At 41.7% G+C, this 57,218-nt stretch overlaps 6 protein-coding genes and 1 pseudogene across 7 annotated transcripts; 3 read left to right on the top strand and 4 right to left on the bottom strand.

The window, feature by feature from the left end:
• Positions 1-12,701: 12,701 nt before the first annotated feature.
• Positions 12,702-14,424, top strand: mrpl49 (mitochondrial ribosomal protein L49). The gene is made up of 5 exons (XM_036990393.1): positions 12,702-12,889; positions 13,130-13,280; positions 13,662-13,786; positions 13,984-14,322; positions 14,387-14,424. The coding sequence occupies exons 1-4, from the start codon at positions 12,779-12,781 to the stop codon at positions 14,128-14,130; spliced, it is 534 nt and encodes a 177-aa protein (XP_036846288.1). The 5' UTR covers positions 12,702-12,778; the 3' UTR covers positions 14,131-14,322; positions 14,387-14,424.
• Positions 14,425-16,419: 1,995 nt separating this feature from the next.
• LOC110533999 lies at positions 16,420-17,185 on the top strand (annotated as a pseudogene).
• A 46-nt stretch (positions 17,186-17,231) lies between these two features.
• On the bottom strand, positions 17,232-23,129 carry tm7sf2 (transmembrane 7 superfamily member 2). The gene is made up of 11 exons (XM_021618616.2): positions 23,020-23,129; positions 22,566-22,633; positions 22,224-22,420; positions 22,060-22,114; positions 21,527-21,721; positions 21,311-21,414; positions 21,089-21,208; positions 20,727-20,895; positions 20,541-20,621; positions 19,882-20,004; positions 17,232-18,242 (listed from the first exon to the last, which is right to left on the bottom strand). The coding sequence occupies exons 1-11, from the start codon at positions 23,112-23,114 to the stop codon at positions 18,082-18,084; spliced, it is 1,368 nt and encodes a 455-aa protein (XP_021474291.1). The 5' UTR covers positions 23,115-23,129; the 3' UTR covers positions 17,232-18,081.
• A 292-nt stretch (positions 23,130-23,421) lies between these two features.
• Positions 23,422-30,540, bottom strand: LOC110533996 (vacuolar protein sorting-associated protein 51 homolog). 2 transcript variants are annotated; one of them, XM_021618614.2, is made up of 11 exons: positions 30,173-30,540; positions 29,818-29,947; positions 29,563-29,709; positions 29,206-29,425; positions 27,838-28,759; positions 27,487-27,702; positions 27,260-27,343; positions 25,671-25,805; positions 25,399-25,520; positions 25,167-25,254; positions 23,422-24,195 (listed from the first exon to the last, which is right to left on the bottom strand). In XM_021618614.2, exons 1-11 carry the CDS (start codon positions 30,362-30,364, stop codon positions 23,935-23,937), a joined length of 2,517 nt encoding a protein of 838 aa, XP_021474289.2. In that variant the 5' UTR covers positions 30,365-30,540; the 3' UTR covers positions 23,422-23,934. The 2 variants fall into 2 exon arrangements, with proteins under 2 accessions (XP_021474289.2, XP_036846289.1); XM_036990394.1 differs by having other exon boundaries at positions 24,044-24,179.
• Positions 30,541-32,488: 1,948 nt separating this feature from the next.
• On the bottom strand, positions 32,489-37,862 carry LOC110534000 (FERM domain-containing protein 8). Its single transcript, XM_021618617.2, has 11 exons — positions 37,683-37,862; positions 37,008-37,095; positions 36,630-36,797; positions 36,026-36,127; positions 35,691-35,749; positions 35,270-35,436; positions 34,917-35,132; positions 34,684-34,807; positions 33,974-34,123; positions 33,617-33,845; positions 32,489-33,485 (listed from the first exon to the last, which is right to left on the bottom strand). The coding sequence occupies exons 2-11, from the start codon at positions 37,093-37,095 to the stop codon at positions 33,385-33,387; spliced, it is 1,404 nt and encodes a 467-aa protein (XP_021474292.1). The 5' UTR covers positions 37,683-37,862; the 3' UTR covers positions 32,489-33,384.
• A 3,174-nt stretch (positions 37,863-41,036) lies between these two features.
• Positions 41,037-48,443, bottom strand: LOC110534001 (zinc finger protein-like 1). Its single transcript, XM_021618618.2, has 8 exons — positions 48,253-48,443; positions 47,896-48,012; positions 46,097-46,208; positions 45,730-45,923; positions 45,413-45,488; positions 45,051-45,245; positions 44,677-44,824; positions 41,037-43,580 (listed from the first exon to the last, which is right to left on the bottom strand). The coding sequence occupies exons 2-8, from the start codon at positions 47,995-47,997 to the stop codon at positions 43,394-43,396; spliced, it is 1,014 nt and encodes a 337-aa protein (XP_021474293.2). The 5' UTR covers positions 47,998-48,012; positions 48,253-48,443; the 3' UTR covers positions 41,037-43,393.
• Positions 48,444-49,122: 679 nt separating this feature from the next.
• Positions 49,123-54,570, top strand: LOC110534002 (sororin). The gene is made up of 5 exons (XM_021618619.2): positions 49,123-49,683; positions 51,940-52,007; positions 52,163-52,231; positions 52,351-52,854; positions 53,043-54,570. Exons 1-5 carry the CDS (start codon positions 49,650-49,652, stop codon positions 53,121-53,123), a joined length of 756 nt encoding a protein of 251 aa, XP_021474294.2. The 5' UTR covers positions 49,123-49,649; the 3' UTR covers positions 53,124-54,570.
• Positions 54,571-57,218: the final 2,648 nt, after the last annotated feature.

Below are 57,218 nucleotides of genomic sequence, written 5' to 3' on the forward strand. Positions count from 1 at the left end.
TGTCACAACACAACTGATTGGCTCAAACGCATTAAGAAGGAAAGAAATTCCACAATTTAACTTTTAACAACGCACACCTGTTAATTGAAATGCATTCCAGGTGACTACCTCATCAAGCTGGTTGAGAGAATGCCAAGAGTGTGCAAAACTGTCATCAAGGCAAAGGGTGGCTACATTGAAGAATCTCAAATATAAAATCTACTTTGATTTGTTTAACACTGTTTTGGCTACTATGCGATTCCATATGTGTTATTTCATAGTTTTGATGTCTTCACTATTATTCTACAATGTAGAAAATAGTCGAAATTAAGAAAAACCTTTGAATGAGTAGGTGTGTCCAAACATTTGACTGGTACTGTATATTTGTTAATAATTTGATTAGGTGATCTGGTAGTGGCGCACTGGGTGTTTATAGTTAAAAATGCAAGTGATGGAAATTCAATGTTTGATTTTGTCTCAGCTGTAAGTAACAGGTGATCAAGAGAACATTGGAAGAAGGGAAAGTATAGTGCAGCGGAAGGAGCCAATACGTTATGTGTAGTTAAAGGTTACACAGGTTTGAATTCTGAAGGCCATACCTTTTATGTCTCTATCCCAAGAAATTCCGTCTGCTATGGACTGGAGGGAACATAGAGTACAGGGCACACACCACGAGAAGAATACAATAAACAACAGCTCAGGATTGTACATCTACGAGAGAACAGGTATGATGGAGGAAGTGAGTGTGTTAATTATGGGGGTTGGAGGGGCTGTGGGCAGAGTGGGTGAGGGAGAGTTGGAGCGGTAGAGACAGACAACCTGACATAGAGTGAATCTCATGTTCCGGTGTCACCATGGCAACCAAATTGAGTTAGGGTGAGTCAGTAGGAAACTATATTTTCCTCACTCTATTGCTCTTTCTCAAAACTCTGCTAAGCGTGTGCTAAAGCTTGGAGAATAAATAAACTATGGAAACACATAGAACACTTAAGTGGAATGAATGGTAGAAGCAGAGGCATATACACGATATAGAAAATAGATCAAATCGTATCCTTATTAAACTCAGACACACAGCAAAACATCTCACTACATCACACACACAAGTCGTATTATATACACAACACATGTGTACGTAAGGATTCACATAAATGCAACCCCCCCCCCCCCCCCCCCCCCCCCCCCTTCTCAGATACTAATACCACATCTTTAATTCATTCTAAAGGCTCTTCCTTTTTTTGCCCCCTCTGCAATAATCATTTTCTCAACTCTGTCACTGCACACTCTCCCTTCTCTCTGCCTCCAGGGAGATGTTTCCATGGAAACTGGTTACAATAAATATGTTTGAAACATAAAGTACGTGATTGGCATATGCGCACGCACGCACGCATGCACGCACGCACGCACACACACACACACAGAATAACACCCAGAACAAATTAAAAATACTCTGTTCGTTTATTCACTAGGATGTCTACTTGGTGCATATACTGTTCTCGCCTCCTTATGAAGTGTAAGCAAGACATCAAGCAATGTTAGGACTTAGACATAGTGTGTCCACGCATGCAGGGAACAGTGTAAGTAATTGGTGGTATGTAACGCCCACTGATGTATAGTTGACAAAGAGGGTAATTAATACTTTACAAAATTCTTGGGTTTCTAGAAGTGAACCCATCACCTATATTTGGAAGTAATTTCCACACGCTAAGGTAGAGAGCCAGAGAGCAGGGAGGGGCATTGGAGAGAGATATGAATTATACATTAGAGAAGATTTCAGATAATTATACCTGGCCAGAAATAAGAAAATACCTTAGCTGGAAGGGAAGGAGAGATGGGGAAATGGATAGAGTGATGAAATACTGGGTATTAGGGGAAAAAAAGAGGGTGATTTGGAGATAGCTGGGTGAGCGAGACAGGGGAATCTGGATGGGATTATTAAACAACTGGGCATATGGACTGAAAAGACAAACGAGAGTATTAAATACTCTCCATTTGGGTTGTGTCAGTTGAGGATCTGGCATGACGTGACAGCCTATATTTAGACTGCATGCAATCTATGAGCATGCATGTGTGAGATGAATGGACTGAACTGGTGGATACAAGACTCAGTAAATGGAATATGTCCGTGTGTCATGTAGTATGTTCCCAGTGAGTCCATATGGCTGGAGACAAGCCTGGCTCTCTGAATAAGAAACGCAACCTATGCATAACATCTGCATGTCTTCCTTTTTTTGGGCAGCGATAAGGCTATGGCTAACTCACAAATAGATTTCCCCAATCTGCAGCCCAATCTGCAACATACAATTGAAGAAGCAAGACTTCTACACTGGGGCTTATTTTCTACTAAATCTCACAGTAAAAGGCACATGCACGCTAATATGTCAATAAAGGTATAGGCGAATGAACACAATGTATACCCTCCCCCCTTCTCTCTCTCTCTATTTCTCTCTCACTGTATTTCTCTCTCTCTCTCTCAAACACACACACCTGCTTTGTTTTGATGCCCAACTTGCACCTTAAAATGCATTCTGAGGAGAGCCCAGATCCATAAATGAACAGGTTGTAGGTGTCGCAGTTCATGACAAACATAGTTGAAAACAACAAAAGACAGGTCTTCCCTCGCTCTTAGTCTCATCTCTTTGCTGCTGTGTCATGCTGTGAAATATAACACTGAAACAGCTGGGGAATAGGGACCACATGTTGGTGTGAGGAATGCTACAGATTCTGTTTTTGAGTGATGCACAAACACATGACTATTAATATTATAGAATACTATGACACTTTCTGACAAAAATGTACTAGAACAAAATGAACCATGCAAACAGAGTGGTACGGGATTTAATAAGCCCCAAGCAAACAAAGAATGTACACATGGATGTTCACGCTGAAGCACATAGCACCTTCGGAAAACACGTTGTCACGGCAACGGGAACGGGCATCTGCAAGCGTTACTGTTGCAATCTGAAAGGAAACGGATGGAGGATGGGACAGGGTGGGGATAGGGGTGGATAGAAGTGTCGTTATTGACTGAGCTATCAAGGAGAAAGGGAAGGAGGGAGAAAGAAAGAGGGGTAATGGGATGTGCTGTTGTGTTACACATCTCACTGGGCACACCGGTTGAATCTACGTCGTTTCCACATCGTTAAAATGAAATTACGTTGAACCAACGTCGAATAGACGTTGAATTGACATCTGTGGACAGTGGGATAATTCTAAAAGGTCAGAGTGTTATGCCTAGGGCTAACAAATATTTAGGAAAAGAACGACAAAGTAAAAAGGACTGGGTTTTGAAAACTGTCTTGAGACATACATTTGTTTCATTTAATTATCTTAGAAAGCACTGAAGCACATTGCCTCGTCATTTACAGCAAAATGTATTTTTCATAAAAGTGTATTTATATTTTACTCAATCAAGGAAAAGCAGATCTGTAAGACATCAGATATCTTATGTGTGTAAATTGTGTATAAAAATCTAAGACAAAGTGTATTATCAGTGAACCACCTTCAAACAGTAGCCTACTAAAAATGTTTCAGCGTGTTCTCTGGTTTTAGAATTGCCCAATGTCATCCACTCTTGCAGAGTTAGGTGTCCATTTTAGTCATCCATTCGAGCAGAGTTAGGTGCCCATTTTGGTGCATAATATCACAGTAGGACTGAGTTCCACTATATAATTAGCTGGCACTCAACCCTGACAGCGCTCTCTCTTTGCACTCTACCTGACACTGATGAATAGATATTATCAGCACTTACAGAATCAACACTCAATACACACCCACACACTGTGACTCTCTCTCTCTCTCTCTCTCTCTCACACACACACACACACACACACACACACACACACACACACCCACACACTGTGACTCTCTCTCTCTCTCTCTCTCACACACACACACTCTTTCTGCCAATGTGCACACAGGTGATTTTCTATAGAAATAGTCAACTAGAACAACAGTATATGACAATGAAGACGCTACTTGACTGACACCTGGTGGTAGAAACTGCACAATTAAGTGCATTACTCACCTAAAAAAAGCTGCACAAAGAAAGGTAGATTCAGGGTTGCCATGTTGGCAGCTTTCCTCAAAAATGTTATACTTGGAAAACAATGTAGTTTTTCGGATACTACTATATTGTACCACTGCCAACATGGCATTTCTAATTTATATTCACACTACCGTTCAAAAGGTTAGGGTCACTTAGAAATGTCCTTGTTTTTGAAAGAAAAGCACATTTTATATCCCTTAAAATGACATAAAATTGATCAGTAAAATTTTGGAAACGCCTAATCATTCAAGGATTTTTCTTTATTTGGACTATTTTCTAAAGTGTAGAATAATAGTGAAGACATCAAAACCATGACAAAAACACATATGGAATCATGTAGCAAACAAAAAAGTGTTAAACAAATCTAAATATTTTGTTCAATTTTAGATTCTCCAAAAATAGCCACCCTTTGCCTTGATGACAGCTTTGCACACTTTTGGCATTCACTCAACAAGCTTCACCAGGAATGCTTTTCCAACAGTCTTGAAAGAGTTATTCTGAGTTATCCACATATTCTGAGCACTTGTTGGCTGCTTTTCCTTCACTCTGCGGGCCAGCTCATCCCAAACCATCTCAATTGGGTTGAGGTCGGGTGATTGTGGAGGCCGGTCATCTAATGCAGCACTCCATCACTCTCCTTCTTTGTCAAATAGCCCTTACACAGCCTAGACGTGTGTTGGGTCATTGTCCTATTGAAAAACAAATGATAGCCCCACTGTGCGCAAACCAGATGGGATGGCCTATTGTTGCAGAATCTTGTGGTATCCATGCTGGTTAAGTGTGCCTGGAATTCTAAATCAATTATTGACAATCTCACCAGCAAAGCACCCCCACACCTCCTCCTCCCGTGCTTCACGGTGGGAACCACACATGCAGGGATCATCCATTCACCTACTCTGCATCTCACAAAGACACTGCGGTAAAAACCAAAAATCTCAAATTTGACACATCAGACCAAAGGACAGACTTTCATTGCAGTTCCAACCGCCGTGTGTCTTTGTGAGACGCAGAGTAGGTGAACCGATGATCTCCGCATGTGTGTTCTCACTGTGAAGCATGGAGGAGGAGGTGTGATGGCGTGTGGGTGCTTTGCTGGTGACACTGTCAGTGATTTATTTAGAATTCAAGGCACACTTAACCAGCATGGCTGCCACAGAATTCTGCAGCGATACGCCATCCCATCTGGTTTGCACTTAGTGGGACTATCATTTGTTTTTCAACAGGACAATGACCCAACACACCTCCAGGCTCTGTAAAGGCTATTTGACCAAGAAGGAGAGTGATGCAGTGTTGCAGCAGATGACCTGGCCTGCACAACCACTCGACCACCCTCTCAGGCCCCAGAGCCTGAGCAGGGAATTTGAGGTTTCGAATGACTGAAGGAGCGAGAATATACAGTACCAGTCAAAGGTTTGGACATAGTACAAATAAAGAAAACCCTTGAATGAGTACGTGTCCAAACTTTTGACTGGTACTGCATACTATAAAAAATTGTGTCGTTTGTGTTGATTATTGTAACCTTTGATTCCCCCTTTTGGAATTTACTTTTTCTTTTAAAATGTTTCACCCCCGTCCAGTTGGTGGCGACAATACACATTTTTTGTGTGTAGTTCGCCATTAAACTTGAAGAAAAATGGGTCCGTTTTACCGGTTGCATTCATTTCCGGTTTGAGAAACGTTTTCTGTTCGAAGAGGTTGGGTCGTCACTATTTACCACAGCCACAAAGTCATAAACGACGCCTATTAACCCTCCTGCTGTGTTCCGGTCGAATTGGACCGATTTCCAAATTTTCTCTCTGAAAAATGTAGTTCATTTAATCTGACTGTCATAAGGTTCCATGACTTTGTCCACACAAGGCATCTGATCACACAAAATACATTTTGATGATTTTCATAAAATTTGGGGTGTTTATTTATCTTTTGTACACCTGTGGTGTTCCTGGTCAAAAATGACCGGGCATTAGAAATGAATAAGTGAGACTACAATTAGTGCATAAAATTTAGTTCAGGCACATTCCCATTCATCAGATGGACACACTTCCTCTCCCAGACCTGCACATGCATGTGTGTTTGAGCACACACACACACACACACACACACACACACACACACACACACACACACACACACACACACACACACACACACCTCACTCCCCTTCTGGGCTTCCATAGCAACCCCCACAGGAACCTTTCCCCAATAGAATCTTTCCCCCACGGGGAAAGCAAGCAATGCAGGTGTAGAAGCACGGTGGCTAGGAAAAACTCCCTAGAAAGGCCAAAACCTAGGAAGAAACCTAGAGAGGAACCAGGCCATGAGGGGTGGCCAGTCCTCTTCTGGCTGTGCTGGGTGGATATTATAACAGAACATGGCCAAGATGTTCAAATGTTCATAAATGACCAGCATGGTCAAATAATAATAATCACAGTAGTTGTCGAGGGTGCAAGAAGTCAGCACCTCAGGAGTAAATGTCAGTTGGCTTTTCATAGCCAATCATTGAGAGTATCACTACCGCTCCTGCTGTCTCTAGAGAGTTGAAAACAGCAGGTTTGGGACAGGTAGAACGATAACCCTGAAGGAGCTGCAAAGCTCCACAGCGGAGATTGGAGTATCTGTCCATAGGACCACTTTAAGCAGTACACTCCACAGAGCTGGGCTCGGAGTGGTCAGAGAGAGTGTCCAGAAAAAAATAAGCAAACATGTTTGGCGTTCACCAAAAGGCATGTGGGAGACTCCCCAAACATATGGAAGAAGGTACTCTGGTCAGATGAGACAAAAATTGAGCCTTTTGGCCATCAAGGAAAATGCTATGTCTGGTGCAAACCCAACACCTCTCATCACACTGAGAACTCCATCCCCACAGAGAAGCATGGTGGTGGCAGCATCATGCTGTGACTGGGAAACTGGTCAGAATTGAAGGAATGATGGTGCTAAATACAGGGAAATTCTTGAGGGAAACCTGTTTTAGTCTTCCAGAAATTTGAGACTGGGACGGAGGTTCACCTTCCAGCAGGACAATGACCCTAAGCATACTGCTACACCAGCGGAACCCATCCAACTTGAAGGACCTGGAGCAGTATTGCCTTGAAGAATGGACAAAAATCCCAGTGGCTAGATGTGCCAAGCTTATAGAGACATGCCCCAAGAGACTTGCAGCTGTAATTGCTGCAAAAGGTGTCTCTACAAAGTATTGACTTTGGGGGGATGAATAGCTATGCACGCTGAAGTTTTCTGTTTTTTTTATCTTATTTCTTGTTTGTTTCACAATAAAAAATATTTTGCATCTTCAGTGGTAAGCATGTTGTGTAAATCAAATTATAAAAAAAACCGAAAAATACATTTTAATTTCAGGTTGTAAGGCAACAAAATAGGACAAATGCCAAGGGGGTGAATACTTTCGCAAGCCACTGTATGTGTTCCTAGCCGCCCGAAAGGTGATGCGCCAAGGTGGGACAACCTCTACGGGAAATGCTTGAGACATGACAGAGAGTATTAAGAGTAAGAACACGGCCTTTGTGTTGGAGGTGCAGTCATAACTCAATATTTTTGTTTCGGGTTTGGCTGCTTGGAGAATTGTTGTCATATCTGATCCAGTGGGGAAATCACACAGGAAGACGTGATGATGCCCTACTGTCAGATATGTTTTTTGAAGGTGTTGAAGTATAATCCATCCTCCCTGTTAGATATGAAACCATGGTCATATCCAAGATCACTTTAGCAGAAAATAGTGATCTTGGCATACTGGTTGAGATAAGGCCAAAGACTATTCTCATATCATCTGTCAGTGTGACTTGTAAACGTTGTCCAATACATTAAATAAATTGAGAATGTGCATTTGAACTACCTTGTGTTCATGCCAGAGTCCATTTCATCACTGGTTCTTAACCACGACCAGAAGGACAGCCTGTCATACAACTGCTCAATTTTCCCAATGCAATAGAACCATCAAATCGGTGCAGAGTACCACTTTCTTTCCTCACTGAGTTTTATTATATTTAATCACAGTGAATATCAGCCCAATTCCAAATGTAATTCCAAATGACAGAACCTGGTCCAAGTCCATTGCTCACATGTGTGAATGGTCATGTCAATGTTCGACTGGTGAGACACAGCAGACAGGCTTTGGGGGAAATAGTTTGATGAGTTGGTGTTTGGTCCCTCCTTGCTTAATTTTGGTACCACATTCAGAAAGCGCCTGTTATATTGGATCTTTGTTTTAGCCTACCAGTCTTAATTCTTCTCCTGCTTGTCCACCTGTGAGAATGGTTAAAAACAAAGGGTCAGAAGTGTGGCGTCTTCAAAGCAAACTTGCCAGAAATGCAAGTCATGTAGAATATGCCACATTCATTTTAGTAGTTAATTTAATTTCTATTAAACACAAAATCCTACCTTGGGAGTAGGTCCCCTGACATTCCATGCTCTGGCCAAGGAGCTTGGACTGGGATAGGAAAAGGAAATGGGAAAGATGAATCAAAGTAAGCCCCTCCAAATAATCTCTTGAAATAATGGTACACAAATAAATGAATCAGACCTGAATAATTTCAGGTATTTACAGCAATGTTCTAAAAGCTAGATCCTTAGTTGCTACATAATTATTTTTGTAACTTTTAAATGAATGATATGAAATACAACTTATAAAATGCCCAGCCTGGTCTCAGACTAGATGTAACATAGTAACTATAAATCTGGGACATTCAAATTAGTATGATATATTACATTTAGTATGGTTACATAAGATCGATGGTTACTAAAGGCAAAAACTAAATTATGGTGGTTTGTCAAGGTGGATGGGTGGCCGAACCCTTTAACCTAACTACTAAACTTAACACTAACCCCTAGCCTAACTAAACTTAGCCATCTAGCTAGAATTTGTATCATATAATACGTTTTGCAAATTCGTAACATATAATAAGATTTGTAATTCGTAGGTCGGTAGCCAATTGGTTACAGTATTGGGCCAGTAACCGAAAGGTTGCTAGATCAAATCCTCGAGCTGACAAGGTAAAAATCTGTCGTTCTGCCCCTGAACAAGGCAGTTAACACACTGCTCCCCGGTAGGCCGTCATTGTAAATAAGAATTTGTTCTTAACTGACTTGCCTAGTTAAAAAAATAATAATATATATATATATCATACAAAATGGGTGATGAACATCCACAAATTAACACATAACATACTAAATGGAGTGTCTTGGATTTACGTACAGAATAATACGAAATACTCTGAGATCAGGTTGCAGTGCTTCTTGAACATCGTTCAACTCCTACCCCATCAGTACCCAAAATGTAAGCTTTTTTTATTCCAATGTTTGTAAACAAACACGGTATAGCCTCAAAACATGGTTAAAACGATCATTTTTACATCATACTGTAGATAGTCAGTTCTTGCATCCATGGCTGTCAATGAATTTGAGAGTGGTTACATTTCTCCAGGCACATCCTTCAGCTTTGAACCGAAACAGAGCTGGGGTGACCATTTGGTTATTGTTTCAATTAAGGACTAGATTTAATTATTGATTACTTGCCTCCCAATAGTCTGGGGGTAACCTCAAGTGTGCTGAACTCCAGTGCAGACTGGCTGAACACAGCATTGCCCTGCAGGGGCACACCACCTGGTTATCACAGGACAGTCCTTCCAATTCCTCAAAATTGGGGAGAAGGGAAGAAAATAAAGAGCTGAATACCTTTCAATAACCAGTTTTCCATCCAACCATTTAATGCGGATGACTTCGCTGATGCATGGAAAAAGTTGCGACCGGGCTGATGGAAACATGAAATGCTGGTACAATTATATAAATGCCGACAGACAATTTGTTTGTTTGACACGATGGGATCTTTTTATGTCTGTAAAGTGTATTATTCTAGAAATGGAGGTGGAAACTCCTTTATGTGCAAATATTAATATAATATAAATGTATTGAAGTAACAAGTTACACTACATAAGCAAAAGTATGTGGACACCTGCTCGTCTAACATCTCATTCCAAAATCATGGGCATTAATATGGAGTTGGTTCCCCCTTTGCTGCTTTAACAGCCTCCACTCTTGTGGGAAGACTTCCAATTAGATGTTGGAACATTGCTGCGGGGACTTGCTTCCATTCAGCCACAAGAGCATTAGCGAGGTTGGGCACTGATGTTGGGTGATTAGGCCTGGCTCGCAGTCGGCGTTCCAATTCATCACAAAGGTGTTCGATGGGGTTGAGGTCAGGGCTCTGTGCAGGCCAGCCAAGTTCTTCCACACCGATCTCGACAAACCATTTCTGTATGGACCTTGCTTTGTTCATGGGGGGCAGTGTCATGCTGAAGCAGGAAAGGGCCTTCCCCAAACTGTCGCCATAAAGTTGGAAGCACCGAATCTTCTAGAATGTCATTGTATGCTGTAGCATTGAGATTTTTCCTTTCACTGGAACTAAGGGGCTTAGCCTGAACCATGAAAAACAGCCCCTGACCATTATTCCTCCTCCAAACTGTACAATTGGCACTATGCATTGGTGCAGGTAGCGTTCTCCTGGCATCCTCCAAACCCAGATTAGTCCGACAGACTGCCAGAAGGTGAAGAGTGATTCATCCCTCCAGAGAACGCGTTTCCTCTACTCCAGAGTCCAATGGCAGTGAGCTTTACACCACTCCAGCCAACACTTAGCATTGCACATGGTGATCTTAGGCTTGTGTGCGGCTGCTCTGCCATGGAAACCAATTTCATAAAGCTCCCGACTAACAGTCATTGTGCTGACCTTGCTTCCAGAGGCAGTTTGGATCTCCGTAGTTAGGGTTGCTAACGATGACAGAGGTGGGCCGTTGTTGCTCCTAGACGTTTCCACTTCACAATAACAGCACTTACAGTTGACCGGGGCAGCTCTGGCAGGGCAGAAATTTGATGAACTGACTTGTTGGAAAGGTGGCAGCCTATGATGGTGCCACTTTGAAAGTCACTGAGCTCTTCAGTAAGGCCATTCTACTGCCAGTGTGTGTCTATGGAAATGGCATGGCTGTGTGATCGATTTTATACACCTGTCAGCAATGAGTGTGACTAAAATAGCTCAATTCACATACTTTGTACAGTGTACTAATAACAAAGGGACTCAAGTTTCATGATATTTTAAATATCGCCTATTAAGAAGTTGTCCTTGTTGACATTTAAGTCGACAGGAAATATCAAGAGACTCTGGCTAGTCAAATCAAAGTATATTTGTCACATGCACAGGATACAAGAAGAGTGGAGGCTGCTATAGCAGCAAAGGAGGGACCAACTCCATGTTAAAGCCCATGATTTTGGAATGAGATGTTTGACAAGCAGGTGTTCACATACTTTCGGTCATGTAGTGTATGTTACAACACAGAGTTTAAATGTATTTTATATCTCACCAAAAAGTCGCAGGTCAGCAAGCGTGCCACCTGTCATCTGGACCAAAAGGCCATATTAGCATGGGCAACACCATTGAGGGCATCCACCATTTTAACACAGGCAGATTTTAATGTAGTCAACTAGGTGGGACTTCCAACTTCATTGGCTGATCCCACCTGGTGACCCTGACGGAGTCATGTCCAACTGGGTCATAAGGAGGGATGAGCCAATCGTGAAGAAGAAAATGAACAACTTTAAAATTAAGATAGCCTCAATTGCTGTCACAGATGCTATAGTGGCACAGATACAAAGATGAGTCCTCTATCTTTATGGTCTTGACTAAAGCTGTGTTCAAATACCCATAATAACATACTGTATACTACATACTATAAGTTCATTTTAGTATACTGTAAACGAACTGTATCCTTTCAGTTGAGTGTGCTTTGCCTGTCTACCGGAAGTTGATGCTGTTGCTATGCAACCTACTTGTAAATTCAACCTGGAGAGCCAGAGTAAGCTAATTCACAAATTCAAAGATTTCGTTCTTGAGTGTTCAGAGTGCACACTGGATGCTCTGGCGGAGGAGTAGGGTTGTTCCTAGCATTCTGACCTCACAATGGCAGTCAAGCACCCAAGCTAACTGGCTAGCTACTTCCAAACACAAATGAGAGAATACTTCACTCTGATCATTTTAATCACCCTAGCAGAGCTGGTTAGGCAGTTTATGCAGAGCATTGGTGACTGTAACCGTGTTGCTGGATTTTTTTTGCCGACTTTTACTGATGCGGGCCACATTTTGTTTTTTACATGTCTTTTTTTTATTTAACTAGGCAAGTCAGTTAATAACAAATTCTTATTTACAATGACAGCCTACCACATCCAACCGGTGTTGAGCATTTGTAAATTCATCAGTTGTTCCTATGAATGATGTGAATAATCAAGTCAATAAATGTTGGGTAGTTAGTTAGATAGCATAAAGTAAATACACTGGCAAGTTCGATGTACTAGTAGCCAACTAACGTTACAGTAGGTAGCTAACATACCCGGTACATACTGCTGTAATGACATGCTATGCGGTTCCTAAGGATAGCGTAGCTTACAAATTGTCAGCCAACATAACGTGTAACGTAATTTACTTTATTACATTGTTCAACATTTTCTTAACATTTGTCATAATTAGTTAAAGCAACGAATTCGTATCTGCTCTCGTTGGACATCGATAACTTGTGGCATGCGAACTATATCCATACTATGACCAATAAGCATACTATATACTCAATTTACGTCACAAATAGTACTGCTAGTATGAGTATTCGAACACAGTTTACGAATGAAAAGGACGTATTTAACTGCGCATACCTATGACGTTGTATTCTCTGATCCCGCCCACGTGTGGTGGTCAAAAGAAACATGTCGCTCCCCTTCATACACAGATCCGCAATGTTGTGCAGAAGATTTAGGGCAAGTTTAAATCTTTGCGATCACACGACAAGGATTCCAAATACTACGATAGGGTTACGAGTGAGTTGGCTATTTGACATCAATATATTCATAAAAAATATATTTACATGGCCGAAATGTTGGTCAAATCGAAGTAACAAACTTTAGCTAGCATGAAATCAAGGATGCTAGCTAGCTCGTGTCAATGTCAAGCAATGCGTAATGTGTGGAATTGGGATGGATTGTTTTTTTTTTCATTAATGAGTTATCATGGGTATGCAGGAATACATTTCTCCCTGTCTCTTCCCCTTTCAAAAACAGACATTGTGTAGCTCAGTTGGAGAAGCAAATACTGGGATATTACAATCTACAGAAGAATACAAATTTGTGGAACGACTGATCCCACCTTCACGAGTGCCCATTCCCCCTAAACATGACGGCCCTTCCCCATCTGGCTGGACTCCTCCATCAGGTAAAGCTTGACACCGGAGATTGATAGCTAATTAGCATAGGTAGTCAACTGTCTTCCGTCTGTTTTCCGTAATCAAGCTCTGTAAACGTGCAAATATGGCCAGTTGCAGCCGACAGTATATTTTTCGGTGAAATGAAAGAAGGTCCTTATGCTTCCAAAACCATACCGCTAGTGATTCATGTTAATGTTCAGACTGAGCGTCGGGACTCTTAACACCCCCATCCCATCCCATATACAGAAGACGCCTTTGTCCAATGACTCTTATGTGTAATGGAACTAAGTCATGATCAAAGACTAACCTAGCAGGTGACATTTACTTTATGGTTAACCTCAAATGTTTTTCCATCTTTTCCTTACCCCCTTTAACCCAAAATTGTATAGAGGTACCTCCTGCTTTGCCGTACATGATCCGTCGCTCCCGAATGCACAATGTTCCTGTCTACACAGACCTCACCCATGGCAGCCGCAAGACAACCCTTGTACGCAAGGTTGAAGGGGACATCTGGGTGAGCGAGACAGAATTTCTATGGTTCTTCTGTCAAAACATTTTTTTAACTTTGGCGGAATTGCAAATCAGTATGGATGACTGACTGGAAGTATAAGAGCTTTATATTTATCTAGCAAAACCTGGGTTGAATCTTGTGTTTTCCTGTCAATATGCAATTGTTTCCTCCTGATTAATGGTGCTACTTTCTCCCGTCAGGCTCTTGAGAAGGATGTTAAGGAGTACCTGCAACAGCTTACTGGCAAAGACCTGCCAACACAGGTCAATGAGGTGACCATGACACTTCGGGTCAAAGGTCACTTTGATACAGAGCTGAAGGAGTGGCTGGTGGAGAAAGGATTCTAACTGGACCGCTGGCGAGGGGGTAAACTGTTGCAGAACAGTTGTCAGAGAAGAAGAGTGCATACTTTTCTACATGAAACCCAACCATTTGAAATGAACCCTGTATTGAAATAGAATAGATAATAAAGAGACAGTTGTTTATTTATGTAGATGTGCTCCATGTCAATTATATTTGTATGGAACACTTTACGCTCAGCTGATAAGCATACTTGAAAGTAAAATTATAAAATGGCCATTTCCTATTTGGGGGGGGGGGGGGGCTGCGTTTTATTGCAATAAAATATCACCATTACCTGTGTGGTATAGTCAATACTGAAAAATAAATTTACGATTTGGTGTATTACACATTTTTCATGGCTGTTCGTGGTGTTTATATATATATAGGAAATTATACTTGAGGGAAGTAATCTCGAACGATACTGTGATGTTTATGTAGGCAGGTTTCCATTGGCACATGTTTATTCGAAAAAAGCCATGTCAAAAACAAAACAAAAAATCCTTGCAATGCTCATGGGAACTGCAGATAGTTTTCTGAAGATCGATAATATTTTTATCCGTTCGACAGGTGAATTATTATTTTGTCCAACTTTCTTATTGCGACAAATGATGAAATGTGTTTTCCGAATAGTAATTATTGCCGACATTTGAAGGTACGTGGAGCATGTGATATCACTATAAACTCAATTCTACATTTAATTAAAAATGCCTAATGCTTGCAAATAAACATGTGAAACTATAAAAATATATTTTAACTTTCAAGAATGCCTGAATTGCTTGGCCTTTTCTGGTTGGCTGAAAAGTTACCATGCAATTATTTAAGATCTACAGGAGTGCAAATTTTACCATAGAGTGGACTCGTGGCGATCGTTGACATGAAAAATATGGGAAATATTATTCTATCCATGCTGGTTTAGGTGGGCTACCAGAGACATGAAACACAGGTGTGAGGGCATACACGCTGGCGCCAATTTATTAATGGGGAATTTTCCTAAATGGGTGATGGAAATACTTGTCATTCGAAACTAGGTTTTTGCGAGAAAAAAAAAAGTTTTATATAGGTGTAACGTCATTATGTCCAGCAGTTTATCAACCCAAGATAGTTGAATGGAAACGCACACTAGCAGGCAATTACCGTATCTATTTTGTATGCAAACTTTCTAAATGTTGACAAGTTAAAGGAAACACAGCTTGTGACTGAAACGCACCCCATTTCATAATGCATCTTCCATGTCTGCCAGTTAGTTGCTTTTGCGATCGTTTTACGACGGATATGCTACAAACTCAGAAACCATTTAGGGTAGGAGTTTCTCCAAAGTTAAGTCTCACACTTTTAATTATTTGACAGTTTGAGGTTGATAAAACGCAGAGCTAATTAGAATTACTGTACCATATCGGAATTTGCATGTGTCTGACGATGTACTGATACTTAAGGTACGGCCCCAGTGAACCAAGTTGTCTCTCACGTTGAATGCTGTGAGTGAACTCGGATGCAAAAATATTTTTCCTTCCAGGCAAATTGGACGTTCATCGTTTCACTCAACATTATTACATCCGCATGCAATCAGAATTAGAAACTCATTTACCCACCCAAAATAATGAATCCAATACTTAGAGAATCCCTCCATCCGTGAGGAAATTACTGACTGACATTGGACCAAGGGATCAGCACCGAATGGACTGACACGGAGTCTGATACTATCACTAGAGATGGAATTGAACTTCCTGCCAGAGTAATCACCAATAACAGTGATTTTCTGACACCAGCTGCAGGGAAAGAGAATGGAGATGCTGATCATACAGATACCACAAAGCAAAGTGTGCAGGCTGTGCTTATCCAAACCCTCTTGCTATACCTGTCCACAATACAATGAACCTAACTGTGGACTGGAATACTACCGAACTACAAATCATTCCGTGTGCTCAGAGGAATTCTATAAGGAATTTATTTTACAGAAGCTGAACACATGGGAGATACAGAGAGTGGGGGGAGGAAGAAGATGTAGGATATTCTGCTTAGGCTGAAACATGGGGAAGAGGGAGGGATGGAGTGTTTTAAAGGCTGTTGAGGAAATGGGTGGTAGTGAGGAGACAAAGGAAAGAGCACAGGTTATAGAGCTCCTCTCCAGTTTAGCAGAAATTCAGTCATCTAGGGAAGTGGGTGTGGAGGAGATTAAGGACATTTTAACCAAACTCAAAAAATTAGGAGACGAGGATGAAGAAGCAGTGCAGGTGGTCGCTGCAAATATTGGAGACAGTCGCTGCAGACATGGAGAAGGGGTTTGGAGAGAGTGAGGATCTGGACTTTCTGACAGACTCTCTGGGCTGAATATCGATGCTTTCTCAGAAGAGGCACTGTGGGACCTGTTGAGCAGCCAGGAGAAGGAAAAGTTCAGAAATCTGGTGAAGGGTGGGGCTGCAGGGGCTCTGGTCCCCCTGTGGAAACCCTAGTGGGAGCAGCATTAATGTGCTTCCAGTCAATGACAAAATCCTACCTGTGACCTCATCCACCCCCTCTTGTTTGCAATGGCTTGGTCAATGCTCTGTTTGGCAACACCTTCACCCTATGCCTGATGATCAATGGTGACATCGAGTCAGACCTAACTCAGGAGTTCTGCCAGATGATTCTGACTGTGTCCGAGGCTCTGAGCTCAGGCAGGGTGTTCAGCTCCCTTCGGGGGGCCCTTCAGGGAGGGGAGGCAGCCATTTTGTCCAGGGGGTTACTTTGACCGAGAGGACCCCAGCCAGAGCTGTGGAATCCGTGGCTCATATTCTGACTGGGAGAAGTAAGCAGGATGATGTTGGATATTGCTTGGCAGCTTTGAGAGAACTCCGTACTGTGCTATCCCAGGCCAGGGCAGCTCTGCCCAAAGGGGGAGATGAACGGGGATATGAGAAATAAGTATTTGAAATAAGAAATGTGAGTTCTTTCAAGCTTGGGGGTCTGACAATACCCAGGAGGTGAGAAGACTGGCTGCTGAGTTATGGAGAGAGCACAGGAAGAAGGATGAGATGAGTGCTTTGGAGACGAGTTGAAGAACGGAAGAAAAGTGAAGGATGTGTTGATTGAGAATGTTTTAGTATTCTATAACAGTTAATAAAGAGACTCATATTTACCCAATTTATTATGAATTCAAATTCAGTGCCAGACTGGTATTACTTGTTTGCATACAATTTTGTAAACATTTATTCTGACTGCAATTACTATTGTTTATTGGGTTTTTGTTGTTGTAAAAATTCACAACAAAGTTATGCAATAACGTTAAGGTAAACTTAAGGCTTCAATTTCAGTTTTGAAATATTAAAGAAACAGGATAACACTCGTCACTCCAAATAACGTCCAACATGACCATTTCAATACATGCATACATTTTCCTGATCATTTGAATATCTTTCAGATCAGTGCTAATACACCACAGTTACTGAAATGTGACTCATCTGTTCATTTGAAATAAAGTGTAGGGCTGGTTTCTTGGACAGAGATTAAGCCTACTCCTGTGCTAAAACACACTTTAAATGGAGATTCCCCATTGAGCATGCTTTTTAGTCCAGGACTAGGCTTAATCTGTGTCTGGGAAACCAGTCCATAGTGTCCAATCTTGAGGAAGAAAGGAAAGATCAGTATGAAAGCTAATGCTCAAGATTGATCGTGCTTGAGACTCACTAGAAAGACATCACTACTGTGAGCAAATGGTAAAGCCGCTGGGCCAAACTGTCAGCTTGTCTGGCCAGTTTATATAGAGTCAGAAGTGCCATTTTCTCCACAGTCATCATGTGTAAAGTACATATTCATTATTACAGAGAAAAGACAGCATTTCAGTAGTTATTGTTCAGTCTAGTCTGTTGAGGTTCAGAAAGTGCACTTTATACAACACAGCTGGCCATCATATGCAGTGTACATCCCTTGCATGCTCCCGGGCCCCGGCTCTGCCCTGACTGCTTCGGTCGAAGCTTAGCTCAGTAGATATAGGGGAAGATCCTGTAGGGCACGCGCCTGCAGTAGCTGTCCCATGCCAGGCCATACTTGGCCCTGCAGTGCCTCTCGTCACGGGCCTCTCGGTGAATTAACAGGACAGTGAAGTACACAACATAAAAGTAAGGTAGAAGATGGTTGAATCCTGGAACAAGACATACAGTACATAGGATCAGAATACAGTGCCTTCAGAAAGTATTCAGACCCCTTGACATTTTGGTACGTTACAGCCTTATTCTAAAATGGATCTACACAATCTACACACAATGCTACACAATAAAAAAGCAAAAAACAGGTTTAGACATTTTTGCAAATGTATTAAAAACATAACAGATACCTTATTCAGACCCTTTGCTACACGGCTCAAAAATTGAGCTCAGGTGCATCCTGTTTCCATTGATCACCATTGATTCAACTTGGAGTCCACATGTGGTACATTCTATTGATTTGACATGATTTGGAAAGGCACACACCTGTCTTTATAAGGTCCCACAGTTGACAGTGCATGTCAGAGCAAAAACCAAGCCATGAGGTCAAAGGACTTGTCCGTAGAGCTCCGAGACAGGATTGTGTCGAGGCACAGATCTGGCACAGATCTGGGGAAGGGTACCTAAACATTTCTGCAGCATTGAAGGTCCCCAAGAACACAGTGACCTCCATCATTCTTCAAATGGAAGAAGTTTGGAACCACCAAGACTTCCAAGAGCTGGCCACACGGCAAAAATCAGGAATGGGGGGAGAAGGGCATTGGTCAAGGAGGTGACCAAGAACCCAATGGTCACTGACAGAGCTCTAGAGTTCCTATGTGCAGATTGAAGAACCTTTCAGAAAGACAACCATCTCTGCAGCACTCCATCAATCATGCCTTTATGATAGAGTGGCCAGACGGAAGCCATTCCTCAGTCAAAGGCACACGACAGCTCTCTTGGAGTTTGCCAAAAGGCACATAAAGACTCTCAAAACATGAGAAACAAGATTCTCTGGTCTGATGAAACCAAGATTGAACTCTTTGGCCTGAATGCCAAGCGTCACGTCTGGAGGAAAACTGGCACCATCCCTACAGTGAAGCATGGTGGTGGCAGCATCATGTTGTGGGGATGTTTATCAGCGGCAGGGACTGGGAGACTAGTCAGGATCGAGGGAAAGATGAACGGAGCAAAGTACAGAGAGAGCCTTGATGAAAACCTGGTTAAGAGCGCTCAGGACCTAAGACTGGGGGCGAAGTTTCACCTTCCAACCGGACAACAACACTAAGCACACAGCCAAGACAATGCAGGAGTGGCTTCGGGAAAAGTCTTTGAATGTCCTTGAGTGGCCCAGCCAGAGCCCGGACCTGAACCAGATCGAACATGTCTGGAGAGACCTGAAAATAGCTGTGCAGTGACGCTCTCCATCCAACCTGACAGAGCTTGAGAGGATCTGCAGAGAAGAATGGGAGAAACTCCCTAAATATAGGTGTGCCAAGCTTGTTGCATCATACCCAAGAAGACTCGAGGCTGTAATTACTGCCAAAGGTTCTTCAACAAAGTACTGAGTAAAGGATCTGAATACTTATGTCAATAAGATAGTTTTGTTAGTTGTAAAAAATAAATAAAAAAAACATTTAAAAAAACAGTTTTTACTTTGTCATTATGGGGTATTGTATGTAGATCAATGATAATATATATAATATATATATATTTATCAATTTTAGAATAAGGCTGCAATGTAACAAAATGTGGAAAAAGTCAAGGGGTCTGACGTGCTGGCTGGATGCAGAGAGGGTCTATTTGATCTCTACTTACCACACGGCAGGGACCATGCTAGGGCCATGAGAAGGTCTCCTAGGTAGTTTGGATGGCGTACGAGGCCCCACCAGCCAGACACCAAAAGGCGCTTCCCAGTTGCTGTGGCAATAGTCTCCAGTTCTACAGGCACAGGGGGAAATTATATATATTTTTCTTTCGTTTTGGACGTGGCGTTACCTTTATTGAACTAGGCAAGTCAGTTAAGAACAAATTTGTATTTTCAATGACTGCCTAGGAACAGTGGGTTAACTTCCTTGTTCAACGACAGATTTTCACCTTGTCAGCTCGGGGATTCGATCTAGCAACCTTTCGTTACTAGTCCAACACGCTAACCACTAGGCTACCTGCCGCCCCATTTGAGAGAGATCAGATTGCAAATGATTCACACTCCATCTGCTCTTTCTGTTGGGGCCAGATTCGACTCTGTGTTGCCTCCTACCGTCCACTGTATTCATTATGCACTTTGTTCCATTATGGAAAACAACATTTGAAACAGCCAGTAATAAAGATGTCATCAGAGAGATGGCCCAATTCTATCCATCCTCTCAATCCTCTCAAAACTGTTAAACTGATTTAAGAAAAGTGTATTAATTCCAAACTAAAAACGTGTGGAAGTTGCCATGCCAGGAAATCGAATCAAGAAGTTGAATACTAACTTGAAACACTGGGATGCGTAGGGTCCCGTCTGAATTGGTTCTTCTGGGAGTTTGATTTTCTGAAGATATAATACCCAGCACCTAATGACAAGAAGAGATACAATACATTCCATTAATAAGGGGACAAACAAATATTTAAGTGAAGAATGCACACTTTCCCACCCCACATCTTAAAACATGATTTACCATTCAATGTGACTATAGCTGTGGCTCCTAGAGGACTAAGGGACTGTGGGTGCACGACCAGGAAGGCAGCTTGCAGGCTGTACGTAAAGGGAACCCAGGCCAGGTCCCCAAAGACCAACATAAACCCAAAGCCATCATGCACTATGTCCATGGTGGTCAGCACAGCCTCCTGCCACATCACAGAGAGAGCATCAGTCAAGAAACTATATTACACTGTCAAATTAAACATACAGCACTGCAGAAATGTAACAAATTTTAGGGCTCAATATACATCTGCAGTGTAACACCACAACACATTCAATTGGCATCACTCTGTTATACCACTGTTATTTCCTAGCTATTCCGGTGGACTGTCCTCTCACCTCATTCCACAGAGCATCCGCCACGTAGAGCAGCTGGAAGCCGTTGACCAGTATCATGGCCAGGGAGGCGGAGTCCCGTAGCTCCACCTCTTTCATTAGCATCCCAAAGTTAATCACCACCTAATTGGAAGAGAGTATGTTGGATCAGATTTTTTTTTACATATCAACACAATTATATTTTACTTCATATTATATAGTCACCCTTGCTCCATTTCCACTCACCCAGCCAATCAGACCTGGTCTCAGCTCACAAAAATACTTCAGATCAAAGCTTCCAATCCGCGGGTTCAGCTCTCGTCCCATAAAGAAATCATACAGGGGGTTTCCTGTGTGAGATATAGCAGGCGTGAGCCTATACAGGAAAACCTGTAATGCATTTTGATGTATGTTGTTTACTTGATATTTTATGTTACTTCTCTCATCCTGCACCACCCTTACCTGTGTTTCCCCCCTGGGCGAGGGCATGGTGAGGGGCCCAGAAGGAGGATATGTAGAGGTAGAGGGAGAGGAGGAATGACACCCCAATAGCACACACTGCCAGGGGCAACAACAGCTCAAAGAGATACCCCAGAGGCATCCCCAGCCATAGTGACAATGTCAACAGCACAGCTGTGATGCAAAGGGCATGAAAACCTGTAGAGGGAGAGAGAAATAGAGAAAGATAGAAACAGAGCTAGAAAGGGTGAGGGAGCAGGTGGGAGGGATAGATACAATAGATAATTAGTTGGGAGAAGGAATCACACAAAAAAAATAAGTTGAGTTTGTACTGAGTAGCTTGCAACAAGATAAATCATTTTGGACTAATGGCCTGCATAGCTCAAGATCAATGACACCTGCAGTAGATGAAAGGAAAGCATAACCAGTTAACTCTTCGCATCCAGCTCAAAGCAAACCTGCCTAAAATCGAAACTGTACACATTGGAACACACTACTTCAAAGCTTTATTTCTGCACCCGCCAACCCTACAGTACCGTTTATGGGGTACTTGAGTCTCGAGCCATCTTTTAGCACCATCCCCTCAGACACCTGCAGGTAAGACAGAGATATGTGTATCAGCCAAACCTCACATGACAACGTAGTCAAGAGACAAGGACTCCAGAACTCAAAGGTATTCATAATGAACAGCTCGTCTCACCTTCCCCATAGGCAGCAGGTAAAAGAAGCTCTGGAGGGCCATCCAGCCCAGTATGAGAACAGGGGCCAGAGGGTCCCATAGCTGGGCTGTGGGGGGCAGGACAGGGGGCCACTGGAGCACGCTGGCCACAGGGGAGCGACATACACAGAGCAGGTAAAGTACCGTCAGGGGCAAGAAGACAGGTATACAGGTGGCACCTTCAAGGGGGAAGAGGAAGAGAGACCAAGGAAGTGAAGTTGGTGAGAAGAGAATGGGTGGGAAATGGGATTGCAATATGCCAATTTAAAACTGAACATGCAAAATGTGTTTTCTTTTTAATAAAGCAAACAAACTTCAACTCACCCAAAGTCCCCCCAAATTCCTTTTCTGCTTGTGGGGATTTTTGTTTGTTGAACTTCATTATCTGTCTCCTGTGAAAATGTTAAGAGGAGGACACTGGTAGAGTGCATGCTCAAGACAAATGTGTATAGGTAGCAATAACGACCTTTATCTCATATTCTCTGAATGAACTGGACTAGTATAGACTCTAGTGACTACTATAATGTCCTACTTTATTGTTGATGTTGAGAAATAAAAACATAACTCTGCCATAGTTATTATATAGTTATTCTCTAGCGTAACGAGGATACGATTCGGTTGAATGACACAATGTAGACATACTACAACATAGACAGGTTACATCACAGAAAAACAATTCCATGCGCATTAATAGATAGCAGCTAAAGAGAACATTTTTGCGTTGGACGTTTAAAAGGTTTTTTTTTCCCAACATCGCATAATTTATAGCGTCACTCACCTGTATTCCTCATGTATACTCACGCCAAACAACAAGTACAGTGCGACGATAAGAACGCGTGCGTAGAACTGCCCCCAAAGATACCCCCCTGACATGACCCATCTCTAAACCAATGGGATTAAGCCATGGTCATCAGAAGAGCATGGAGAGGGGAGCGTTAAACCAATCAAATTTACGCTGGGGCGGTAACCACATATATCATAGGGCCGAGAAAAGTGATGGTCAAATTTAATGTACACCTTTTTACTCTATAGCGCTCTAATTGGTTGCTAGAGACTGAACTCTTGCTTATGACGTGAGAAAGTACTCACGCAACACATACGCAAACATTATTTCCATAATTGATTCAAAGTATGATGATTAATCAATCATGATTCAAAATGAATTGAAACAAAGTTATTACTTAGAATACTGACACTTTATATAACATACTTTACAGGGATGATTAATTGTAACATAAGTATTATAATTTAAATTGCAAGATTAAGTGTGCAAAGGGAAAACAATTGAAATACAAATAATTGAGATCATGTCCTTGAATTTAAAATGCAGAATTACGTGTGCAAATTGAGATCACATGTCCTTGAAGGCAGGAGGCACAACTCTGCTTTACATCCTTTATGAGTTAGATTTTTTAAATTCAAATCATATTACCACATGATAATGTTTGTAATTACTAATCAAATTAATATAGATGCATCCCACCCAAACATCACATCATTCATAGTAACCTCAATCCCCCTCCTGACCCACATTTACATCATGGGAATCGAGAGTATCAAGAAAAAAACCCTCTTTGTCCAATCTTCAATGTTCAGTTAACTTCAAGGCCTTTTTTTGGTTTTAACCTGTTACACACTCTTCAATTTCAATATCACAATTCACCAGTTCCTCAACCAATGTGATCTCTGGCCTTTAACCTCTCTCACAGATGACCTCAATCACGCTCTGCTCCATGGGAGCGGGGTCCAGGCAGCGGTGGGCAGTGCTGCCAACTATCTCATCGAGTAGGAAGTGGACCAGGTTTTCATCGGAGACAAAGCGCCACAGATACATCTGCAGGTAGTTGCAGTCAACCTGGATCTGCTGCAGGCCGTAACGACCAAAGGTACGCAGGCGGACACACTCCAGGAACGTCTTCAGACTGATCTTTATGATCCCTGTCAACACAGAGACCTGAGAGAGGAGATTAAGACTGTCAAATTGGGGGGTGTAAGAGACAGTCTCTATGCAAGGGGTCTCCAACATTTATGAAAGCTACTTTAAAAAAAAAAATCCTACTAATTTTCTTTTTTTTTTTTTAGCTTTCAAATAGGCACATTCTTCTCTTCTCCTCTACCCTGCAACTCTTCACCAGGCCCTTGTTGTAAAAGAGATGCGTTTTCTGGTCAAATAATGGTTAATAAAGGGCCCCATAAAATTATCTATTGTATTTTCCCGGATTCAGTTCTGTTTTCCCTTTTTTATTTTATTTTTAACTCTCAATATTACAATTATTTATAGAGAAACAATGAAAATGGATGTTCTGAGTCCATGTTAATTCTCAAATCACATCCGAAGACCAATTTTAAGGTCTGATATATATATTTTTTTAATAACAATGTTTTGATTTGAGTGCAATTCCCCTTTAATTGTGCATTTCATTGCTCAGTCTAGCAATGTTTCTGTTAGGCCGACTGCTGCAACTTGTCATGGCCGAGTTTGCAAAACAATGGCCACCCAATTGCTACAAATAGTTATGATATCTGTCAGGTAAGCCTACTTTGCAGTCAACGACCTTCTCAATCAAATGTTATCATTACTGGCATCGCTAACTGGCTACTTACAGAGTGAGCATAGACAAATGAGTGCACCAAACAGACAGAAATGCAATATTTCTGGAAATTAATTGGCAGATATTGTGTTACATTTGGATTTTAAAGCCAAGAGGCGCTAAACAGGGGTGGGATAATGTCAATGTTGCTTTGATTGGATAGTAGCCGGGATCTTTATGTTTATGACAGATTGCGATGGAACACCTGAAAAAAAATTGCCTGTACTTTTCGAATTGCTTTGCGAGCTACTCATAGGTGGGCAGCGAGCTAACGGTTGAAGACCCCTACTCTAGGCCCTAAGCTACCAGAGCTCTGTGACCCCTCCCTACCCACTTTGTTAAACTCCACAGGACTGAAGATGTCGATCCGCTCAGAGAAGAGCTTGTGTATATTACTCAGGAAATTGGTATCCATAGCAGCACTGCAGGGAGACAAAAAACATTCATAAGCCATTAGGAAAGATAGCAGAGGCAGGATCAGTCTAAACATCCACACATTGATGTGTATTGATGTGTATTGTGTTGTTATGAAAGGGTTGTGTGGTAGGCGACTGTAGTTCTGGTACCTGGGTGTGTAGCTGGGGGCGTAGCGGGTCTGCTGCCTAGAGCCGCTGTAGACAGAGAAGGTCCTTTTGCTGGAGTCACTGCTGTGGGCTTTCCTCGTCCCCTCCTCATAGAGAAGACTCACCTGTAGGGCAACACAAGGAGAGACAGATCAGGGGAGGGAGTAAAGCTGTTTAGATTCCTAGCACTGATGATGCTTTTGTCCACTCACATTCATGCAGTGATTAGAGTTTTCCTACATTCCAAAAGGTTTTATATAGATAACAGACATTACCTGCACATCAATGGAGGTGGTGTCCTCCACCACTCTCTTCATCACAGCACGGACATTCCGTGGCTCGATGGTGTTGACCCAGTCTCGAGTCTCCACACTCTTTCTCAGCATCTGGGATATGATCAGGCCCTGAACCTATCAAACAACAAGAGAGAAGGGGTCAGCTTTGAAATAGAAGGAATAGGCCTGAAATGGCCAGTCGCAGCAACAGTAATTGGTTGGTAAAGTGGGAAAATGTATACAGTGCCTTCAGAAAGTATTCCTACCCCTCGACTTATTCCACATTTTGTCATGTTACTGCCTGAATTCAAAATGGATTAAATAATTTTTTTTCCCTCACCCATCTACACACAATACCCCATAATGAAGTCAAAACGTGTTTTCAGAAATTTTCAGAAGTATTCACACCCCTGAGTCAATACATGTTAGAATCACCTTTGGCAGCGATTACAGCTGTGATTCTTTCTGGGTAAGTCTCTAAGAGCTTTGACACCTGGATTGTACAATATTTACAAATTCTTTTCAATATTCTTCAACCTCAAATTTGTTGTTGATCATTGCTACACAACCATTTTCCGGTTTTGCCATAGATTTTCAAGCAGATTTAAATCATAACTGTAACTCAGCCATTCAGGAACATTCACTGTCTTCTTGGTAAGCAACTCCAGTGTAGATTTGTCCTTGTGTTTTAGGTTATTGTCTTGCTGAAAGGTGAATTAATCTCCCAGTGTCTGTTTTTATCCTGAAAACCTCCCCAGTCCTTAACGATTGCAAGCATACCCATAACATGATGCAGCCAACACCACCATGCTTGAAAATATGGAGAATGGTACTGAGTAATGTGTTGTATTTGCCCAAAACATAACTTTTTGTCCTGAACACAAAGTTAATTGCTTTTTGTTGTTGAAAACGGGATGCATGTAAGTGTAATTAATAACTTCACCGTGCTCAAAGGGATATTCAATGTCTGCTTTTTATTTTTAACAATAGGTGCCCTTCTTTGCAAGGCATTGGAAAACCTCCCTGATCTTTGTGGTTGAATCTGTGTTTAAAATTCACTGCTCAACTGAGGGACCTTGTAAGTGCGGGGTACAGAGATGAGTCATTCAAAAAATGTTAAACACTGTTATTGCACACAGAATGAGTCCATGCAGCTTATTATGTGACATGTTAGGAAAATGTTTACTCCTGAACTTATTTAGGCTTACCATAATAAAGGGGTTGAATACTTATTGACTTAACATTTAATTTTTTTTACATGTTAGTCATTTAGCAGACACTTTTATCCAGAGCGACCTACAGTAGTGAGTGCATACATTTTCATACGGGTTCCCCGTGGGAATCGAACCCACAACCATGGCTTTGCAAGTGCCATGCCCTACTGAGCTACACATTTCAGCTTTTCATTTTAAAGGAATATGTAAAAATGTCAAACAACATAATTCCGCTTTGACATTATACGGTATTGTATGTAGGCCGGTGACCCCAAAATATCTCAATGTAATCCATTTTAAATTCCGGCTGTAACAAAACTAAACTAAACGTGGAAAAAGTCAAGGGGTGTGAATACTTTCTGAAGGCACTTTTACCTTAACATAATGGTTCAGTAGCTTCTGTGCTGCCTCTCTGGCCTCTCCACATAAAGCTGCGACTGCAGTTACAGGAGAACGATGCTGTGAAAACGAGAGAAACATGAGGATATAACAGCATGTGATACACATTTCTCATGACTAAAGAGGACCTATTATTTGGATAGATACTCTTACATTCCCATCGACAGCGTTGAAGAAGTGTTCAGTCTCATTGGCATATTTACCTGCACGAGGAACTGCTCGTCTGTGAGGGTGAGGATGTAGGTGATGGTGGAGGTTTCATACTCCAGGCAGAGGCGTGACAGCAGCAGGAGGAGGGCAGGGGGTGTAGAGCCGCCCCTGTCTCCCGCACTCTCACAGAACTGACGTGAGGACTGGCACACAAACTTAATGAAGTTAACCACAAGGCTCTCACGCACACCCTGGCTGCAAAACTCCCCCTGAAATAGAGAGGTGAAAGAGAGTTGTCAATGACATAAATAGCATACCAAATTCAGATAATAAGGCAAACTATCAGAGCAACTCACAAACTGAGGGACACAACTAACCCACAAAAGCATCAGTATTAATCTCACCTTGAAGTAAGGCTTATTGGAGAAGGTGATGTCCTTTGCGGTGAAGAGGTGCACTGATGCCAGCACTGACTTGATCTGATTGAGAATGGAGGCAGACAGAGAGGAGAGGAGCTCTGGCAGGCTGGCGGGAGCATCTTTCCCAGTGGCTGGTCCCGCCAGATGAGAGCCCCCTCCAGCTGAGCTTCCACCCAGCCGAGGGGCTGCCAGGGCCTGCCTCACGTCTCTCAGGCTGTCCAGGTAGAACCTCTGCAGGGCTGCCAGGTACTGCTTGATCCTCTCCCTGGCTGCTCGCACCACGATCTCAGTCCCTTGGCTGGGCACAGCAGATCCAGGCAGCAGTTTGGCCACGGCCTGGAGCCTGCGGTGGAAACGGTCCAGAGCCCGGACCAGAAGAGAGTTGTCTCCAACACTTTTCTCCTCCTGTATCCTTCTCTCCACCAGCAAGAAGTAGCAGGTGGCCATGGCATCCACGAAAGCATGCAGCTTGCCAATAGCCATATGGGGGATGTTTTTGGAGGCCAGCTCACCCTCTTGTGGACGGTTGACAAACAACTCTTGGTACGAGGCAATGACCAAGCAAAGGCTGCTGACGAATTCATTGCAACCTCTGTCTATGAATTCCAGAATATCAGTCCTTGAGCTGGAAGAGAGGAAGGGATTGCCTGGAGAGGTGGGGTCAGTGGGAGATCCAGCAGTGGGTGCAGCTGACAGTCTGCGGGCAGGGCCAATGGAGGGATCTATCACTGATGTGGGTCCAGAGGACAATGGTGGTCTTAGCTCCGCCTCCAGTCCTCGGAGGTTTGCTTCCAGTCGTGACTGGGCGTGGATCAGGAACTTGTCACACAGTTCCTCTGCTGGCTCATCCAGCTGCAGCAGAAGCTCCACACACTCTGAAAGGTCCTTCGCACTCGAACCTCCATCTCTGCAAACACCAAGCAGAGGTAAGGCATCCATGCAGAGGCATAATGTATTATTACTATAGAATATGAACTAGAAATGAAAATTCAAAGAACATTGTTTTGCAGCCATACTAATCTCAGTTAACACAGAACTAAAGTCTCAGGTAATTGGTCAGCGTCTCCATTAAGTTCTGGGTCCATACATGTTAAGAGATCAAAAAAAATGCTAGAAGGACCGGAACGAGGATCTCCACCCTTTTTCTTTGCAATTTAGGTGCCGAATGTCCCCTCCCCTTCTGAAATTCAAATGATGCGAACGCCTGCGAAATCCTGATTTGTCCAAATCGCCAGTGAGGAAAAACCAAACACCGGATCTACTGCTGCTCCTTATCCTACGCATCCCATTCAGTCCCGACAGATTCTCTCAGTTTGCATGCAGAATCTTTCCACAAGTGACTACTTCTCCTACCTGAACTTCTGCCTAAGCTCCTGTGCCAGCTTGTCCATGATGGCATGACAGTCATCCTGGATGCCCCTGAAGGAGGGCATGTGGCTGTACTGCTGCAGCACGCAGCGGGCACGACGATGGGAGCTCACCGCCTGGGAATAAGCCTGTAGCTCCAGACACTTATTCAGCCTGGCAGGCAGCTCAAACAGGAACTGCAGCTTTCGAAGGAGAGTGTGGACTCCTGGGTGGGTGGAGGGAGAGAGGAAAAGTTTGAACAAGTAATCTGACAATGATAGGTATATGACCAACAAATACAATTTGTTATTTAGTTTTCATTTCAGGCGATGGAGGCGTGTCACCACAGGTTTCATTACGAACCTGACAGTTTGGTTATCTGTGCATGCTGGTCCTGAAGAGTCCCACTGATGTGTGCACTGAACTCTGTGATAGCAGCCATGTTAGTAGAGAGACAATCCATTTCGTCCTCCATCTTCTTAAAATCATTCTTCATTTTTCTGATTGTGTCTAGTGGGAGATGAGGGCATTCATTCATTACATGGTATGTATACTGAACAGTGAGTGACGCAAACATGATATCCAATGCATCGCATACACTGTCCCCTATTTGCTTACCTGTGGCAGAGATGAACTTGTTGTAGTTCTCATACACCAATGTCTGCATGTCACTGTCCAAGGAGCGGATCTGTTTCACCATGCAGGTCTCCTGGTCCATCAGCTCTCCAAGGGAACATTCTCTCCTAAGCTGCAGCCACCAATGACATAAAATGTCAGTTTTGAAGACAAGACAACTAACAGACATCACTGAGTGACAGTACTCCCTGGGTGACTGACGCCAATGCCAGATAAGCAGTTGGCATTGGCTCTTGTACAGAAAATAATCGTTTGCCTCTGGATTTCATTTGTTGTCTTATGTTCAATGAATAGCTAACTATATGTGTGGCATCCAGACACACAAATGGGATTTTACCTTGTTGAGATACACCTCAGGATCGAAATGCGTGCCGTTTATATCGCAAGGATTCATCGACTCTGCTTGATCCACGGTCTTTCCTTCCTCGTTCAACCCATAATAGAGCTTCAACATACCGTGCACTCGGCGCTTCCGCGCTGGGTCGGAGTCAGGTGGTGTGGTGGCCGTAGCACAAATATCCCCGTCCATTTAAACTGAATACCAGCGAAATTGTTATGAATTGCAGGACAGACCAAATAACAGCTAAATGTAACCGCCAGCTAAACAGAAAACCAGCTATTCGCCACTAAATCAAACAGAAGTTCCCGTACATGTCCCGATGAGAAGCCCGTGATAAACGAGCCAGTAGGTGGCAGCAATGACTCAAAGAACACCAAATCAAGGAACGGAGGTTCGGATATTCAAAACATTTTATTGATCAAATATGAACAACAAAAACTACGATTGTAAGGTTTAAAACACAATTATAACAAATCTTATAGTTTTGTCAAAACAGTACAAAGCTGAATAAAAAAACGTATTGTGGGTTTAACTAAACCTAATCAGTCACTGGTTAAGTTTGGTAGTGCACATTATATAAATTACAAAGGAAAGAAAACAGTGAAGTTACAGGGTTCGATATATTTTAGTCTCTACGGCTGCGTTTACACAGGCTGATATTTTTCCCAATTATAGGCAAGATTGGTTAAAAAAAAACAATTAGTCAGATAAGCTATCTTGCCTATAATTGGGAAAAATATCAGAATTCGGCTGCCTGTGTAAACGCAGCCAATGTACACACACGAGGTAAAGTAAATGTATAGCAAACAGAGCAGATCATGTTTGACAAACAGGCCTACACGTTTACCAGGTCAGTCTCTCAATGGCCAAATTAATACTGAAAGAAAAAAAGGCACTTGGTCTTTTTATCCAGACTATTGCTTCATTTGAGTGTGAGAAAGACAGAAACAGAGAGACAGTGTAAGAGAGTCCAAAAATATTAGTCCAAGTTATTACTCCAATAATAATACTAAGAATACAAATCATGACCAAAGGTAAACACTTGACAGTATTTCTGATGTATCAATAGTGCATGTTTAAGATATTGAATGTTGTGCATGTACAGCAAGTGAGTACACCACCATCTTTTTAAAAAGGAATACCACATCCATAGATCGCGTGCCTTAGGAATTATGAATCGGAACATTTTGTTGTCTTTGCATAATTGACCATATCAGTTATAACATAGTGGAAACCACATTCTTCAGTTTATGAACACTTAATTGCATCAGAGATATACAGTAGAATCGCTCCTCTCATACTGAAGAGAGGTCAGCAGAAGAACTGTCATCAGGAAACACATCCTCTTGCTGAATGGTCAGCTAAGTGGGTGAGACTAAATGTGCTTTTCTGACGTGCAAACCGACTAGCCAAATATAAAACCGACCCTTACCTTAACCCTTAACCCAGACCCTAACCCACATTTAAACAATTCAAAAAGTAAATATTGGTTTACACATCAGAAAATTCTCTTTAGTCTCTCCCCTCCCAAGTCAAGCTGCCCTTGCATGGTGTACAATATAAACAATAACAGTGCTAGAATGCTAGGCCTTGTCATTTCTGGGAGGGAGATACAGATAAAGTCCATGATAACCATGAGACTCTGAATCTGAGTGTTTAGCACAGAGAGGCATAGACTACCACAAGATATACGTTTGTTTTGGTACAAAGACTGAGGTTTGAACAAGATAGTTGCAGAGCCTCCAATATCGCCCTCCTTTCAAATAATACAATCTGCATGACAGATTTGTACCTTGTCAGCTCGGGGTTACCAGCTCAGCAACCTTCCGGTTACTGGCCCAACGCTCTAACCACTATGCCACCCCCCCAATTCATCCCAAAGGTGTTCGATGGAGTTGAGGTCAGGGCTCTGTTCAGGCCTGTCAAGTTCTTCCACACTGATCTCGACAAACCATTTCTGTATGGACCTCACTTTGTGCACTGGGGCATTGTCATGCTTTAACAGGAAAGGGCCTTCCCCAAACTGTTGCCACAAGTTGGAAGCACAGAATCGTCTAGAATGTAATTGTATGCTATAGCGTAAATACTTCCCTTCACTGGAACTAAGGGGCCTAGCCCGAACCATGAAAAACAGCCCCAGACCATTATTCCTCCTCCATCAAACTTGACAGTTGGCATTATGCATTTGGGAAGGTAGAGTTCTCCTGGCATCCTCCAAACTGAGAATCGTCTGTCGGACTGCAAGATAGTGAAGCGTGATTCACCACTCCAGAGAACACATTTCCACCGAGTCCAATGGTGGCAAGCTTCACACCACTCCAGCCGACCCTTAACACTGCGCATGGTGATCTTAGGCTCCGCGGCCACGGAAACCCATTTAACGAAGGTCCAAACAGTTCTTGTGCGGATGTTGCTTCCAGAGGCAGTTTGGAACTTGGTATTGAGTGGTGCAACGGGTGACAGGTTATTTTTTTTTACACGCTACATGCTTCAGTGGTCCCGTTCTGTGAGCTTGTGTGGCTTACCACTTCACGGCTGAGTTGTTGTTGCTCTTAGGCGTTTCCACTTCACAATAACAGCACTTACAGTTGACCAGGGCAGAAATTTGACAAACTGACTTGTTGGAAAGGTGGCATCCTATGACAGTGCCAGGTTGGAAGTCACAGAGCTCTCCAGTAAGGCCATTCGACTGCCAATGTTTTTCTATGGAGATTTCATGGCTGTGTGCTTGATTTTATACACCTGTCAGCAACGGGTGTGGTTGAAATAGCCAAATCCACTCATTTGAAGGGGTGTCCACATACTTTTGTATATATAGTGTACATAGTCATTGCACAAACTCCATCTGAAGGAGAACTGTAATAAAGGTCCCCTATCACAAGGGTAAAAGCTCAAAGGTGGCACTACTGTCAATGTTACCACTACTCATCAACAGTTTCATATTCAACTCCAACTGGTTCAACTTGACCAGTGAAGCAATGCCACTCAACGTCACTTTCCAGCACCTAAAGAACGTAAATTCATATACACAACATTTAACCATAAATATTTATTCACACTTAAATCCTACTCTTGGTCCATAGTATTTTTGCGATCAAGAAGATAAACCTCACCAACTCCCTACATATCTTTTAGCCTTAATCTCAACTTGCATGTTCAGTTTTGGTCTCCGGGTAGTATAGAGCAGTGCCTAGATCAGAGATGGAGGCTCAACCTTGCTCCACCTGTACTGATGAGTATGTAGGTGGCTGTGCCTGCCTGGTGAAAAAGGAAGCAGCTCTCTTCGGCTTCAAGCGTTTGATTTCTTTACCTGCCCGGAGGACAACAAATGCATTTAACAGTTAGTTTTACAACCTACAAATCAACAAATGAAGCTTATATGGATGGTTAATACTGACTAAATGAATGACATGCATGATGCGGGCCTCTCCCCAGACTCACCGTTGTCCACGTAGCTGATGGTGTTCAGTGTATGGACCCGACTGCACACCACACTGCTCTGCCTGCGCAGTTTCCCTCGCCGACCGCCCCTTCCTCTGTCACTGTTCCCTGCCTGTCCAGCAGGCTGATGGGATAGACTGACATCATTGTCCGTTTCTGTCGCCGCCCCTCCTTCGCCTGCAGACTGTAGCTCCACACAGAACTCAATAAGACCGCTCATAAGTTCTGCCTAGAGAAACGAGGGAAGAAAGAACAGTAGCAACTCTGGTCACTTCAATGACATCTATGACCACCTAATGAATTTTTAAATTTTTTAAAATTATACATAAAAAAAAAGGTAGGTTTAAGTTTCATTACTTGTTTTGAATAGATCTTCAGTAACTTGTTGACAGGGGTGCCGGCCTCCTCCCCATCGAATTCAAGCCACAGGATGTGCGAGTCACCTTCCCCCTCGGGGTAGCTGTGGTCCCAAGACAACTCACTGAAACGCAGTCCCAGGAGCACATGCTGTCATGGAGCAGGAATGCACCGGAGAAAATGAGGCAGAAAAGTAGAAGGTTGGGTCATTCAGTGAAGGGGCGGCAGGGTAGCCTAGTGGTTAGAGCGTTGGACTAGTAACCGGAAGGTTGCAAGTTCAAACCCCCGAGCTGACAAGGTACAAAATCTGTCGTTCTGCCCCTGAACTGGCAGTTAACCCACTGTTCCTAGGCCGTCATTGAAAATAAGAATGTGTTCTTAACTGACTTGCCTAGTAAAATAAAGGTAAAAAAAAAAAGTATTTTTGCATTGATAGAGGACACCTCTGATTCATACAAATCCACATCTTACTTAATCACACACAGTAAAATAGGTCATATTCTGCTAGTAATGTAGAGGAGTTATCATTTATTTAACAAGGCATGTCAGTTAAGAACAAATTATTATTTACAATGACGGCCTACCCCCGCCAAACCCGGACGACGCTGGACCAATTGTGCGCCGCCCTTTAGGACTCCCAATCACATAAATCAAATCAATCACGGCCGGATGTGACACAGCCACTCACAGCTTGACATTCCAGGTCTCACCTTCTCTTTGATGTCCATTACATACACCCCCTCCAGACTAATCCCCACATTGACAGCTTTCCGTCCTGCTCTATGAAGAATCCCCTGAGCTGGCTTGTCAATCTCCCCCGAGAAGAAAGCACACCTGGCCAGACAAGAAACAAACATGATGCAAGTGACCCGTGAAGAAGATCCAAACGGTGAATGTGTTCCATGCAGTTAAGTTGAGGCCAATAGTTTGGCTTGTTCCTTACCCATAGTAAGGCAGAGAGTGGCATGTGCTGAGGTACTGGCGTAGATGCTGAGTGGGCTCCGGGGGGGTGCTTCCTAAGGTGCTGATCTTGCGATACTCCTCCAACAGGTTGTGCTCCAGCCCTGCCTGACGGCCCCCTTTTCCCCTCAAGGTAGAAAACAGCCCCCCACCTCCCCCTGATACATGTGCAGGCAGGAAGGAAATCAGCTTCTTCTCTCTGAGGGAGATGGGAGAGGAGAAGCAATAGTCTGGGTATGCAGCCAGGTATTGGGAAAAATTATTTTGAGTTACACTCTTAAAAATAATACACAATGTCACCAAGAGGCAGACGTTCAGATGCCTGGCATAGTTTACCTTAAAGCAGCAGTGGCTTTCTGGTCGTCCAAACCTACTCCCAGTTCCATAGCAAAAGACAGCGCTCCCAAACCCGTCCAGGTTTCAGGGTCACAGGGGAAGCGACCAGCGAGGATGTTAACCCGTGCCTCGTCGTAAAGTAGTCTCAACACCCCCTCGTCTTCAATCTGGAGGGAAATACCATGCAATGAAATGTGGAATATAGGAGGATCCAAACACATGCATAGGGGCATTCATCAATTCTTGTAACTCGAGGGACAAACATAACCTTTTGTCTGAGGGCTGGTGCTAGAGTGCTCTGGGGTATGTGTCTACAACCAGGAAAGTATAATCTATCCATTTGACACAACACAACTTGACTGATGTCATCCCCCCCAACAGCTTCATGTTAAATTTAAGGAGAAAACAGAACAAGCAGTACCTGCAGCTCTTTAGACTTGGGATAAAACACATTTCTTCTGTACTGCAAGCAGGGCTCATCTGAAGAAAAAAAAAAAAAATGAAAGTAGGGCATGAGGAGGGTAATACAGAACATTGTTATATGATGGCAGATGTACGGCTTAGGATTAGTGATGTTGGGTCAGTGGTAACATGAGGTCAAGTTGACAAAGCAATATGAATTCAGCAGTGGGGATGAAAAAAATCTAAACAGATGTGAGACAAAAATGTTAATCTGCCAAAAATACAGAAACAAATAGAAAAGATTACAGAAACACACAAGCTCATCCCTACACACAGAGACACAGGCAGTCTCACCTTGAGATATGTCCTCCTCTGAGGCCTCAGTGAAGCGATACAGCAGGTCCTGCCACTGGCGGCACAGTTTGTAAGGCTGATGCTTCGGCTTTAACTGCAGTTCTGAGAGAGGAGGAAAAGGCATGTAGTAGACAACGATGTGATAATTAATGACAGTTATGAAAAGCATTCTCATGGCATAACAAAGAAAGGAATTTAGCATGACAAAGCATGCTAATATATAGCACCATATCCACAAGCCGTAGACTTGGCCTACACTCATTTCACTGTAGTGATCCCTTCCCTATTTTACAAACAATGCCAGTCTTTCAGCAAGACAGTAGTTCAAAAAAGACACATTCAAATTGTCAAATGTTCCTCTTATGGCCCAAAGTGCTCTCTTCAAATTGCCACCAATACATGATACAATGAACCAGACCAGCCTCAGACAACACTATTCCTTTGTAATACATATCTGCCTTTCTTCTCCTGATCAAATCAAGAAACTGTCAAATGAATGGCCAAGTTGCTTATATTAAAATAACAGCATGTGCCGCACAGTTGTTTGAGGGCTAGGGGAGGAGGGGGGGCAGGGGCAGGAGCATACAGAGTGAGCTGTCATTACCGAGCAGAGGAGAGCAGAGCCAGAAGGCAAAGGCATCCATTGCAGAATCAGGAATGTGGAGAGCCTCCCGGACACTGCGGCCTAGCTCCTGGACACTCACACAGGCAACCCCCTCCACACACAGGTGTACTGCACTGTCACCCACCAGGTACACAAGCACATCTTGAGCTGTAGGAGAACAAAGCCAGGGATGGAAGTCGACATAATAATCTAATGCAAAACAAGGAACATCTGCAAGCCACGATGATGTCATGAGCTTACATGAATCAGTTTGATATATACACAAGGCTATTAAACACCATGTTCCAAATAAGAAAACACAGAGAGGGACAAAAATGCTATATTGTAAACACCAGACAAAGAAAAAAGGGAACTGACCACGGGTGACAGAGGATGCCACACTTCCTCTCTGTGAGCTCCCCTCCGACGGTTCTGGAGGAAACCCCCCACACTCATCTCCTTCCATCTGTGTGAGACACACAAATCAAGATGAGTTTTTCGAAAAATGTATGTTATCCACTAGCAAATTCCCTGTGGCATAGCTAGCTAGCCACCTCCGCGAGTAACGTTAACAATAGCTGTAGTGATGGTGGGGATCGATACAGTTGTTCTCCATCTTCTTTTTAAATAGTGAGACAATTTGTTTTCAGCAGTTATATTCCCTGACTGATGATAACTCGTTTTCTCATGGGTCTCGCTTGCCCCTCTGCAGCATTCACATATTGAGCAATATGTAACATTTCTAACTTAACAATATAATATCTATCGTACCGGCACCTAAGTATCGTGATAATATCGTATCATGATGTCCCTTACAATTCCCTGTCCTAGTTATCTATAATGATGTTCAATATCAAGGCTTTGATTTTGTCGTTGTTGTTAAGTCGTAAGAGTTTTTACTGAAACGACATTTCACATCTAAGTTAGCTGGTGTCCTGCCAACAAACTGTAGACAACTCAATTACGAATATTATGCTAACATTAGCTACTAGCTAGCTAGTTACCAAGCAAGAAGACAGCGGTGGCTAATCCAGTGACATGACATTCAATTACCTTCTTTTGCTGAAAATGTAGAATTGACAGTCCACAAGCTAGTATAATTTTTTTTTTAACTCCGTATGAGAATATATTTTGTCAAAACAACAACTTCAACACCAGCACACTGACAACTGTCTAGACTAATGTACTGCGCCCTTTGTGCTTCTTCTTTTTCTGTGGGTTTTATGGAAGACTACAATCCCCAAATGTGTATTACCGCCACCAACTGGACGGGGTTGAAAAAACCAAGGTCAAAATAAAACCCATACGTGATAGGGAGAACTAACTTAATCCACCCAAATAAAACAATTTAAAAAAACACACAAACCGCCAAAACTCCCAATTCTTCCTTGCTTCAAAACTCCATGACTTGAGAGGGTGTTACGGGTGGTGACAATACTCAATGCAACTACTCCGCTGAGAAGTCTTTCAGTCCCAGGAACCGTTCCACAGCATCCACAATGATATCTATTTTACTGGACCTCCTCTCCACCTTGGGGCGGCAGCGAAGCCTAGTGGTTAGAGTGTTGGACTAGTAACTGAAAGGTTGCAAGTTCAAATCCCCGAGCTGACAAAGTACAAATCTGTTGTTCTGCCCTTGAACAAGGCAGTTAACCCACTGCCTAGGCCATCATTGAAAATAAGAATTTGTTCTTAAATGATTTGCATAGTTAAATAAAAATCAATCACCATAGCTATTATGGCCACAAAGCCCACCTTCTTAAACTTTAACATATCTGGATCCTGCTGTTGAACCACAACCCCTGCAGCCTTCAGTGAAGCCCAATCCCCCACCATGGACTCTTTAGGAGCAACATTCAAACCCTTAACACTTTTAACAGCCACTGCATATGAAATGCTCTGGAGAGCCCACATCATTCTCTTTCACTCTTGTTCGGCATTCCAAAAACTTGGCTTCATGGTTCCCACCACATTGCAACATATCACATTTTCATTACTTTTAAAACATATATGATCTTTTCCACAACTTGGACATCTCGGCTTCTCCCTTCTGAAAACACTTGAAACATGTCCAAAAGTTTTACAGTGATCACACTCCATTGGTCTTGGAACAAATGCTCTGACTCTGTATTTGCCCACACCGCTGTAAAGCAGGCAAGAATAACTAAGTACTTCTGGGTCCTGGATTTTGGGAATCCTTCAGAATAAGACTCTGTCCTGTTTACTTCGTAAATGAAAAATTCTGGTAAAAATGATAGTGCACAATTATCAATATATTTATACTAGTTCTCATAGAAATAATCATTAAAATTATTTATATGAGATGCTTTTTTGTTTGTTTGTTTCAAGCCTAAATGGTCAACTGTTTTTTGTGTATGTACTCCTATCATTTATTGCACCGTACACAATTGTATGTACGTTGTGTCACAGTAAAAGGGTCCATTCTACTCAGGAGCAGTTTTAGTTTCCAAATCGAGAGTTTACACCCAGAGGAGCGTTGCTGCTCATTTTGTAGCCCTTAAAGAGTGACCAATCAGCTTAAAAGGATACTTCGGGATTTTGGCAATGAGGCCCTTAATGTATCATTTACAATGTTATAATGCGTGTTACAGGTGATTTCTAACCTTTGGTGGGCAGATTTCATAATTTAACCTACTCAGCACATTTACATAAACGGTGGCTTTGATCACAATTTTGAGGTTTAGGTTGCTTGATGTAGGCCGTCATCGTAAATAAGAATATGTTCTTAACTGACTTGCCTAGTTAAATAAAGGTTAAATAAATAAAGTAGCAGTAGCTAGCAGCACAAGCATATACTGTTGTGAAAATCTCTTTTCACCCACCATCAACACCAACAATCTCTGCAATCTTCCTCCATGCCATTGACCTTATGATTTTGTCTGTATTTTAACAAGGAAAAATCAATGTTTCATGAACCGAAGATCTTCAAGCAAACATCTGCTCCTCACCTGATTGGTTAACGGCAGCCACGTGCAATTTGCATAAAGTAAAGCAGTGCTGAATTTATTCAGTTTGCTCCCATAGCACGGTTCGAGCTGCTCACCTTCCCACAACCTCCTGCACGTTGCTCCGTGTGTTCTCGTTGAAAATGAATGGGGTGGAACTTTGTCTGGTGAATTCGGAAGTAGTGGAAACACTACATAATGCAACAACAAAAATTCTGCTGCCCCGCAAACAACAACTGCATCTACGCATGTAAACATTCCTCAAAAAACCCGCCAGTCTTCTGAAAGCCTATCCCTGGGATAGTTTTATTTTTCAGTTGGACAATTAGACACATTTTCCGACCAAAAGACACACCAGAATGGCTTTCCAAGAGGTGTTGAGCATTCTTGAGTGGTCTAGTTGCAGTTTGAATATTGCTGCCCATCAATGATTCCCAACCAAATGTACAGCACTTGAGCAATTTTGACAAAAACAATAGATATGTTGCAGTAAAGAGTTCTGCAAAGTTGGTAGAATCTTATTCAAAATGATTTACAGCTGTAATGGTTGTCAAAGGTGCTTCCACCAAGTATTAACTCTGGGTTGTGAAGACAATTTATATGTTTTTGTATGTTTTCTATAAAAAATTATTTCACTTTCAAAATGTGGAGTATGTTGTGTAGATCAGTAGGAAAAAAAGACTGCAAAGGGTGTGTAGACTTTCACTAGGCACCATAGCCACGGGAAGTAGGGTGCTGCATCACCCCCTACATTTTTTTACATTCTTTTAAAAATAATGATTAATACAAAAAAAAAAAATTCGCACCGAAAGTTGTGCACTGGCCCTTTACTAGTATTAGCAGACCAATGTAGTGCGGGCAAAAACATTTATTCACCATATCTGCTTTGGCAAAAAAAAGTTGAATAATTAAGAACAGTATCTTGTAGGATTCAATAGTTGGAATTAAAAGAGTTGTTGCCTTGTCCCTTTCTCTGTGATTGTCATTCTAATTGAATCCAGCAAGAACAAAACCCTGTCCTCAAACATTTACATCCAAAAGGTGCAAAGTTATGGGCAAAGACACAAAACATTTTTCTTGATCAAATAACATGGAAATTAACTGACCATCCTTACAAACCACTTAATGTACATTACTGTATTACATAGGCCGGTCATCTAAGTTCATACCTGTAGACTTTCCATCACCATGAATAGAAAAACAATTGACCAATTTAATTGAGTACATTGAGATAGCAAGTGGTTTGTGATGATGTGGCTCAGTTGGTAGAGCATGGCACTTGCAATGCTTGGGTTGTGGGTTTGATTCCCACCAGGGGAGCAGTATGAATAAGTATGGAAATGTAGGCGCTCACCCCTGTCAGTTTCTCTTGATCTACTAAAAGGAATGAATAGACCATTTCAGTTATCATATAGAAATAAAGTATTTCAAGAAACTGGAAAACACATCAAGCAAGTAATTTTATATTCCACAATATTAGCAGATTAACTGTTTTGTACAGAGCAGTTCTGAGATAACAATAAATTAATCACATTCCCCTCAAGAAAACAGAACACTTGCATGAGTCAGCAACCTTCCATCCTCAGATAATGATATGTCAAACCATTCAGTTCTTTTAAAAACTGATGTGAAAAGTAACAATATGACGTGTTCATAGATCATTTCAAACAGTTAAGTCTTTACAAAGAGTATAATTTAATTGAGAAATGTGAAAAGCACAGCAAAACAAAATTGGGGTTGTCAGCTTTATCAAAAGGGATAAAGTCAGCTTTATCAAAAGGACATATTACTCCAAAATACATTTAAAAAAAGAAATACAGCTTCTTACATTGACAGAACTGTCTTCTGCAGAGTAAGCATCAGCAAGATACTTTCAAAAATATTTGAGAATGTATGTCATTTTTCACAAAAGTGCAAAGATAAGAACAGCAAATTAATATTGGTGTACTGTAGACATTTGATTTAAATACATAAAAATGGGACTTCTCAAACACAATGATTTCAAAAGAGAGGTCCTAACAACACACCTACCCACTAACACATTTTGTTTTTGTAAATGGCAAGTTAAAATGGTTAAAGAATGTCCAAATATACAACCAAATTTGAACCACAGCAATGCGCAGACACCTTTAGTAACACTTCAAACTCAAGAGAAGCAAGTTAAGGATCTTTGAAAGTAGACCACTCTGTCAAACATAGTGTCTGAGCACACAGCCTGGTCTCATAGACTATATGTAACATATCGAATGTAAATCCGCACCCCTGAAAATAATATGATACGTTTAGTATGGTATAGTTACGTAATACAGATGATTACTTAAGGCATAATTGAAAGTAGGGTGGTTGGTCGTGGTGGATGGGTGCGATTTCGAATCTCATCACGGATAACTTTAGAATTTTAGCTAATTAGCAACTTTACAACTTCTTAGCATGTTATCTAACCCTCACCTTAACCCCAGGCCTAGCTAATGTTAGCCACCTAGCTAGATTTCATAACATATCATACGTTTAGCAAATTCGTAACATGTCATGAAATGGGTGATGGACATCCACAGATTAATACATACCATATGAAACATAACTTGGTAAAATGGAGTTTCTCGGATTTACATACAGAAAAGTACTCAGACCAGGTTGGGGCACAGGGCACTTGTGGATTTCAGAAGACTGTTATTTTAATGCTATACCAAGATGAACAATGTCCCTTGGGTTAACAACCACTCAATTTTAATATCCTCAGACTATCTGTTCTACATTTTCTTTGTCCAAAGAATACAACTTATATTGCATTCAGAATTTGGGAGACAATCGGTTAGAATCATTTATTCCAGTTCAACACAAAATTCACCGTAATTCATTCAATTTCTATATTTACATACTTTAAGATTTAATCAACATTCAAAAACAGTATGTGAATGTCAGACACAGCATTCTTCCAGTTCAACACACACCTCACACTCAAGTAACTTGAACAACTGTTATTGATGCCCACTCCAAAAATACCTTTGTTTTTAGCAGATGTTGCAACAAGCCATATTTGTGTGCCATATCTAATAGAACAGTATTTCTGTTTTCCCATCACCTTTATTACCAACACTGCAATCTCATTTAAAGTAACTGTCCAGTGTTCCCAGATTTATATTAAATATGACCTAGAACTAATTACAATAGGAGTGAAATAGTTCCTTCCTCCCTTCCAAAAAAAAAGAAAAAAATAGGTAATTATGTTTAAAAAATATTAATGCGAGTAAAGCGCTGATTGACCAGCTCATCCTCAGGATGACATCATCCTCTATGAGTAAATAGCTAGCTTTTTTTAAACAGCCTGTTTGAGTTCAGTTTGTGTTGGATTAAAAAATTAAAATTACAATTTATGCTTTGGCCACAAATACGAGTATAGGATGAGTCAACAACATTATTTGGGTCAAAGTTAAATAGAGTATGAACTTAGTGAGATTTTCACTGGACAGTTACTTTAATGTACAGTGGGTCAAAATATATTAATTTTACATATAGCTCTAAAAGCAATGTAAATAATTGAATGTATTCACACACAGGTTATATAGCCCATTAGTTCTTAGTAGTAGATGAAGAGGAAATTTGCACCTGCCTATCCCAAAGAGGGGAAAAGGGTATAAGGTTGTTATGCGTTTTTGCCCTGCAAATGATCATCCTGTCCTCTTCTTTCATACCCGAGAGAGAGAAGGTGCCTCTCTGCCTCTACTGGTCCCACCATCTTAGATGGACTTAGATCGGCCCCATGTTCAACACTCACCAGGACATGGAGTTGGGTGCTGGTCAGTTTTTGCCCACTCGGATGTTGGGGTTTAGTAGGGGGTCTAAGTTGGGGTCGGAGTCAGCTGAAGCACGGCCCAGTTTAGCCATAATGATAATCAAGGTAAAGAATCCCAGAACTCCAACCAGAAGGAGCATGAAGACCCTCTGTTTCCAGGACAGGCCTGTCCTCTTTGAACCCGTCCGGTTTCTGAGAACACAAATTCATTTATATCTTCAGAGTTTAGAGAAATGGGACTCCACCTTTGGAGACAGTAACTGATAAATCAGATCTATAAAATGTAAGTTACAAGGATATGGTTTTTTTTTTACAACCAAATCTCTGTTTTGGGGGGATTTCACTTGTTTTTGAGAAACTTACCCCAAACAGCAAATCAATTCCTGATCTTTGTTGTGTATAATGGGGGCCCAGAAAAACCATGAACAAATGCTCTAAAAACACCCAAATACATCCTTTCAGAAATGGCATACCTCTCACTATAGCAATGCAGGTCTTAAGATGCTGTACACATGAAATTGTGTCATTCCGAACTTTATCTGCAATGTTATATTCAATTTTGTTGCGAACCTCTCTACAGGTAACTGCCAAAAATAAAGAATCAAATAAACACTTAAGTAAATGAGGAATACAAAGTACAGTATATTGAAAACATAGGGTGACTCCACACAGGAAGTTCCAGACACTTCCAGAATCTATGCCAAGGTACACTGACGCTGTTCTGGCGGCTCCTAGTGGTCCACCACCCTATTAAAACCACTATGTTGGTGTGGTAGCAACCTGTGGCAGCAAGCTGTGGCAGCAACCTGTGGCAGCAAGCTACATGGAGAATGAAACAGCTGGATAGGGGAAACAGCGAGTCGCACAAAAGGGAATAAAACGTTGCGGTTCGGAATGACACAGTTTCATGTGTACAGCATCTAAAGACCTGCATCGCTATACTGAGAGCTTTGTTGTTTCTAAAAGGATGTATTTGGATGTTTTCGGAGCCTTTGGCCCCCACATTACACAACGAGGAAAATTATTGCTGTTTGGGGTAAGTATATTGAAAACAAGTGAAATCACAAAAAAAGATGTATTGGACCCTTCTATAACATTCCATATACATAAAAATAGAGATTTGGTTGTAAAAATAAAACTTATCTTTTAAGTACATTAAATGATGGTTAAATAAAAAGTACTATTGTCCATATGTAATGTAGTTTGATCAGAAAGGTGTACTTGCTGTGCAATAACTACATGAATAGCACCTACATTAAATAACTAGTAACATAATTAAATTACTGACTTGAGAATCTGTGCAAACCAGCTGAGTGCTGGTCGTCGCCGGTACTTGTCGTCGTCAAAGTCGATCTGTGTCACAGAGCTGTGTCCAGCGCTGTAACTAGAGCTGGAACCAGAGTCCCGTGTGTCATAGACTTTCCTTGGGGTTGATGCTGGAAGCAAAAATAAACATCAAATGAATAACCAAATATGAGGATACATTATACACATGCATCTACGTGAATAATATCAGATGCGTTAGCAAAAATGACATGAACTAAGATTAGATTTGAGGCTACGGTTTGGACTAGCCTGTATGGAATGACAACACTGTGTGGTTAGTAAAATTTAGGATTAGTACAGTTCCTGCAAACCAGAGTAACATTCATAGTCCTTTACCTGTGTGTAGGGTGATTGTGTCACTGGAGGTTGCAGTGATCATGTTGACCCCAGAGTGTTGTTCTTGTGCTACCATCCCCCCGTTGTTGTCGAGATTTCCATGATCTTCCTGTACTGGAGGTGGAACTAAAGTAGGGGCCGGGCTGGGGGTGTAGGAGTGGGTGGGGTAAGCTTCAGTGGTGTCCAATGCTGGGGCTAGCACAGTGGGGGAGAAGGTAAATGTTACAGTAACCTTTCTGATTTGAACAAACAAATCGAACATTTAGCTTAGCATTATGTCATGATGCAGGGATTCAGCTGCAATACAGGCTCCTGTTATTGCAGACCAACAAGGCAGTAACAAACCAGAGACAATGACTCACCATCAAATGTGGACCAGTCAGCATAATCAGTGACATCCTGTGTGCTGTCTTGAATAGCTTCTACAGGTTCATCAATCTTGCAGTGGAGAGAGTATGTGCATGTTAGATTTGAATCGTCACAGAATACTTGCCATCTCACTGAAAGAAACACTTGATTTATGGGTCCTAAAACATATTTTAAGCCTTAAAAATATTTTACACTAATGTCATACACAATTTAATGTCGGTACCCAGCATCTCAACCAGTATATTCCTGTCACCATCACTATTCAATTTCTCTAACCGCTAGTGTGACCCAGCCTAACCCTATTCCTCACCAGAGGTAGGCCTAGTCCAGCTCTTGCCCAGTTGACTAAGGAGAGCTGTTCCCTCAGCATGTCAGCTATTGGGCTGGCCAGGTTGGAGGGGGGAAACACTGGACCCTGGCAGCTGGGGCACTGGTATCCTGCAGGAGCAGTGTGTAGGGGCAACCGGACTGCCAGGTCATGAAGACAGGCCCAGTGGAATACATCTTGGATAGAGAGAAAGGGCAATGATCCAGGTGGGTTTGTTCAAATTCCACAGAGCGGTAATATCAAGCAACAACAATAATAATATGGAGAGTTACTCTCAAAAAAGAACACAACTATACCAAATTCAATAAGAGCACAAAGGACAACAAATCGAAGATGTTGACAATCTTACCATAGCAGACCAATCTGACAGTATCCTGGGAGATCAGTGGGTTATTACACAGTCGACAGTTAGGGCTGTAATCACTATCCTGAAGCCACTGGAGGTAGGACTGCACTATACACTGGTAATCAGAATGGAGGTAAAATACTTCATAGTTTAGTGGCAAAGACAGCTACTATTAGTCCCTTTTAGAATCCGAGAGTGGAAGACTTACACTCTCGTCTCTAACATGTAAGCTCAACATTTCCAAATAGTCCCATTACAAGTCAGAATGTGTAACACACTTCTGGACTTACTTTACCTGTTGGCAATGATTTTGTCCTTATGTCGGAGGTAATCCACAATATACCCACAAAAAACTGTTACCAGCTCGACCTTCAGTATGACGGTTTGCACATGGTTCTGCCTGCTGGCAGCTTTGGCCCGTACCTCCAACACCGACGCAATGCGGTTTTCAAGGGATTGTTAAATAAATATTAACTGTTTGGTCATAATATCATCACCCCTTGAAAAGTATAATCAGAACTACAAATGTCAGATTATTACATGCAAAACAACTGCGCACATTTAGCGCTATCAGAGTTATACAGCAAGTAACTGCATGCTTTTCAGTAAACAATTTTATAATGTAATTTCAAATATGTGAGGGTAGCCTCAAGATATCTCTCAATATTGGCCACCATGAATTGGAAATTTGAGTGATATAAAATAAAAGTGAACTGTTCCTGACAAGTATGAGTGTTTTTTTTAGGTTAATTTCCCATCCTTTGATGTCAAGTAGCAGAAGGGGCATTTCCCGATGTACAGTTAACTGATCATGTTTACTTTGCAAGCTACCAGTATGAACTTTGTACAGTTGGCTAAACATTGCTAGTGGTAAGTAGACCTAGCTAATGTACTTTTTGCTGCTGACAGACATGATAGGCTACATTGATTGATGGATCACGTCAAATTAAATTGCTAGCTAATAACATATCACGTCAATATAAACTAACCTTCAGGGGATAAATTAGATGGCTAACTTATATCCAAATATTGTTTGATTTTCTTGCCATCTATATAGTGGTGATGACAGAAGTCCGACTGACAACTTTACCAGGACGAGGACTTGCTGATGATGAAGCGAGCTAAATGACACGTTTGTTTAGCTAGCTAGCCCAAGATATACTCTTAATGTCACATCAAAATAATTTCACAAATGCAAAATATATACTTACTGTACACTGTTTTAACAGTTGCACCTAACAATAATTTTCAGTGACAAAACGTTTCTGGTGGCATTCCTCCGTTACACACAGGTGTTCAGAGCATGCTAGGTAGTACATGTGGTCCCTCCAACTTCCGTAAACATGCGCTGTAACATGACGATATGGCCATGTGGGAACACTAACCCTATAAAAAAGGTATTTTTGATATATATACATTATTTCTCGCTGATATGATAGATAGCTACATGCCAATCGGATTGGCTACCCTCACATATCTGAAATTACATGATAATTTATGTTTACTGATCATGAAACGAATGCAGTTACTTGCTGCATTACTCTGATGATAGTTACACGTGGAATAATCGGAAATGTGTAGTTCTGATTATGCTCTTCAAGAGGTGATATGAAAAACAAATAGTTATTTAACAATTCCTTGAAAACGGGACGTAGTTCTCAATGGTTTTAGCAGAGTTGGAAGTTTCCTTTCCCCCCAGCAGCCAAATCGAACGCGCTGCACCATATTGTGACGTTTTGTTAACGACCTATATGATCTATATTTCACATTACATTAATATTCAGAGCAGTCCATCCACTGACCTTGTTGTGGTTGGAGACCAGGCAATGCTCACAAACATTCACCCGATGTTCAAAGCAGAACAGGTTGGTCACCTTCCTCTTAGGACACTTGCACAGACCCATGGTCTGTCTGTAGTACTGTACACACAGATTCAGACAAGTGACCACCAAAACAAGCTTCAGCAACAACATCATAGTTATGGGTATTATCTGAGCAATGTTCTGATATCCCAGTCAAATCTACTCATGGATCAAATGAAGTTTGATGATTACATATGGGTGTGTAAGACACTGCTTTCGTGTATTGATAGATATTGCTAGTTCACTAGCATCATATTTGTTTCGGGTGGCCTTAATTATAAGTTATCTCAACCGTACCTGTTACACAAGCTTTCTCCTCGATGCTTTTTCGTATGAAGGAAGGGTTGTAAAAATACTGATGTTCCGCTCTACCAACTTGGTCAGCTAAATCTAGAAAATGCGCATGTTTTCAGATGCTGACATTTTGCCACGTCTCTTCCGGTAGAGTCGCAGAATAATGATGTCACGCGAGCACGGCACAGCTGGTCCAAGATTAGTTTGTGCAGTTTTTAATTGAGGTTGTCAGGTTAAATTTGGTTTGGCGAGAGCAGATCAACGATCAGATTTTATCGTCATTTTATTTTTTAAATGAAGTGGGTGGAGAACAAACCCCTCTTCACATTGTTAAAGATAGAATTGAAGTATTATTTTGAAATGATCAATAAGTGTGAAAACAAAAAAGCAATAACGTTACGTACCATAAAACGTTTTGACAAATTGAAAATGTATCTCGATATGTAATACTGTCTGTTAGGTGATGTACTCTTTGTTTGTATATTTCTATTTTTGTATTTGTTTTGTTCATAATAATAATATTGGCGCGTTCTAGCACGTAGCTGCATATTTTCGCCTACTCTATGACGTGCACGTGTGTATTAACTCATTTCGCCCTTGCACTCCTAAACAACGCAATTTTTTGGGCTTTGCAAATGGTAAAATCTACAAAACTTAGTCCACTCTGTTCGTAACAGATTTTAGTTTTGGGAAAATACAATTATTGTTTTGAGAATAGAAAACGGTATTATTAGCATCATTAGAAAACTTGCATAATATCGGCCAAATCCATCTCGCTCCATCCTTTCCCACTGGGCTTCTTGTCATCACCATATTCGGTAGTGAGTAGAAACGCCCACCGGATGCTTCAAACGTATACATCCGGTGAAATCTCTGGCAAATGTTTCTATCTGTGTTTATCGTAGGTTTTCTTCATTAAATTTGTATTTGGCGGATTGCAACAAAATGAAAGGTGTATACTGGAGTGTTAATCTATTTATTTGATCTAGCCCTGTGTTTCCGCCTACTATTCTGGAGTTTATCATAGTTTAGCTGGAATCGCACATTTATCGTGAATGTAGTAGTACTGTGCAGTACTGAAGTAAATGGTTGTAGAGAAAGACGTATACAACGGACAGGAAGTGGCAATCTAAGCACTTCGGTACTTCCAGGCGGGCAATTTTGAAACGAGTAGGACTTCAGCTAGGGAGATCAAGCAAAGTGAACTACTACAGTAGTTATCTAGCTAGCAAGTTATCTACTCGCAATATTGCATTACATCGGTTTTGCATTAGTTATTAGGGGCCTAGTTAGCTTTTTATATTTATTTTTTAACTATACGATTGTCTTTTCTCATTTCGTAAGCTAGCTTGTTAGATACTGATTTTATATTGGTAAATCAAGCTGGATAGGCGGCAAGGATGACCAACGAGACACCACAACCCGTTTTGGCTGGTCAGTATTTTTGTTATTTTGTTCTTTATTTCACACCCGCTATATCCGAAAATGTGCCTCGGGATTCTTCAAAGTATCCACCCTTTGCCTTGATGACAGCTTTGCACACTCTTGGCATCCTTTCAACCAGCTTCATGAGGTAGTCACCTGGAATGCATTTAAATTAACAGGTGTGCCTTGTTAAAAGTGAATTTGTGGAATTTATTTCCTTAATTCGTATGATTTAATCAGTTGTGTTGTGACAAGATAGGGGTGGTATACAGAAGATAGCCCTATTTGTATAGATTTTTTTACCTTTATTTAACTAGGCAAGTCAGTTAAAGAACACATTCTTATTTTCAATGACGGCTTAGGAACAGTGGGTTAACTGCCTTGTTCAGGGGCAGAACGACAGATTTTTACCTTGTCAGCTCGGGGATTCAATCTTGCAACCTTTCGGTTACTAGTCCAACGCTCTAACCAATAGGCTACTGTTCAAATAAGCAAAGAGAATCGACAGTCCATCATTACGTTAAGACATTAAGGCCAGTCAATGTGGAAAATGTCAAGAACTTTAAAGGTTTCTTCAAGTGCAGTCGCAGAAACCATCAAGTGCTATGATGAAACTGGCTCTCATCAGGACCTCCACTGGAAAGGAAGACCCAGAGTTACCTCTACTGCAGAGGATAAGTTCATTAGAGTTATTACAGCCCAAATAGATGCTTCAGAGTTCAAGTAACAGACACATCTCAACATCAACTGTAAAGCAGAGGCTGCGTGAATCAGGCCTTCATGGTTGAAGAGACTTGCTTGGGCCAAGAAACACGAGCAATGGACATTAGACCGGTGGAAATCTGTCCTTTGGTCTGTTGAGTCCAAATTTGAGATTTTTGGTTCCGACTGCCGTGTCTTTGGAAGACGCAGAGTAGGTGAATGGATGATCTACGTATGTGTGGTTCCCACCGTGAAGCATGGAGGAGGTGGTGTGGGGGTGCTTTGCTGGTGACACTGTCTGTGATTTTATTTAGAATTAAAGCCACACTTAACCAACATGGTTACCACAGCATTCAGCAGCGATACGCCATCCCATCTGGTTTGGGCTTAGTGGGACTGTCATTTGTTTTTCAACAGGACAATGACCCAAAACACACCTCCAGGCTGTGTAAGGGCTATTTGACCTAGAAGTAGAGTGATGGAGTGCTGCATCAGATGACCTCAACCCAATTGAGATGGTTTGGGATGAGTTGGACCGCAGAGTGAAGGAAAAGCAGCCAACAAGTGCTCAGCATATGTGGGAACTCCTTCAAGACTGTTGGAAAAGCATTCCAGGTGAAGCTGGTTGAGAGAATGCCGAGTGTGCAAATGGTGGCTACTTTGAAGAATCTCAAATATATTTAGATGTTTTTTTTAACACTTGTTTGGTTACTACATGATTCCATGTGTGTTATTTAATAGTTTTGATGTCTTCACTATTATGCTACAATGTGAAAATAAAGAAAAACCCTTGAATTAGTAGGTGTGTCCAAACTTATATACTGTCCTTTTTTGCCATGAATGTGTTGTTCAATGCGTTTCTATGGGCTTTAGTAGTAAGGCCAAAGTCAATATTTTATCAAATCATTTTTTGTTACCTTAACACCTTCGACTCTAAATAAGTAATTTAGAGAAGTTCTTCTTAAGTGCTTGCCCGTAGCTAGCAAATGTGTGGTTCACTGAATCAAACTTACATTTTGATTTAAATGATGGTGAGATGAGTGTCAAATGTTATCTATTTGTAGACTTAGTTAGAAAGCTAGCTATATGCCCCAATCTCAAATCAATGCAAGATCATCTATCTATTTCCATCATTTTGATGTCTATCTTGAGAAGGGTACAACTGCAGCCTGCAATTCAGGGCGTCCCTGCATCTGGGCATTACTGCATCTGCAGGAACCTGGGACTGAACAGCCCTCTGCAACGGTCCTCCCCCAGGTGGTAAGGGTAGGCAGGGGGAACGCCCTGAATTGCAGGCTACAGTTACAAACTGTTGCATATCTTCCCCATGTCTTTACATATTAAAGCATACAGCTGGATCTTCACAACAGATGGCACACACAACTTTGGACATGGACTCATCTTGACAGTAGACTAAAAACAACTGTCACTTCAACTTTAGCAGTCAAGGGTCTTTACCAGTCAAGTCATGTTGCTACTGGCTACAAAGATCACACACCATTGTAAGCTGCCGGTTAGGTAAAATTGCTTATGGTTGGGCCATTCTTTGTCTTATCATACCAGATTCTACCTGCCAGCCACGAAGGAGATCAATGCGGTTGACCTCTCCAAAGGCTAATATCCCCAACTCTGTGAGTAGTACCTTTGTCAGCAGCTAGAACTAAACACCACCAGTCTTTCAGAACTAGTAACATTTCAATTTACCTATTGACATAGTCAAACTGCATCCTGCAAACATCTTCAGTCATTTCAGTATTTTGTCGAATTATGTTACTGTAATCCACAGGCTCCTACAGATGCCGTAAAACGCCACATCACTGTGAGGAAGATTGCACCCAGGAAAACACAAGTCAATGTGAGTTGAAAGAACACAGCAAATCATTTTCCATAATAAGCTGCATAGTTTTTAAATGTTTGGTCCTTCTGCTATTTCATATTAGCCCAGTCATATGTGCACAACTGATTTTGTTTCAGGTCCCCTCTGAGGACCACACAGAAAATGAACGAAGATTGATTGAAGGCAGTCCTAAGAAGTCCCAAATCTATACCCCAGGACCTGCCCAGGTCCCTACACCCAAAGCCACCATGCTCTCCCCGATCTTGGCCCCCTCACCACCCTGTCCACAGGCTGCAGCAAACCCAGAAGACTCAGCATGGTCACAAAAGGTGCGGAGGTCCTATACCCGCCTAAGCCTAGGGGACCCTTCATTTGAAAGTCACCAGGCCATGTACTCCCCATCTCCTCAGCGTCGGGAGACCCTGTTTGGATTTGAGAAGCTTCAGACACCTCAGGTTCTCCGTAAGGTTGAGCAGTTCAGGGTGGGCCCTGAAGCCTCCAGGTCTCTCTGTGGAGTCAGCTCCTTCACCCTGCTGGAAGGGGACAACAGTGCTGCTCCCAACCCAGAGCCAGATTTCAATATCCCTGGTGTCACTGTGGTAAAGGAGAAGAGGAGGAGGAAGAAGGTTCCTCAAATAAAAGTAAGTGAGGACATATGTCACTGTTGACAACATTGATGGACAACTAAACTATAGTAGACTACAGTGTACTTTACCACTTAACAAGATGTGAAAACCAGCGCTTACCACTATTTTCAAGATGGAGATGTGGAAGAAGTTCTAGCATTTGTACCTTTGTTGATCTACTTTTCAATTTCCTTCCTAACCAGCTGGCAGAGATGGATGACCTTGCGGCAAAGATGAATGCGGAGTTTGAAGAGGCAGAAGGATTTGAATTGTTGGTGGAATAAACTCATGGGTCATCTACAAAGACTTTGACATGTGACTTGAAAGACTGGTCGCCAATACTGGAGAACATTAATGTTTTTAATTTCATTATTGAATTACAAAGACGGTGAAGAAGAGTTAAGTTTTTATTTGAATACAAATGCCACCTATGGGAAACCAACAGGATTAATTTACAAGACAGAAATGTTGATTTTTATTTTTTTATTTTTTATTACAACAAAAAAAAAAATCAGTTGGAAATGTCAGATTGGTATCATCAATAATGTATCTCAAGAAAGAATTCTAGCTTCAAGGATGTTCCTGTCACTTTGATATGTTAATAGTTATTTGTTTTTTGAAATTACAACTTCATTAGGTCACTGGACATCATTTTGTGTTGATGAGCACCCTTTATATTTTAAATTATTTGCTCAATCATTGTTGGATTACAGGTGTGTTTTAACCTATAAGAATTATTTACAAAGCACCTATCACATTTTGTTCCCTGGAGGTTGCGCTCACCCTCTCATTGTGGCTTCTTCCATCACTGTTATTTTCTTTTGTATTAGTGTAAATGTAATTAGTTTCTTTATTCCACTCATTGATGATAGTTTAGATGTTAGTGATTTAAGACTTATCTGATCACCACTCCATATCAATTGGAAACGCGTTCTTATTGGCTGACCATGTCCGTTACTGACTCAAGTCTATCGTATGGTTGATCTCGTTGCTTTGTTTAGTTTTTCTGGAAGAAGTCATGTTGCTTTTTAGAATTGTTCCGTTATCTTGAATATAATAAATAGTTTGTTATTCTGTGTAACTCTTCCAGTTCGAATAATTACCGTATGAAACCAAGTTCATTTTTTTTCCTTTGATCTATGCATTTGTGATAACAACTGTGCTACATAATGCGTTCATTATAGTCATTCATTTTTATCTTTTAAAGATACTTTTTGAAGTAACATTTTACCATTAAAAAAAACAATGTCAATTTTGTTTATTGAGTATCAATGTTCTAGGTCTCCTAAATAACATTGTCCTTTAGAATTGAAGGAGAAAACAGTTGATTTGTGAGTTATATAACCTGTGGGCTGGGTTTCAGCCCCACACTGCTTTGACCTTCCATTCTCTTTGCAGGAGGGTCACATCAGTGCAGTGCTGCCATTGATTGCGAGTGGAGGGCTGTGCTGTATCACACAATTGATAATCAATTCAGGGAAAGGGGCTGCGGGCGATGGACAACTACAGACGCTAGTATTGTATGGCTATAACCTCAGACAGTCCGGAGACAAATTATTGTCTATATTACTGGTGTCAAACATCCCAGAAGCAATTTTTATGTGTACCTCTGTACTTAACTGTCAGGGTGTGGTGATATGGGATTAAGATATGATCATTCATTGCAAATAATCGTGTTTCTTGGTATGTGGTTGCTTGTGTCATGCCATTGGAATTAAATGGAATTCTCAATGCCGTTCCTTTTAGTTATCATGGACTATTGCAAGTCAAATCCAATTTTATTGGTCCATATCATGGTGGACATTGCAGTGACACAGTAGGTGCAGGTAGGTCAATAGCAAGCTGGGCATTAACCAGGCAATCTCCTAAACACTGAAGTCCACACATTTTCATTGTATTCATAGATAACTTAAAGGGCAACATTATTTGATCAAATTCAGAGATATTTTTAGTTTCAGTTTAAGCTTAACATAAACAATGAGTTCTTAAATATAATAATTGAGTTTGTGAACAAACTACAACCCCCAAGAATGGTGCACAAATGACACAAGTGTTTTAAAATGTAACATTGCCCATACCATGTCACTTGAATAGACTAGCTGACCAATGCTTTACTTTATTATGCATCACAGATATAGGAAAAGTTTCCATGTTTTGTCTATTATTAAGTAGCTTCCACATGTGTTCTGAAATAGCTTGGGGCTAGTGGGTGGGTGCAGAGAATGTATTGATGTTTCTGTGTGGTGTGTTTCATGCACGCTCCAGCGCAATTGGAAAATGGTTTCATCAGATGGAGAGTGCCAGCAGAATCCTAGTACAAAACATCAATGAGCATCTCAGCCTGTGTCATTCTTGTGGGTTCTCTGACAGAGTATGTGCTGGCACCCACTGCTTATGTGGTTTAGGATAATATCTGAATTCATGAATAAGATCAAGTTCATTAATCCTGATAAGGATTCTTGAATTAATGGCACATCAAAATATTTTCAAACCATTTTTTTAGGTAAGTCTGACGGATTTGAGATTGATTGTATTTGCTGACATGTTTTTGTATTTGTGTTGACCTCTTCAAATATTTCAATAATAACTCAACATGTTATTAGTTTTGTAATAAAAATAGTTGTACTTGATGCAAGATAATGTGTTAAATGGCCTGTTTGAAGTCAGCGTAACTATTGTGCACTTATGAATGTGCTCAGTTTGAATTAGCTCACATGTAGTAATGTCCTAACTTTGCTATGATTATATGGCATTTTTCCAAACAGTTGATTTCTGGTCCAGAAAATATTTTTGAATCATCAGAAATAATCAAGGAAATACACCCATTACACAGGGAGAGGAATAGTTCAAAGACTGTTGCAGACTGCACAGCAAGCAAAGGAACAGATTGTTCCTGCACCCAGGACTACCACACGGAAGCAGTGGAGGGAAAAGCAGCAGGTGATGGAGAAGTACTTCACTCCTGTGCAGCTTAAACAGGGGACCAGGGGCCACAGGCACGGCAAGCCCCACCTCCACGAGCATCAGGAGAGGGACCCCAAGCATGGCAAGATGGCTGACCAAAAAACGTATCACCACAAACACCATCCCCGCCACCACCACAACCATGATCAGCATCACCATCCTCATCATCACCAGCAAAAGACAGATTGGTCAGAAGATCAGAAGGATCACGGGTATGTTTGATTACATTACTTAATTAGTTAACCAAGTTCTGAAATTTTGTCTGGATGGAACTATAATTCCTTGTTTTGGTATTCAACATTTTGGAAATTGTACATATTTTGATCAGTATTATGCAGATGTGACAACATGATCTTGTCCTGGTTAATTTACCAACGCTGCATTATAGTAAAGCGTGTAACTCAGCCTAAGAGTATGGTCTCTGCCTCAGTGAAATACTGCTCAAATCTGTCATTGTTATCTCCTCTTGCAATAGCAACCATTCAACATCAGAGGGCAGTATTGTCCACCACCATCACCATGGCCACAACAATCACCCTCACCACCACAATGAGAAATCTCATCCCTCTTCCCTTGACCATCCTCATCATCACCATCAACATCTGCATCACCATGCTACAGATGTGACCTCCCACCCTCAGGTTGCAGCCACCTCATCCAGCTCCTCTGGTTCCTCATCATCATCTTCATCCTCTTCCTCCTCTTCCTCAACATCATCCTCTTCTTCCTCCTCGTCATCCTCTGGCTCTTCCTCCACCTGGTCCTCTCAGACTAGTATTAATGAGTCCGTGAAGGATAACAAACATCCACTGCAGAAGCCCAAGTACTCACAGTCCTGCACTGACATCTACAGGGGGCGGAAGGCCTATGACGAGGAGGAAGATGAGGAAGATGACACATCTCCTTTGATTGATGATGAAGGCCACCTCCCAAGACAGGAAAAGAGCTTGAAAGAAAAAAAGAAAAAGAAAGCAATGTCCTCTCATCAGACCCCTGCCAATGTCATCCTGAAGAAGCAGGAGAGTTCTGAAGGGGCAAGAATGGCTGGCAAATTTCGCAAGGCAAAGTCAATGGAGGCACTGTCCCATTGTAAGGACAGGGATGGAGATGCAGATACCATTGTAGACAAGGAGTTGGAGAAAAGAGAGCAGGTAGCCAAGAAGAACTTAGTGCAGGAAAAATTGAAGTTCTCTGCCTTTTTGAACGAGATCACCAGGCAGGTGTTCAGCCCATACAGACTCACCTCTCTTGGGGTCACAGCTGCTCACAGGCCCAGCAGCCCCGGACAAGCCTCCCTGAGGTCCCCCAAGGTGGCACACAGAGGGGAGGAGAGGCAAAGACAAAAGAGTAGTCGGCCTGGCAGTGCAAGCTCTACGACCTTCAGTGTTCACTCCCATATCCGCAGGCAGTTCCGC

The sequence above is a fragment of the Oncorhynchus mykiss genome, chromosome 10, assembly GCF_013265735.2.
Source record: "Oncorhynchus mykiss isolate Arlee chromosome 10, USDA_OmykA_1.1, whole genome shotgun sequence".
Classification (NCBI taxonomy): domain Eukaryota; kingdom Metazoa; phylum Chordata; class Actinopteri; order Salmoniformes; family Salmonidae; genus Oncorhynchus; species Oncorhynchus mykiss.

What these genes read in the sequence shown, in the direction of transcription:
- LOC110533996 (XM_021618614.2), bottom strand. Translation starts at nt 30,364, where the DNA reads ATGGACGGGGATATTTGTGCTACGGCCACCACACCACCTGACTCCGAC. An exon ending in CTGAGGTGTATCTCAACAAG is followed by an intron (nt 29,948 to 30,172) that starts GTAAAATCCCAT and finishes TGGTGGCTGCAG; the next exon opens with CTTAGGAGAGAATGTTCCCT. An exon ending in CAAGTTCATCTCTGCCACAG is followed by an intron (nt 29,710 to 29,817) that starts GTAAGCAAATAG and finishes ATCTCCCACTAG; the next exon opens with ACACAATCAGAAAAATGAAG.
- mrpl49 (XM_036990393.1), top strand. Translation starts at nt 12,779, where the DNA reads ATGTCGCTCCCCTTCATACACAGATCCGCAATGTTGTGCAGAAGATTT. An exon ending in ATACTACGATAGGGTTACGA is followed by an intron (nt 12,890 to 13,129) that starts GTGAGTTGGCTA and finishes TTTCAAAAACAG; the next exon opens with ACATTGTGTAGCTCAGTTGG. An exon ending in TGGCTGGACTCCTCCATCAG is followed by an intron (nt 13,281 to 13,661) that starts GTAAAGCTTGAC and finishes AAAATTGTATAG; the next exon opens with AGGTACCTCCTGCTTTGCCG.
- tm7sf2 (XM_021618616.2), bottom strand. Translation starts at nt 23,114, where the DNA reads ATGTCAGGGGGGTATCTTTGGGGGCAGTTCTACGCACGCGTTCTTATC. An exon ending in AGTATACATGAGGAATACAG is followed by an intron (nt 22,634 to 23,019) that starts GTGAGTGACGCT and finishes ACATTTTCACAG; the next exon opens with GAGACAGATAATGAAGTTCA. An exon ending in ACTCAAGTACCCCATAAACG is followed by an intron (nt 21,722 to 22,059) that starts GTACTGTAGGGT and finishes CTCCCTCTACAG; the next exon opens with GTTTTCATGCCCTTTGCATC.
- LOC110534002 (XM_021618619.2), top strand. Translation starts at nt 49,650, where the DNA reads ATGACCAACGAGACACCACAACCCGTTTTGGCTG. An exon ending in ACCACAACCCGTTTTGGCTG is followed by an intron (nt 49,684 to 51,939) that starts GTCAGTATTTTT and finishes TTATCATACCAG; the next exon opens with ATTCTACCTGCCAGCCACGA. An exon ending in AGGCTAATATCCCCAACTCT is followed by an intron (nt 52,008 to 52,162) that starts GTGAGTAGTACC and finishes TGTAATCCACAG; the next exon opens with GCTCCTACAGATGCCGTAAA.
- LOC110534001 (XM_021618618.2), bottom strand. Translation starts at nt 47,997, where the DNA reads ATGGGTCTGTGCAAGTGTCCTAAGAGGAAGGTGACCAACCTGTTCTGC. An exon ending in TGGTCTCCAACCACAACAAG is followed by an intron (nt 46,209 to 47,895) that starts GTCAGTGGATGG and finishes TCTGATTACCAG; the next exon opens with TGTATAGTGCAGTCCTACCT. An exon ending in TGGTTTGCACAGATTCTCAA is followed by an intron (nt 43,581 to 44,676) that starts GTCAGTAATTTA and finishes TTGTGTTCTCAG; the next exon opens with AAACCGGACGGGTTCAAAGA.
- LOC110534000 (XM_021618617.2), bottom strand. Translation starts at nt 37,095, where the DNA reads ATGGAAGGAGATGAGTGTGGGGGGTTTCCTCCAGAACCGTCGGAGGGG. An exon ending in CCAAGTCTAAAGAGCTGCAG is followed by an intron (nt 35,437 to 35,690) that starts GTACTGCTTGTT and finishes ATTTCCCTCCAG; the next exon opens with ATTGAAGACGAGGGGGTGTT. An exon ending in AAAGCCACTGCTGCTTTAAG is followed by an intron (nt 35,133 to 35,269) that starts GTAAACTATGCC and finishes CATCTCCCTCAG; the next exon opens with AGAGAAGAAGCTGATTTCCT.